General features: G+C 43.2%; 1 long non-coding RNA gene across 5 annotated transcripts; it reads right to left on the bottom strand.

Annotated features, from left to right (window-relative positions):
- Positions 1–20,545: 20,545 nt before the first annotated feature.
- LOC120401854 lies at positions 20,546–54,223 on the bottom strand. Of its 5 annotated transcripts, XR_005596787.1 has the most exons (7): positions 54,121–54,195; positions 50,454–50,615; positions 49,867–49,925; positions 38,957–39,044; positions 31,535–31,740; positions 23,403–23,519; positions 20,546–20,812 (listed from the first exon to the last, which is right to left on the bottom strand). It is a non-coding gene; the product is annotated as an uncharacterized LOC120401854 (long non-coding RNA). The 5 variants fall into 5 exon arrangements; XR_005596788.1 differs by lacking the exon at positions 50,454–50,615 and having other exon boundaries at positions 54,121–54,223; XR_005596789.1 differs by lacking the exon at positions 38,957–39,044.
- Between the last annotated feature and the right edge of the window lie 17,866 nt (positions 54,224–72,089).

The following is a 72,089-nucleotide window of genomic DNA, read 5'->3' as shown; positions in this document are numbered from 1 at the left end:
CAGCAGCCCAGAGCCCTTTAAATCCCAGCCCCTGGCCGCTGATTGCCCCCTCCCCAGACCCCTGCCCCAACTGCCCCCCAGGACCCCCACCCCCTATCGTCGCACCCCGGGTCCGTGTCCCCCAATTACCCCCTCCCGAGACCCCTGACCCTCACTGCCCCTTGGGACCCCTGCCCCTCTTTCAGGCTCCCTTCTCCTTGTCCCGACCTGCCCCCTCCTGAGACCCCACCCAACTTCCCCACAGAACCCCTCGACCTGTCCCCTGATAAACCTCCTGGACTCCCCTGCCTATCCAATTGCTGCCTGTCCCCTGACTGCCCCTCCAAACCTCTGCCCCATCCAAACCCCCCTGCTCCTTGTCCCTTGACTGCCCCCCGGAACTCCCTACCCCTTCTCCAACCCCCAAACTGCTTACTGTGCCACTCAGACCAGCGTATCTGGCTCCGTGCAGCTCCAGACAGTTGCTGCCATGCTCCCCCATGGAGCCCACAGCCCTCTCCCACCCCCAGCACCTGCCTTCCAGATTTGAACACCTCAAAATTCAGGTGTGCTCAAGCTCGGTTTGGGCAGCTTTTACTTCATTTCTCCCAAATCAGTTTCCCCTGGAAGGTGCCAACTGAAGGTATTGGAGAACAGAGAGATCGGGTGGCCTCCTAATGCCTGGAAAAGAGACAAAGGCCGGAGGAGGGAGTGTCAGTGCCTGTGCGGACTTCTGGGAAGTGCACGGTGTGGAAGGGGATGCTGTGATGCTTTGGAACAACTCCATACAAAGCCAGTCAGGACTCTGGGGGAGCTTCCTCTCTCGGAGCATACTGTCTCCAGGGCAAGAAGCTTACACCTTCCTGGGTCTGACCTCGGAGCATTCAGCTTGCCCTTCCACATCACACACTTTCCACAGCGAGTCTGCTCAGGCTGGTCCTGGGGCAACCAGAGGGCCCTGCACCCCAACTCCGCAGTCAGATGTGACTCTCAGCCAGACTGTAAAACAGAAGGTTTATTAGATGACGGGAACACAGTTTAAACAGAGCTTGTAGGTACAGAAAACAGAACCCCTCTGTCAGGTCCATCTTGGGGGGTGGGGAGCCCAGAACCAAGTTCTGGGTCTCTCCCCATTTCCCCAGCCAGCTCCAAACTGACACTCCCTCCTCTGGCCTCTGTGTCTCTTCCGGACAAGGAGGCCACCTGATCTTTGTCCCCAACACCTTCAGTTGGCATCTTGCAGGGGAAACTGAGTCACCCACACAGTATTCAGAGAAAATATTAAGGACATTCCCACTTCATCACAACAGGTGCAACAAAATATAATACTGTATATTGAAGTAGGCAAGTGCTGCTTTTGACTTTCCACTTTTAATTGACCCTTGTAATCTTGTGGCACTGATGCGTTGTAGCTTCATTTTATATCGGCTTACAGGGCGGGAGCGGGGGGGGGGGGCACCACCATTTTGGGCCCCACCAAAAATTATACAAACCTGCCGCCTATGGTTTTGTTTATTTGCTAGATAATTTGCTTTGATCTGTTTGCTATCCCTTATAATCACTTAAAATCTATCTTTTGTGGTTAATACATTTATTTTATATTTTAATCTAAACCAGTGAGTTTGGAGTGAAGTGCATGGGAATCTTGGCTCAGAGGGGCTGTTGCATTTCCTTTCTACATTGAGGGGGAGGAGAACTGGATAATAAATTCATACTGGTTGGGGTTTGGCCCAGGATAGGACTGTATAGCTCTGGGGTCCTAGGCTCGGAAGCTGCGGTTACCTTGGCTTTAGCCTTTCTACTGTTGGTTCACAGTGGCTGGTCAGAAAGCCTGCATGTAACTGCAGCGGGTGTGTCCCTACCTGTGTGTATGCTGGTGCAAGGGTAAGACTGGAAGCGGGTCTGCTGCTGCTCACAGCAGTATGAGAGGGAGCCCAGGCTGGTGAGTCAGAGGGCCCTGTTCTAGGTGGCACCCAGGGGAGAGGGGGACCCTTCACACCAGCCACTCAGCCGTTGATAAAGGCCCTGTCCTGCAGGGTCTAGCTGCAGCAAGTGTGGTGACTGGGGGAAATAGGAGGAAAAAAAACAAGCAGTTATTGTTCAGATTCCACAGGGGCTATGATAGTATTTTTGACAAGTATTTCTGTTTTCCCTTCCTAGAGATTCTTCCCAGTCTTGGGGCGGGTTGCGGGGTGGGGCGGAGAAGACTTCAGAAAGGGGAAATGGTGTGTGCAGAAGGAGGGCTAGACTGGGATTTTTGGATATGCAGAATATGCTCCTTGGGTTTGCAGTGTGCCTTGGAGATTGAGGGTAGTGGTGATTGGGAATTATGTTCCCAGTTTAGCTTTGCAGTTTTGCCGTGCCTTGGAGGTGCTTATCTGGGGTCAGAGGAGTTAGCGGGGGGCATCTCAGAGCAAGATGGATAATAATTTGCCCTACATCCCCTTTAGGCTGCCCTGACTCAATGACATTACACTGAGGCTGGTGACTAGGAGGAGGAGAATAAATTTATTCAAAAAAGGGAAAGGCAAGATATGCTGTGCAGTTATTCACCAAGACAATTTCCCCAGAAGTTCTGTAGGAATGGAAGGGAATTGTGAACAATACTTGAAGATCTGGACCAAAACTGAGCAATTTTTCAGTTTTAGTTGCAGGGAAGATAAAGCACAGACATATCGGAATTACAGAGAAAAATAGATCAGATTGAAGCCATAACTGTTCCCATTCTTTTTCTATGTAAGCCTGTCAAAAAAGCCATTATGAGCTGTATGTCTATGCTATTCCTATGAGCTGTATGTCTATGCTATTCCTAAGGCAACCTTCTTTTCTTGTATGAATGCCATTATAGTGCACTTACCTCAGCAAGGAGCTGTAGTCTTAGGATCTTTATGGGCATCCATTGCCCATGTCTACTTCCTGTAAACAGCGAATCCTCACCAAACTTCTTTTCCTATAACTACTATAAGCTGTTGAATTTCTTACAACTGAATGTTTTCGTTATTTGAATACAGTGCCAGGGGGAGGGGTTGAAGCTGTGCCATGCTGCCAGCCACCATTTTGAGCAGGCAAACTTTTTTCTTGTGGGGAGTGGGGTGGACATTCACTGTATAGGATAGATGCAGGGAAAGAAGATGATAATAGGTAGATTAGTAAGTGCCTTCCAGGGTGTGGACTTGTAAACAGTGGTCTGGGCTTTGGCATCAGACATAAACTGATTACCCAGTGGGACCTGCCTGTATGTGTGGGAGGGAGGAAATGAATGAAGGGGGCCAGAGTGGAGGGAGGGAGTCAGAGGTTTGAGGCGTGGCAAGGCTTCTAGTTCACATATGTGTCAGAATGGTTGCTGCCATGGGGCACCTGGGACAGAAGCTAGCACAGCAATACAGTATAATAATAAACTGTAAAGGTAGATACTTACATGCTGAAGTTCTCCCAATAGTATCTGCCACTTGAATCCCTGACTAACTTTCTGGCTGGGAATCGGGCTTGTTTTCTACATGGCCACCCTTAGGGTCCAGAGTCCCAGAGAGATCCTGGCTCTTCACTGATCTCCCCATGTTCATCCTCCAGTGACTCTTGCTACTTGTCCTTGGGGGAAGGCTGACGGGTGGCACACAGAGTCCACCCTTTCCTTGGGTTCAGTAGTGGTATAACAACATGGACAGGTTATATTTGCATGGCCAGACTGTTTCCTGGCATCCCTGGTTTTAATGTACAGTCTCCTGAACTGTTTGCTTTTTATCCAGCACTGGTTGGCACCCTGGTTATGATCCCTTATGGATATGTGATTAGCAATGTCCAAAACCACATCTTTATTGTGATGACTGGCCCCAAGAGCTTGCTGCACTGATGCTTGTCCCCAGCTGGTGATGAGATCTATGGTCTCAGCATGGCTCCAAGCAGCTGCTCAAGGCATGTTGTAATGGCAGCTGGAGCAATACGACTATAATGCTGATATCGTGGAATCCAGGAGCAAAAGGTCTGATTCTGGCACCATTCCAGCTTTTAAATGCAGGAGGGTCTATCCAGCCCACTTGACCCAAGGGCAGTGGAGGGCGCACAAGTAAACAGGCAGATCAGAAACAGATGCCCACAAAGCAATGGGGGATAAGTGTTAGAGACCTGCCAAAGCAGTGCATGGCAACACTGCGACGCACACAAACAACAGGCAGCACTAACTCAATTTGCATCGAACTTCGTACATTTGGAAAGAGAACCCCAGAGTTCATGATAAATGTGGAGTTAATGAGCTCTAAGGAACTGTGTTGTGTATACACAGGAATTTTAAGACTGGACTCACTTGTGTTAGTCTGGACTAAAAGGCCCTTATAAACAAGCCTTTAGACTGAAGATCTATAAGCTCCTGATCCAATCTCATATTTCAGCAAGTGTCTCCTCTTTGCATTAGTTCCTATTCAGTGACAGCAGAGTAGGACTTACCAGTGAGCTCCCTAGATAGCTGAATAATTGTATTTAGTGAGATTGAGAAGAGTAGTATAGATACTTTGTGAAGGCTCCCCACTTCCTGCACCTCTTGTACAGTAGAACCTCCCAAGTTCCTCTGTGTATTGGGTGGTACTCCCAGTCCATGACATGCCCAATGGACCACATTTCATCCTTACAGCATTCAGTCATTTGATGTTTTGTTTTGTTTTATCTTTCAGGCAAATTAATTATGTGGGTCTTGAAACAGAAAATAAGAGCTGTGAAATGAAGCATGTAATGTAGAGAACAGCTTTTCTGTTTTCCTGTTTAACAATAGCTCAGAAACTGGACAATCACAAATCTTTGAGAGGCTGCCAAGTGAAAATTACTTCATGTACTATTTAATCTGTAATGGAAATTAAGTGGTTTTAGCATACCATACTCACTCTGTACACATAATATCCAACATCTCTAAGTGCCGCCTACTAATAGCTCCTTTACTTACTGGCCTGAATGTATCCCTGGTGTAACTACATTGACTTCAATGAAGTTTCAGCACAGATGAATAGAGCCTCTTCTGTTTACAGATCATTCATCTCATTCACAAGGGACTGAAATATTACTGAGGTAATGACTTAGATCTCAGAACTGAAGGATGTTTGTATAACTGCTTTGCATTTTACAGGGATGTGCTGCAACAGGATCTCTTCTCTGTAATCAAATTATTTAACCAAAATACCATTTGGTTTACATTAGGAAACAAATATCTAAGCTATGGGCCTTTGATCATGGTGAATACTAGGGCTATGAATGGAAGATAAAACAGGGGTGGCAGAGTTGTTCCAATTTAGGATACAAGTATGAATATAGATCAGTATGTGTTGCCCATGACTCCTCCTTAGAGGCTGAAAAAATATGAACTACTGTGGGTCAGAAGATTTTTAAAAGGGGGGGGAGGGTTTGTGAAAGGGTTTGTACCTCATTCTGAGTATACTCAGCTGGAAGTTTCTAGGCCTCTCTTTTTCCATCACAGACCTCAAAGAAAAATGATCATGCTGATCCTGCAATATGACATTAAGTTGTAGGACATGTAGTACCATAAAGAAATCAACTAGTTAGAAGGAATTTATGGAAGAGTCACAAAAATTATTAAAGATCTGAGGGACTGATTTCTGAGGAAAGATTGAAAAGATCTAAACCCCACATCCTGCAATGAGATAAGTGTGGATCGACCATAGTGCCTGCACAGAGTCCTATTAAAGTCAAAGGGCCTCTGTATGGGCATAGGGATCCGCTTGTATAAATCTCACTTTGAGATCAGGGCCTGAATATCTGTAGACATGCTAAGTAATAGCCAAGTTTGGTGTGTGCGTGCATGTATTACAACCATCATATTTTCAAGGGTGTAAACCATGGAGGTAGAAGAATAATTTAAAGTGATAAAAGATACATAATGAGTAGGACCATGGAGTGAAACTAACAACAACAACAACCAGAATATACTAACGTAAAGAAAAATGTCCTAATGGTTAGCTCTATTAGGTTGTGAAGTAATCTCCCAGGGGAAACAGTGGAAGCCCCATTATTTGATTAATTTGAATAGAACTGAACAAAGCACTGGAAAATATACCTCAGAGAACAAATGTGCATTAAGAGAGATGGGAAAATAAGTTAGTATTAGGTCATTTAGGCCAGCCATGGCTTCTGTGATTCTGTGATACAATACAGCTGCTGTGAGAACAGAGAGAGAGAGAAAAAAATACTTTATGTCTAGTTCATTGCATAAAAGACACTCAATAACAAACATGCTTACAAATATTTCAGAACTTCATGAATCTTGTAGGAAAAAAATAACCTCCCTCTCACTGTAAGATACTGTACAGGTGCCTCACTCTGTGTCCCACAACTACAGTGGAGAGTTTTTTTTAAAAGGAAAGACAGGCACTGTAGAATTTTCCACAACATATAAGTAGGGTCCTACCAAATTCAGAGTCCATTTTGGTAAATTTCACAGTCATAGGATATTAAAAAATCTTAAATTTAACAGTTTCAGATATTTAAATTTGAAATTTCACAGTGTTGTAACTGTGGGGGTCCTGACCCAAAAGAGGGCTGGGCAGCGGTGGGGCGGGGGGAGGGAGGTGGCGTTCAAGGCTTTTGTAGAAGAGGGTCATGATATTGCCATCCTTACATCTGCGCTGATGCCGGCAGCAGGGCTGACTTCAGAGTTGGGTGGCTGGAGCATGGCAGCTGCTGGCTAGGAGCCCAGCTTTGAAGGCAGCGCCGCCATCAGTAGCAGCTAACTTAATCTTTCAGCTGATCCTATCAATGTTATTGAGTCTTAAGAGACTTAAGAAGCTCAATCTATTTTGTTTATCCAAGAGAAGATTAAGAGGTTACTTGATCACAGTCTATACCCAGAGATGAGATTTCTCACAGTAGAGGGCTCTTTAATCTAGTAGAAAAAGGCATAACAAGATCAAGGGGTTGAAAGCTGAAGCTAGATAAATTCAGACTAGAAATAAGTGTACATTTTAAACTATTGGAACAATTTAGGGGTGTGGTGGATTCTCCATCACTTTAAGCCTTTAAATCAAGACTGAGTGTCTTTCTAAAAAAATATGCTATAGCTCAAACAGAAGTTGTAAACTTGATGCAGAATTCAACAGGTGAAATTCTGTGGCCTATTTATGATAATAATGCTGCCAGAATACCTGTTCTATGGAAGAACAGGTCTTTAACATCTATAGTTATCAGTCAATCACATTTCATGAGCTATAAGTTAACACAAAATGAAAAGCTCAACTTCACTTACTGATTAGACTGCAAAATACCATTTGTGTTAATGGATATAGTTTTTCACTAAGGCTCCAATCCACAAATGTCAATTTTAGACTTCACTGCAATCCACAAAACTCCTGCGGAACAACAAAGGTGCCTAAACTCTCACAGTGCACAAATTTTCAGGGTAAAATGCTCAGATCCTCAAAGGTATTTCAGTAGTCCATTGAAATCAGTGGACTTTAGGAGCCTAAATACCCTTGTGGATCTGGGCCAAAGTTCCCTAAATGCCTGTTTCTAGAAGAGGGGGGAAATGATCCACGGTCTCCCACATCCCAAGCAGGTGCTCTAATCATTTAGCTAAAAGTTATGAGGTGAACATTTCCTCCTTACACCATTTTGTGTGGAGCAAGACAGGCACCTAACTCATTCTCACAAGAAACTATGTAGGTGCCTAAGCTACTCCAGGAGACAGGTTCCTGTTCATGGATCACAGAGCTTGGTGCCTCCCTGCAGTGAGGACACAGATGCCTATTTCCAAGTGAGGTGTGAGGCTGAGGACACACCACTCTCATCAGCATCTCCCATTGGCTTGCTTAGACAGCTTCCTACCTACCGGGCTGGCTTTTCTGAATCATATTATAAGATGCCTGTTCTCTCCCCATTCATTGTATATGGAGCCTAGGTGTCTAACTCAGACTCAGTGGATCACAGTAGCATTACTGTGACTTTCTAGGTGCCTGAAAATTAGGCACCATGATGCTGAGCATTGTTGCAATGCCCTTTGTGGATTCAGGCCTAAAGGCCTGGGATTTGATGGGAATGTTGCCATTGATTTCAATTAGAGTAGGCTCAAGTTCTGAACGAATAAGAAGTATATATTTTGTTCTTTGAAATCTTGCATCACATTCCCTGATAATTCACCTGTGAACTTACAGCACTTTTCACCCAAAGATCTCAAAGAACTTTGTGGCTGTTTAAATATTGTTATCAACATTTCACAGCTGGCAGTGGCAGGGCCAGGAATAAAATCCCATTTTTTTATTCTGAGTCTATGGTCCTGATGAGAAGACTAAATTACTCACATGGGCACTATTCTGCTAGTTCTCAGGAACCAAGACAAAGGTTACTGCAAAAGGAAAAATATTAGGTTCTAAAAAGTTCAGTAGCTGATTTACTATGGAAACTTCTATTCAATGGGTGGACTCAATTTTCACATTTGATAGGGTTTTACTAGACTACATGCAGTCTGCCTTAAAAAATGCAAATACATTTATTTTAATATTGAATTATTTTGTTTTTTTGGCTGAACTTTCCTGCCTGAGACTGTTGGATATATATGTAGATAAGCCAAAGTATTTACACTTTCTGCCATATAACTGCAGCCAGGAATTCTATTACATCTATGTATATTTATGAGATGTCTCACTTAGTCAGTGTTAATATTTACTATATGAAAATCAACAGGAAATGCATGCTAACCTCAGCAGTTGTCTCTACAAAGATGTCATTTAAATGACTTGTAAACAGCCTCCTTCCCTGGGACACCAAGAAACAACTCTCCTCACTGCTTGAAACTTTGAGGACACTACTGTCAGATTGTAGTAATAGAGGCTTTACAGTTTGAAAGGATTTGCCTTTTGCCAAATTCATATTAGGAGCATAATCTCCCCCTTTGACCCTATCCCACTGGAACCCTTAAACTTAAATTGCAGAATATTTGTAGATTTGTACTTAGTTCATTATCAAATAGAAAAGTCTAAGCTTTCCAGCAGTCTAAAGGCTTATCTATGTGGTGGGGTAGTATGCTATATAGGGGTGTGTGATGTTATCTGAATAAACTATGATCATGTAGATCATTGTTGCTACCACTGTTATATAATTGCAACAAATCTTGTACAAAATGTGACATGTAAGATGTCTATGGAAAGGCTATGCTTCGCTGAATATGATTATGCTATTTGCATGCATGTATCACCTTTGTATCTGAAGTTACGAGTATTGGCTCTATACCTGTATTTCTAATGTGTTTGCTTCTGGGAAATACCAACAAGATGTTTAGCCAGCACATTGTTAAAGAACTATTCAAGTTAAGTGGCTCATCAAAAGGACATTTAACTCACAATGGAAGACACCCATCTACACTGAATGGCATGAGGAGGAAATGCTCACCTCACCTTCTATGACTAAGTGGAATCATGCAGGGACATGTGACTTGCCCATGTGAATCCAAATTCCACCTTTTAACTGTAATTTCCACTAGCTGTGCTGAGGGCATTGTTTGAAACAATGGATGTCCCTCCACATGGCCGAAGCTATAAAAAGCCCAGGAAACATCTCCAATTTGCCTCTTTCCTGCTCAAACCTCTGGACTATGGATTTATACTAATGGGAGCATTCTACCCAAGGGATTGAGGACCTTCCAATGACTTGGAAGCAACCAGAGACTTGACTTAAGGCAGCAGTTTATTCCATCAGTGCTACAAGCCTGAACCAAGAACATTGCAATTATTGTATGTATTTGACTCCTTTACCCAATTTTAACTCTCACCTTTCTTTCTTTCTTTCTTTCTTTTATAAATAAACCTTTAGATTTTAGATACTAAAGGACTGGCAACAGTGTGATTATTGGGTAAGATCTGAGTTATATATTGACATAGGTATGTGGCCAGTCCTTTGGGATCAGAATAACCTTTTATTTGATGAAACTGGTTTTAAATAACCACTCATCTCTAAGCCTAGTGTTTTTGGTGGTGATACAAGGACTGGAATACCTAAGGCAACTGCTCTTCTGACTTCTTGTCAGCCAGTGTGGTGACACAGGTTTACTTTTGTTGCTGGTTTGGTATATCTTATGGGGGAATAACCACCAGTTTTGGGGCGTGTCTGCCCTATTTCTCAGTAGTTTGTCCTAAATTTGGTATTCTCAGTTGTGACCCACGGAGTCACGGTTACAGGGTGTGATTTCTAAAGTGTACTAAAGTGTTCTGCATTAATCAGTCTGTGTAGACCTTGCTGGTGTGCTTAATGTAGTGCTGTTTGAAACAGTCCTATGTTATAGTGCGCTAGGGGACCTTTAGTGAGCAGAGTCCATACAGACCAACCAACGTGCAATACATTAGTGCACTTTGGAAATCACACCACCATCCAGCGCAGTACCCCACCGTGTAGACAAAACCTAAATCTATATCTCAGCTGCTTCCTGTTAAAATTCCACACGTGACATATCTGGTGAGAAAAGGTAATGTGTGCCTAGAAAACCGACTCAGTTATTGCTCATCCCACATGTGGTACAACAATGTCACAGTCTCTAAAAGGTATTAGTTCAGAGGTGTATTGAAATAGACATTTTCTTTTGAATAAAACATCTTTTCTTTTGAAGAATCTCAGCCTACAAATTTACCGTTTCAAAATGCATTGATATGTGTTGATGAGACCACCTTTGAGAAAGCAACAGATGCATTTGGTGACGTAATATTGGCTCCCTGTATGAAGGTACCCATTCATCATTTGCTATTGAAATTCATAACGTAAGGAACTGGATAAACTTCTGACTGATTTTAGGTGATCAAGCAGCAGCAGTGACCATCTAAGCATTTGGGATTTCTCTCCATCTACATCTGGCCAGGACACTGTATCCTCGTGTTGTGGGGTATACACACCCTCTGCCCCTTTTAGGGTGTGGCAGGCTTGTGATACCACCGCTGTTCCAGTCTCCCCAATAAACTTTAGGCCAAAACCAGCCAGGGTCACTTCCAGCAGCCCTTATGTTCAGGGCAGCGTGGCCTAGTGACCAGAGTCAATTATGGTGGCCCTTACAGCATGGCCTAGTGGCCCGAGTTAATTCCGGCAACCCTTGCATACAGAGCAGCGCAGTCTAGCAGCTAGAGTCAATATAACCACCCTCAGGCACAGGGCAATATAGCTTAGCGGCCAGGGCCCATATAACAGCCCTCTGGTATGGATTAATGGAGCACAATGGCCGGAGTCAATGTCACAGCCTCTAGGTATGGGGCAATGAGGCCCAATGACCAATATCAGAGGAGGAGGAAGGGACCGCCACCAGGGGGGTGGTGGCCCAGGTACGGGGGCCTGGGCCCACCCGACTACATCAGGCCTTGACCCAGGGCCCTGATAGTAGCAGAGTGGTCCACCACTGGGTCTGCGTGGATTCCCACCAAAACAGGCTGACCTCACTCAGGTGGGAGGTCTCGTGCACCATCTCTGGGTCACTTCCTACCGTGTTTCCAGGCGTTGTAGTCCATTTAGCATTGGGGTTCCCAGGCTCCTCAGCGTGGGTGATTCCCTGTGGCTTCATTGGCCACAGCCCTCCGGACTGGCTCTCAGGGTCTCCAGTTCCCCCAGGCAAAGACTGTGATGGCTCTTCGGCAGGAGCATCTGCCCAAGGTCCTTTCCCTTCAGTGGTCAGCCTAGAATGAGCTGTGCTCCCTTTTATACTGAGGCAGTAGTTGGAGCATACCCAGCACAGTCTGAGGGGTGGGACTTCTGCTGCCTATAGTGTGGGGTTAACCCCCACTTGTCCAGTGCGGGGTATGCACAGCCCATCACACCTCCTCTCCCAGATGTGAAACTAATCTTTTCTCACCCCAAGGTTGGGCTGTTGTAATGTGCTCTACATGGTGCTTCACTTTAAAACATTCAGAAGCTGACGTTAGTAAAAAAATGTGGCACATATCACCCCCACTGGCTCCTCCCCAGAACTCAATAGAAGATTGGCAGGCATCACAAGACATTTAGACACTTTCACAGTTGGTAGGCAAGTCACCAAATGGTCTCATATTCAGTTACTGACATTTCTAATGATCTAATATCTTATCACCATAGCTTGTGTCTCACAGTGGCGTCTAAATCTTTTGAAGAGACTTCTGAGGCATGAATAGCAGTCAGCCTCTGTCACAGTTCTGGGCAACTGCACCTATGTTTTCCCCTCGTGGCTCAGCAAGGGCACCCACCCTCAGGATTCCAGCTCCCTAGTCACTGCCTTTCTTGGATAGAGACATGCATCTTTCTCCCTTCTGACTGGGATATCTCTAGGCTGGATGGTGCCCTGACTTTGCTGTGTTATTCCCAACAAAAGACAGACTGCCTAAGCAGATGTGCTTGCTTTCTCTTCAGGGACTAACTATAGTGTAGCTGCCCACAGTTAAGTTACCACACTGTTCTTCCAAACGAGTATATTTTTAGGCTTGGCCAGATTCAATTTAAGTTGATAGATGTCAGTGAACGTCACTTTCAGCTGACGCACTGAAATTGACAAAAAGAAATACCGGTCAGTAACAATCGGCAGGAGTGCAGACTCACACCTATGCTGTGCACCTGCAGGGATTGGATGTCACTCGTCCTGCAGCAGCTCAGAGAGTTCTCTGCAGCCCTCCTGTCATGGGAGTGAATGAGTAGAGCCGTGACAGTTGAGCTGCAGAGGGCTCCTTGCACAGCCAGGGAGACACTAGATCCCTGCAGGAGCAAGGTGCAGGGAAGGCTACAGTCCTGGCAGGGCTGAGACCACTGGCCAGAGCTGCACCAAGGAGGACGACGACAAGCTCTAGCCACAAGGGGAGGCCACTCCACTGCTGAGTGGCTCCATTCATGGGCAGGAGCCAATCAGCAGCAAGATAGCGTCGTCTGTGGCAGGGGGTTCCTCCTCCTCACAGTCCTGGCCCATGGTGTCTGGGAACCCACTCCAGCCCCACCCTAACCCTAACACCAATCCTACCCCCTTTAATTTCCTTAAACTATGAAAATAAAAATAGTTAAAATTTGTGGCGGAGGGGGAAGGAATAAAAATTTAAAAATGATATTTATCATCGAAGTTGTAAAAAGATAAAAATCAAATTCTGCTAAACCGTCACATTTTATTCTTAAGGTAAAAGCATTACAGAGAACCTACATGACACGTGAACAAGCTTACCAGACATTACCCACTCCAACATGGGCTCTGGCAGGAGTGGTCCTTCAAAATCCTACCTAAGGGTTTCCCCGTGGCTTCAAGTTCATCATGCTCTTTGCTCAGAACAAGAAAACCTCATGAAAAACTGAGTCCATCCTTTAACCAGTCTGGAGGTCTTTGAACTGGAGTGTTCAGGAGCAGGGAATCCATAGACAATTGATTTCTCTGCTCAAAGTGTGGCTTCAGAAAGATGGATTTGAAGAGGGTCATCCCCACACTCCCAATTATTTCCTAAAACATCCTCTTCACACAGGGCCGGCTCTAGACCCCAGCGCGCCAAGCGCACGCTTGGGGCGGCGTCCCACAGGAGGGCGGCAGGCGGCTCCGGTGGACCTCCCGCAAGCGTGCCTGAGGAGGGTCTGCTGGTCCCGCGGCTTCGGTGGAGCATCCGCAGGCATTAAACTTAATTCAGTAAGGTTTGTCCAGGATGTTACAGGACATTTCCATAATTGCTCAGCCTCCTTTACCTCTTTCAGAAGAGGAGTCCCAATATAAGACAGTGTGTTCCTCTGCTCCATGTTGGTTCCCTGCCATCATGAGACTGGCTATAACTGGAGAATCCGGGCTGCCAGTTCTGAGGTGCACCAGCTCCACAGTCTTACTATGTGGTGTCTTTATAGATAATTCTGCCTCTTTCTGTTTCTCCAACTGCTCAGATGACCTCAAAAGACTTAGGTCTGAGGGACATGAGCTGCTTGCATTGGGTTTTACACACACACACACACACACACACACACACACACACACACACACACACACACACACACACACACACACACACACACACACACACACACACGGCAAGTAGCCGTATATTCTACACTCTGTGAAGTATACTGGCTAGCCCCAAACCCTGAACAATGTGTTACTGGTCTCCTACATGCATTTGTTTTACTGGAGTTTTCACTCTGTGATGGACTATTACTTTAAACTAGGTTTTATCTTTGAGATGTAATCTAAGGTTGTTTACATTGAGTTCTGAACTTCCAGTATGGGTCCCAGCAGGTTCACAGCTGGACCTTGATGTCCCTTGTTGCAAATTTACCAGTACTCTGAGACTTCGATGGCGCTTGCAGCCCAAAATACATTGCTCCATGAACACTCAATGACTTCCTGTCAGAAGTTTGGCCTTAGCGCAGGGTTTCTCAAACAGGGGTCACCGCTTGTGTAGGGAAAGTCCCTGGTGGGCCGGGCTGGTGTGTTTATCTGCCCCATCCGCAGGTCCGGCCGATCACGGCTCCCACTGGCCACGGGTGGCTGCTCCAGGCCAATGGGAGCTGCTGGAATCGGTGGCCAGTAAGTCCCTCGGCCTGTGCCACTTCCAGCAGCTCCCATTGGCCCGGAGCAGCAATCTGCAGCCAGTGGGAGCCGTGATTGGCCGGACCTGTGGATGGGGCAGGTAAACACACCGGCCTGGCCAGCCAGGGGCTTTCCTTACACAAGCAGCGACCCCTGTTTGAGAAACCCTGTCTTAGTGGGAGAGAGAAAGGGGGACATTCAAAGGCAAGGTAGTCCAAGTTATTTTAGAAAGACTCTCGCAACTCCTCTGCTTCCACAATGATGGCTCCATTCAGGGATCAGGTCTGATCTTACTCCCATTCTTGTATGTGCAACAGTGCATAGAGAGGCACAGTGCAGGAGTTAAAGTACCAATGCAAGGCCAGATTTTCAGGCCTTAATTTTAAACGTCTGTAGCAGTTCACAATGGACTTTGACCATTACTTACAGTGAATATAATATTGCTTGTAGTTCAATATATGCAATGCTATGTGTCTTTTCAAGGTTCCTCTGATCTGCCTACACAGAGAACACCAGGCACTGCTATCTAGCTCGGAAGAATAAACAAACCATTCAAGTCTTTTGTTTGCATGTGAGTGATGAAGGGGCTGCTCACTGGAGTATTAAGAAAGATAAACATGGCAAAACTCTAAAGCCTCTTTCTGGAAACCTAATTGGAGGGAACAGCTAAGCTATTGTTCAAAGTCTGCAGAGTATTAGAAGACTGCAGTGGGAAATGGATATATGGAGAGAACCAAAAAAACAAAAATGCAATAGATCAAAAATTCAGAATGGCTGTAATTACCCACATAGGCATAGGAATTCCTGGTGGCTGATGGAGGCTGGGTGGTACAAGGAAGTTGTGTGAGGGGATGGAATAGTGAGAACTAGTTATATCACTGTCTCTTGAAAGAAAGCAAAGAACAACATACAATTATTTCCCCATTGGCCTGAAGGGCAGACGCATTGGTGAGAGATCATTACCAACATTTTGCTGATTTCAGTTATCAAAAAGCTAGCAGCTATGGTGTCACCAATAGATTTCAGCTTACAGGGCCAGGGGGAAAGTTACACATGGAAATCAAAGTTCTTAGATTTGGGCTTTTTGCCTGGCCTTGTGAAAAGGAAAGGGCATCCCTCTCTTCCATCCTTTGCATTTTTGCTGGTTCAGCAGTTCCATTAGTTTTACCTTTTACTCACAGCAAGTTTCACAGAAATAACTGCAATAGTCATGTCTGTGAAATTTAATTCAGCATTGTGCATCAGTGCCCTCCCGGCAGGGTAATACTGAGGCTGACTCAGCATTCCCTCCAAAAAAAGACATGATTTCTCTTCTGCTCTACTCAAGAGTCTTGAAGGCAGCCCAGTGACAATAAAATACATCATTTTACCTCTGCATAATGCCTCTGATAATCATATATATTGTGGGTGATAGCTGAGCTATATACATTTTTCTGTTGCATTTAAGTATAATTTGAGTTACAGAAATACGGGGAAAGGATATGCTAATAAAAGAATTCCCAACATTAATGGGAACAGCATGACTCCAAATCTTCCACTATTTTTCAATTGTATCACAAAGAGTTGGAGAATCTAGCTGCCAAACTCCAACAACCCTCTACTTGGCAAGTGTAGACTAAGTTTTTCAGAGGCTTGTGAACCTGGTCCCCAATCCAAACCCTAGCTTGGTGTCGCTGACTGGCCTCAAACCTAAACCCAGCCAACCAGCCCCATCCTAACCCTAGCCTGGAAGTCCCTGCTGGCCAAAACCCTAACCCAAGCTAAGGGCCCTATACTGGCTGCAGCCGGAACCTTAACCCTAGGAACACTGCCTGCTGAAACCCTAATCCCAGCCCCTGAACCTCTGCCACTAGAAATCTTAGCCCAAGCCCAGGGTCACCTGCTGACTCAGCCACAACCCTAAACCTAGACTGGGACCCCCTGCCAACTGCAACCCTAACCTTAGGGATCCTGCCTGCTGAAACCTTAACCCTAGCATGGGGGCCCTGGTGAGGGCCAATTCTTACTGTAGCCAGGGGCCCCTGCCAACCAGAACCCTAACCCAGGGGTCAATGTCAGCCATAACCTTAACCCTAGCCTGGAGCCCGCTGATGGAACCTACCCTAACCCTAGCCCCAAATCCTTGCCAGATGAAACCCTAATCATAGATCGTGACCCCTGCCAGGTGAAACACTAACACATCCCCAGGGCCCTCTTCCATCTGACACCCTAACCCTAGCCCAAAGCCCCCTGTTGGCTGCACTTTAAACCTAGCGTGGGGCATCCCACTGGCCCCCATTTTAAGCCTAGTCTGAGGGGCCCTGCCAAGAGCAACCCTAAGCCTGACCAGGAGCTGCAAACCTAACTCTAACCTGGGGCCCCATCCTGGCTGAAACCCTAACTCTAGTTGGTGCCCCCTTCTGACTGCAGCCACAACCCTAACCCTAGCCTGGGACACCCCCCGTCGGCCAAAACTCTAGCCCTAGATAAGCCCCACCTGCTGGTTGAAACCATAACTCTAGCCCTGGGCTCCTGTCTGCTGAAACCCTAAATCTAGACTTGAGGGCCTTCCCAACCGCAACCCTACTTCAAGTTCAGTACTTACTGGAGCATGGGGCCCCCTACTGGCCACAAACCTAATGTTACTGCAGCCTTCAGGCTGCAACCCTAACCAAGGGCTCCCTACTGGCCGCAATCCTAATCTGAGCCCTTGACTCCCTGCCAGCAGAAGCCATAACCCTAATGTGACACTCTGTACCTCGGGAGAACACCCTGCACCCCCTTGTTTATCCTTATAATATGTTTGTGTGGTATCCAATGCAAAGTTTGTCATGTCGGGTGTCTTCAGAAGGCTCATGATGCACTGAACATTGTTGTTATAGGTTGTAATTTCATGTATATAGTTATGAGGCTGAAAATGTGTCCTCATGGCTTAAAACAAGCCCAGGCAAAACTCTCCAGGAGCAGAGGGGCAGTTCAACCTCACCAGGGCACGTATGGGACAAACCCAGCCCAGCCTCACAGGAGCAAAGGACACTGGCCGAGGCAGCAACAAAGGATCTGTTGGACTCTCACGTAAGTCACCCCCCTTCCCTTGATCAGTTTGGGACAATGCTGAGGTAATGCTCACCTGACTCTGAGGGGGGTGAGGGAGGCAAAGTAAAGAGGGAAGAAAGAACATGATAAAAGGAGAGACATTTACCATGCTCTCTCTCTCTTCCACCTCCATCTAAAGATACCACCAAGTGATTGAATCACTGATCAAAGAGGAGAGCCTGGCTGAAGAGCAACCAGCCAGCCTGTGGTGAGAAGCATCTAAGTTTGTAAGGGCACTGAAAGTGTTAAGATCAGCTTAGAATGCATTTTGCTTTTATTTCATTTGATCAAATCTGACTTGTGCTTTGACTTATAATCACTTAAAATTTATCATTTGTAGTTAATACATTTGTTTATTCTACCTGAAGCAGTGTGTTTGATTTGAAGCATGTTAGAGACACTCCTTGGGATAACAAGCCTGGTACATATCCATTTCTTCGTTAAATTGATGAACTCATATAAGCTTGCAGCATCCAGTGGGCATAACTGGACACTGCAAGACGGAGGTTCCCAGGGTTGTGTCTGGGACTGGAGATATCGGCAAGTGTCATTTGGTTGCACAATCCAAGCAACGGGTGGCCAAAAGTTCTTACTTGCGTAGCTGGGAGCAGCTTACTTCTCACAGTATAAGGCTGGCTCCTGGAGTCGAGGATTGGAGTGACTTAGCAGATCACTGGTTCAGATAACACCAGGGGAATGTCACACCTAACCATAGCCTTGGACCCTCTGCCAGCTGCAACCCTAACTGTATCACAGGGGCCCCTGCAGGCCACAACACTAAACCTAGCCCCTGACCACCTGCTGGCCAAAAACCTAAGCCTAGCCTGGTGCCAGCCGCAACCTTAACCCTAACCTCGGACTCCCTGATGGCCACAACCCTAATTCCTGAACCCCTGCCACTAGAAACCCTAACCCTAGCCCCTGAACCCCTGCCACTAGAAACCCTAACCCTAGCCCCTGAATCCCTGCCACTAGAAACCCTAACCCTAGCCCCCAAATCCCTGCTGGCTACTGCTGCAACTATAACCCTAGACTGCGGCCCCCTTCTACAAGAAGTTATAACCCTAACCATGGCCTGGAACCCCTCTGCCAGCCGCAACCCTAACCCGAGCCTGGGGCCCCCTGCCGGCCACAACTGTCACCCTATCCCTAGCTTGGCATCCACTATGGGTTCCAGCCCTAACACTAATCCTAACCTGGGGACAGTGAAAGTCCACAACACTTACAGTAGCCCAGGGTTGCATACCAGCCGCAATCTTTACCCTAGCCTGGGGCTCCCTGCGGCCAAAACCCTAACCCTAGTCTGTGGCCTCATACCGACCTCAACTCTAACTCTAGCCCTAGGTCCTCTACTAATTCTAACCATAACCCTAAACAAGGTCGGCCTACCAATTCCAACCCCAACGCTAGAGTGAGGCTCCCTATCGCCACGATCTTAACTCTAACACGGTGTGTAGGGCTGTGGAACTGTGCCCCGGCTCCACTCCAGCTCCAGGCAAAATCCTGCAGCTCCACTGCTCCGGAGCTGCTCCGCGCTCCAGCTCTGGGCTCCGCTCCAAAGCCCTGACGGTGTGACCTACTGACCATAAGCACTGGGTTGCCTAATGATCTGAATTCTAACTGCAGCTGTGGGCCTCTTGCCCCAGTGCTATCCTTAGCTCAGGCAGTTCAGTATCCGCAACCATAACCATACCCCAGCCCACTACTGATCCTACCCTGATTGTTTTTCTTCCTTCTGTCACAAACACTAACCCTAGCTCAGCGTCACCTTCTTAGAGAAGACACCTTCTGTACCCCCACCGCTTCAGCGTACACAGACCATGCTGAGACTTTACTTGTAAACACCTGTGGGTACTTTATTTACAATGGCTCAGTCCCTCCACCAATACATACCCATAGATCCATGCCCTTGCACTTGTTTTCCTGCTTTCTATCCTTTTTTCCCAGGGGAGAAGGTGCTGAGGTGTCGCTACTCAGAGCTCCCATTGACACTCAATTTCTCTCATCGTCTCCTCCTCCTCCTGCACTTCCTTCCTGTGCTCCTTTTAAACCAGATCATTATTTTCCTAAACCCAGTCTGACCTGATAATCAGGTACACCCCTGACCAATTAGACATTCCCTAGGGGTTGTAATTAGTGCTAATAGTGATCAGAGTGCTGGCTTAAGCTCCATCTCCCAGCACTCTGTCACACACATACTATTTCCAACCCTAATTCTGTTCCACTAATTGACCTTTACTTTGACCATAGATTTGGGCTACTTATCAGCCATAACCTTGATCTAATTCTGATTCTGTTTATTTAATAAATACTATGCTTTCGTTCCTGAACTCAAGGCAATATGCACAACAGTAAAAAATGTGCTGGATTTTTCATTTAACGCCTTGTATATGGGGGAACACAGACAAAGCTGAGCAAATCAAATCCTACTACATTACACTATATACTCTTTGGTGCATTACCTTTGCTATGGTTATATATTAATGAATGAACCCTGTCCCTATATGGACATTCATTAAATTATCTCTGGACATGCAGGGATATGTCCATTATAACTCATTGAAGGACTGAGGTCCAGACTCTTAAATGGACAGATATAGAACTACAGTCTCAAAAGTATATATTTTGGAGGCCTTTTGAAATGTACTAGCATTAAAAGGTTTGGTAAATCCTTGGATTGCAGAGTTTTAGAAGATAATTTTTGTCTAATAGATTGGAGAAGTTATTTAGTTCTATTCTGCTTATTTGTGTCTAGGCGGCACGTGGCTAACTATCAGGTTAAGTCCTCAAGCAAGGCAAAACCCAGTCATCTTGCCTTTATATGGTGAGTTTTGTGATAATTGGTGCTTGTCTGAAAGGCCCAACTCCTAGAGTCCTGTTATTACATGAGATCAGCTTTTGTTTTTAAAGTAAATGTATAGCAGAGAAAACCTTGAAAACAAACCCTAAACCACAAACATCAGAAGGCAAATAAAAAGAACACAAAACGTATTATTTTTCATGATGGATGAAACTCATTTTGGATGTTTGGGATTGGCCATATTGCAGAAGTTTCACAAGTAACTGCACAGATCACTGAACATTAGAGAGGGATTAGGCAATGATTATTTTTTCCTCTCTCTTCAGTTTGTTTGCTTTTTGCACTGGACAGGGCTCTGTGGAGAGATGGTTTCATTTCCTGGTCTCATTCATAGGCATGATCACATGACTAGCTCCTGCTCTAGCAGCTGTTATGCACTCTCTCCTTCAAGTGCCTTCCTTATCCCTTAAAATCTCTTCAGGGACCTGGGGATAAAACAAATTTGATAAATCCACTAAGCAGGTGACTACAAATCCCATCAGGCCCCTCCCCACTGCACATCCCCTTCCTTATGTCTAAGTAAAGGTCCTGTTAGGTTCACTCCCTCAGGGGCACCTGGCATTGGCCACTGTCGGTAGACAGATACTGGGCTAGATGGACCTTTGGTCTGACCCGGTACGGCCTTTCTTATGTTCTTATGTTATGTTCTGAATCAGGAAATGGCTGGGCTTTGTTTGGAAGCCAACAGCTGCAGAGAAGCTGAAGCAGCAACCTCCTGGCAGCATGGAAAACTGAATGCAAAGAAGAATCCTCAGGAACTGTATGCAGAGCTGCATTTGGAACAGGCTTTGAACATCAGATGATACAGACTAGCCAGGTGCAGGTCTGGGTGGGACTTACAGGAGAGTGGCTTGGCAAGGAGCCAGTGCAGAGGGGCCCCAGTGAGAGACACTAACTCAGCCTTGCTTGGAACTCTGAAAGAACCTATTAGCTTGGAATAGACAGGACTGAAGAGGGCATCCCAGCCGTTAGGCCTGAAGAGATCTCACTCTTGATTGGGATGCTCCAAGGAGCATGTAACTGTTGAGCTGTAACTGTTGAAGCCTCTGTAGCTAGGATATCTGCAGACTTTCTCTTTCCTGCCAGCCCTAATACAATACCTTTTCAATTAGCCATGTTTCTGAGTAGTTATTGGGACCCACCAGGGCTAGTGCCTACGTGGCACCTACAATGCTTGCCTCCACACCACAATACACCTGGAATGCTACTGGCACCCTAGGAGTCTGAGGTACTGAGCACCCCCTATAACTACACAAAGAAGCAAAGGTGTCATAGAGCAAAATAGGGGATGATAGTAATATAAGGGGAGTCTCCTTTTCCTTGCATGGGTATAGAGAGAGGAGCAAAAGAACAGTTGGGAGAACATCTTCCTACATGCTTTTTTTACTTTCTGTAGAGCTAAGAGAGATGGAAGGTGAGCCAAGGGGGTACAGCAAAACTAATGGAAACTGCACAAGGGCCAGGAAAGCACTAACAGCCAGGTAGGTGAGTGAGAGCTATCCCATCCCCTCTCCATTGGTCCTGGATGTTCCTTATCTCCCCAGTGGGCCAGGCAAAACAGAGGGAGCCTTTAGCTCCCACTTCCCACATCTCCCCCCAAAGAGCCAGACACACTAGTGACAATGGGAAGCAGCAGGGAGAACTGACAAGCTGTTTATTCTCCAAATCCCTCGGTGAGGCAAAAGTAGCCCTGAGCTGCAGCAAAAGTGGGTGTAGGTCCCACCCCTACCCTCTCCTCTGACCTCTTATGAGCCTGGCAAAACATGGAGAAACACCAGGCAGTGGTGTGGTGCATGTGCTCACCTGCCAGGAATTCGCTGGGAGAGACGGTGAGCAGCAGGGACAGACACACACACTCTGGTTCTATTGATAGCTTGGGGAGTGGCAGGACCACAAGATTGCAAACCCCAAGCAGTAAAAAAAATCAGGACATCTGCTTAAAAATCCGACATTTTTTTAAAAAAAAATCCATTTTACATTCTTTTTATTTGCCTGCTGCAAGCACTCAGGTCACATTTTCAAGATTTGTTCCACCAACATAAGGACTAGAAACTTACTTCTTTTTTTGGCAACAAAAGCTGAGAGTCTCCAGTAGTCAGGTGACTCCAGGAGCTGAACTTTGAGAAAAACACCAAATATTGTGAGACATGATAAAATCTCAGGAATTGGCAACATATAACTGTAAGCTCTTTGGGATAGGGATTGTCATTCCGTTATATGTGCATACAGTGCCTAGAACAATGGGGCATCGATCTCTGCTTGGGGCCTCCATGGCTATGTCTACATTGAAATAAAACACCTGCAGCTTGCCAGTGTCAGCTGACTCTTGGGCTGCAGGGCTATGACATCTGCAGAGTAGATGTCTACAGTTTTATAGCCCTGTTGCAGTTTTATAGCCCTGCAATCCCGAAGTGCCTGAGCCCACTGCAGCTCAGGTGTTTTATTGCAGTGTAGGCATACCCCTCCTATGTGCTATCTTTCTGCAAAGAACAGGAACTCTTCCACCACTGTCTCCACATTCACTCCACCCAGCCCTGGGAAATGGCAGCAGCAGCAGGAGGAAGCAAGAGCAGACCATTTGCCTGCTCTTGCAACAAGGTAAAAAAGGAAAAAAGAAAAAAACGATTTATTTGCCGCCGAAGAGGAAGAGACGGAGTGAAGGACCCACTGCCAAATAGCCGCTGAAGACTTGCCCCAATAATGGACAGACCCAGGCACCTGCTTCCTTCACTGGTGCCTGGAGCCGGCCCTGCAAGGTCGGCATAGCATGGGTCTCAGTGATCCAGTTCAGGCAACTGATGCCCGCTGTCAAAACCAGACAGTTTGTTTGGGTGGCAAAGAGCAACAGGGGAGAGAAAAGGGGAAAAACATTATTAGAAAACGTAGAAATAAATGCGGCTGGTGATCATCAGGAGAAGGAACACTTTACAAAACTGCTTTGATGTCACTGTGGTAAAATTGACTAAAAGTTTCATGCTGACAGTGTCCCTGTAACTGACACACCCTGGTACCTACAGTGGCTTACTCTGTGAAAAGTACTCTTGACAAGCTTCTCCTCTCTGTATCAATGACGATGACTTCTGCAGTATTTTCATTGGTCTGTTTGTCATCAACAGTGTCTGCCTTCCTTTCCTGTGGAAATAAAAGATATGGGCAAGAGAAGAGACATATTTGGTAATATTTCTCTTCAGAACTTCCTCCTCATAAGGTTGCCTCAGCTGCAGAAAATTAAAGGGGGAAAAAAATCTTGGAAATAGTTCCAGACAGACCTTAATGCCTGCAAATTTGTCTAAGTAAGCCAAGTCCAGAAAAGCAGAACACGAAGAAGGTTCATTATTTGACTGCTAGGGACGCTCAAATAACCAGACACTCCAGCATTTATGATGTTCACATTTCAGACGGCTCGTCTTTCACATCACACCCCCCTGGTTCTCGCATTCCCCTTAGTCCCCAATGCCTCTGCCACTTTTAAAAAGAAGAAGAAAAATATTCTTTAAAGTACTTATAGGGAAACAGTCTGTTCACCCAGCACTTTGCTCAAATCAGGGACACTCATAGCTCCTTTGATTACTCCAATCAGGTAGTTTGTGTGATTGATATAGAGCTCTCCCTCAAACAGTGTAAAACACTTGAGTTAATCACAACACCATTGATTGGCTGGGATTTCATCAAATTCAGGATATTAGGCAAAGGTCTCTGATTCATGGGTCCATCTGAACTGCACTCATGGAAGGGCCTGGGGATAGTGTATCTCTGATTTGGGGGCTGCTGGTGGCTAGTTCAGCATATTTTAGAGTAACATAAGGGCTGCTCTATCCTACACACATCTACAGTGGCCACAAAAGGGCTGCTTTGCCCCTATTCTTGCCGGCAAGTTAAAGAAGTATGGGCTGGATTAATGGACTGTAAGGTGGATAGAAAGCTGGCAACATCGTTGGGCTCAATGGGTCCTGATCAATGGCTCCATGTCTAGTTGGCAGCCAGTTTCAAGCGGAGTGGCCCAAGGTCGGTTCTGGGGCCGGTTTTGTTCAATATCTTCATTAATGATCTGGAGGATGGCATGGACTGCACTCTCAGCAAGTTTGCAGATGACACTAAACTCGGAGGAGTGGTAGATACGCTGGAGGGTAGGGATAGGCTACAGAGGGACCTAGACAAATTAGAGGATTAGGCCAAAAGAAACCTTATGAGGTTCAACAAGGACAAGTGCAGAGTCCTGCACTTAGGACAGAAGAATCCCATTCACAGTTGCAGACTAGGGACTGAATGGCTAGGAAGCAGTTCTGCAGAAAAGGACCTAGGGGCAGTGGTGAGCTCCAGCCGGTTCGCGCCGGTTCACGCGAACCGGTTGTTAAATTTAGAAGCCTTTTTAGAACCGGTTGTTCCAAGACAACCAGTTCTAAAAAGCTTTTAAATTTAACAGGCTCCGGCAGCTGTCTGCCCCGCCCCAGCTCATCTCCCCTTAATGTTCCGCCCTCCTTCTCCTCCCATTCCCCGGCTTCCCGCGAATCAAATGTTCGCAGGAAGCCTGAAAATGCAAGCTGGGAGTAAGGAGCAGGGGTTGGATGTGGTGAGGGCAGCAGAGGACAGAGAGAGGGGGGGGGGGGGGGCAGGGGGGGCAGGGGGGGGCATCAAGAGGAGAGGAGAGGAGATGGGGGGGGGGGGGGCAGGGGGGGACAGGATGAGAAGCTGGATATGAGTCAACAGTGTGCCCTTATTGCCAAGAAGGCTAACAGCTAGAGAAGAATGAGGGGATTTGATAGCTGCTTTCCCAAAGAGGATGGATCTAGACTGTTCTCAGTGGTAGCAGATGACAGAACAAGGAGTAATGGTCTCAAGTTGCAGTTGGGGGGTTTAGGTTCTCCTTCCTTAGAGGTTTTTAAGGTCAGGCTTGACAAAGCCCTGGCTGGGATGATTTAGTTGGGAATTGGTCCTGCTTTGAGCAGGAGGTTGGACTAGATGACCTCCTGAGGTCCCTTCCAAACCTGATATTCTATGATTCTATGATTCACCATATCTCAAAAGAAACATTAGAATTGGAAAACATACAGAGCAGGGCAAAAAAAAAAGTATTAGGGGTATGAAACAGCTTCCATATGAGGAGAGATTAAAAAGACTAGGACTTTTCAGCTTGGAAAAGAGACGGCAAAGAGGGGATATGATAGAAGTCTATAAAACAGTGACTGATGTGGAGAAAGTGAATAAGGAAATGCTATTTACTTCTTCTCATAACACAAGAACCAGGGGTCACTCAATTAAATTAATAGGCAGCAGGTTTAAAACAAACTAAAGGAAGTATTTCTCCATATTACAGTCAATCTGTGGAACTCATTGCCAGGGGATGTTGTGAAGGCCAAAACTATTATGGGATTCAAAAAAGAATTAGATAAGTTCATGGAGGATAGCTCCATCAATGGCCATCAATTAAGATGTTCAGGGATGCATCCCCATGCTCTGGGTGTCCGTAGCCTCTGTTTGCAAGAAGCTGGGAGTGGACAACAGGGGATGGAGCACTTGATGATTACCTTTTCTGTTCATTCCCTCTGAAGTCCCTGGCATTGGCCACTGTCATAAGACAGGATCCTGGCTTAGATGGACCGTTGATCTGACCCACTGTGGCCATTCTTATGTTCAAAAAAAGCCTTTCAACACAAAAAGAGTTTAATTTGAAAAACTGTGACAAGGTCTAGCGGAAAATAGACTCGGTGAGGGCTGACATTCCTACAGGATCTGTTCCATTAAACTCTGTAATACACTGGATTGCCCATTGTTGCTTTCATTGACCTCAGATAACAAGGAGGAGAGGTCAGAATGTTAAAACAATTTGTCTTAACATTTTTATTTTTACAAGTTACTAGATTCTTGAAAACTTCCAGTGTGGTGCAGTTTGTCAAATCCCTGCTTTTTGTCATGATTTATATCAAACAAATTTTTTCCCCTCCAGAACCACTGCCATGTTCTGTACACATTTGAAAAAAATTCCAAAGTTAGAAAAACTTAATTAGACAGTCATGCACCCATTGGGGTTATTTTCTTCCCCATCATTTCTGATTACCATTATCTTCTTATCCACCTACCACAATTAGAGCACATTCTCTTTTGATTTCTGACTGGATGACTTATGGAACTAATCAGCATGAAATTCATATTCTAAAAGAGAACATGCAAGTTGAAATTTGCTTTCAGTGACTATTTTAGTGTTCAATTATAACATTCACTTCCCTTGAATCTCAGTGTAGCAAAGCTTGATTGACTGAATGTTCATCAAAAGCAAACAAAGCCGTGAATATAGTCAAACTGAAATGCGTTTTTGAAAGTGAATAAATAATTGCAATATTTTTTCTAGTTTGCTCAAATCTTCTTTTGAAGTTCACCTATACCGAGTAGATACCTGATAATTAAGTCTACAATTTGGTCACAGAGGTCCCGGAAGTCACGGAATCTGTGATTTCCACAGACCTCCATGACTTCAGCCTGCAGCAGAGTACCCCTGCTTCTCAGATTGGTGGGGGTCCCCAACAGCTCCCCAGCCCCAGCCCCCATGGGTTTGGGGGTCCCCCAAAGCTCCCCTGCCACCAGCATCAATGGGGGAATCCTCCTGCAGTTTCCCAGTCCCTGTGGCTGGGGGGGGGGGCTCCCCTGCAGCTCCCCAGCCTATGCGGGTGGGTGGGAGAGTGGAATCCCCCGACAGTTCGGATCCCCAGCAGCTTCCCAGCCTCCACCGGGAGTGGGGGAATCTCTGGGGATCTCCGGAGCTCCCCAGTTGCCATGGGGGGATCTCCCGCAGCTCTCCAGTCCCCACAGATGTGGGGGACACCCACAGCTCCCTAGCCACTTCAAGTGACAGGGGAACCCCTGAAGCTTCCCTGCCTGTGGGAGAGGGGAAATCCCGCAAAGAACCCCAGTCCTGGGGCAGCAGGGGATTCCCCACAGCTCCCCGGCCACCACAGGGAGGGGGGTCCCTCCCAGCTCTCAGCCACGGGGGCAGGGTGCTTGACCCTCCTCCCTCCCTGTTTTGTCATGGACATTTTTAGTAAAAAAAGTCAAGGACAGGTCACGGCTTCTGTGAATTTTTGTTAATTGCCCATGACCTGTCCGTGACTTTTACTAAAAATGTCCATGACAAAATCGTAGCCTTACCAATAATCATCCAAAGGGGAGGTTATAACAAGATTAGAAAAATAAACAGCCTCCTTTGTATTTTACTACATTACATATGTCCAAATGTACAGCAGTAAATAATCGTAGATGTCTGTATATTAATGGAAGAAGTATGGGGAATAAACAGGAAGAACTAGAAATACTAGTGGATATAACTTTTATAACAATTGGCATCACAGAGACTTGGTGGGATAATTCAAATTACTGGAATATTGGAATAGAAAGGTACAGCTTGTTCAGGATGGACAGGTGGGGAAAAAAGAGATGAGTTATTACCCAATATACCAAAGATGTATATACTTGCATACTAAGGTTGAGAAAGAAGTGGGAGGCAGACCCATTGAAAATCTTAGAGTGAGGATAAGAGGGGTGATGTCATGGTAGGGGTCTTCTATAGACTACTTAACCAAGAAGATGACATGGATGAGACTTTAAAAACAAACAAACAAACAAACAAAATTATTCAAAGTATAGGACTTGGTTGTGAAAGAGGACTTCAACTACCCAGACATCTGTGAGGAAAATAATGCAGCAGGGCACAGATTACCAACATGTTCTTGGAAAGCATTGGAGACAACTGTTTATTACAGAAGATGGGGAAAGCTGCGAGGGGAGAGGCTGTTCTAGATTTGATCTGACAAGTAGGGAGGAACAGTTTGAGAATTTGAAGGTGGAAGGCAGCTTGGGTGAAAGTGATCATGAAATGACAGAGTGATCTAAGAAATGCTAGAAGGGAAAACAACAGAATAAAAACAATGGACTTCCAGAATGCAGACTTTAGCAAACTCAAAGAATTGGTAGGTAAGATTCTGTGGGAAGCAAGTCTAAGGAAAAGAAGAGTTCAGGAGAGTTGGCAGTAGTTTTTAAAAGAGACATTATTAAGAGCACAAGAGTGAACTATCCCAGTGCGCAAGAGAGATAGGAAGTCTAGTAAGAGTCCACCCTGACTTAACCAGGAGATCTTCACCAACCAGAAACTCACAAAAAAGTGGGAACTAGGTCAAATTACAAAGGATGAATATATACTTTTAAAAAAAGCACCGCAAGCATGTAAAGACTATATTGGAAAGGCCAAAGCACTAAACGAGATTAAACTAAGTGAGCACATAGAAGATATCAAGAAAACATGTTACAAATAAATTAGAACAAAGGATAGAGTAGACCTATTACTCAATGAGGAGGTAAAGAAAATAACAGAATATGTGGCAATGGCTGATGTGTTAAATGACTTTTTTTATTCAGTTTTCACCAAAACGAAATGTGTAAATGAGCTAGGATCTGAGGCGTAAATAGGGAAAGAACAAGCTATGAATTACTTAGACAAGTTAGAAGTCTTCAAGTTGGCAGGGCCTGATGAAATAAATCCTAGAAATACTTAAGGAACTGGCTAAAGAGAGCTTTGAGCGATTAGCGATTATCTTTTAGAACTCATGGAAGATAGGAGAGATCCAAGAGGACTGGAAAAGGGCAAATATAGTGTCTAACTATGAAAAGGGGAATAAGAAAAACACAGAGAATTATAGACCAGTCAACTTAAATTCAATACCCAGAAAGATAATGGCACAAATAATCAATTTGTAAGCACCTAAAAATAAGGTGATAAGTAACAGTCAACATGGATTTGTCAAGGACAAATCATGTCAAACCAAGCAATATCCTTCTTTGACAAGGTAATAAGCCTTGTGGATGGGGGGAACAGCAGATGTGATATATCTTGACTTTAGTACATCTTTTGATACTATATCGCATGACCTTCTCATAAGCAAATTAGGGAAATATAGCCTAGATGAACCTACTTAAAGGTCAGTGCAAAACCATACTCCCATTAGTTATCAATGGTTCACATTCAAGCTGGAAGGGCATATCAAGCGGGGTTCCACAGAGATTTGTCCTGCATCTAGTTCTCTTCAATATCTTCATCAATGATTTGGATAATGGCATAGAGAGTACACTTATAAAGTTTGTGGACAATACCAAACCGGTAAGGGTTGCAAGCACTTTGGAGGACAAGATTAGAATTCAACATGATCTTGACAAACTGGAGAAATGATCTGAAATAAATAGAATGAAATTCAATAAGGACAAATGCAAAGTACTAGTCTTAGGAAGGAACACTCAGTTGCACAAATACAAAATGGGAAATGTCTGCCTAAGAAGGAGTACTGCAGAAAAGGATTTGGGGATTATAATACATCACAAACTAAATATGAGTCAACAATTTAATATTGTTCCAAAAAAGCACATCCCAGAATATTGTTTATTAGCAGGAGTGCTATAAGCAAAAAATGAGAAGTTAATTCTTCCACTCTATTTAGCATTGAGAAGGCTTCAACTGAAGTACTGTGTCCAGTTCTGGGCAACATATTTTGTGAAAGATGTGGACAAACTGGAGAAAGTCCAGAAGAGAGCAGCAAAAATTATTATAGGTCTAGAAAACATGACCTTTGAGAAAAGACTGAAAAAACTGGGTTTGTTTAGTCTGGAGAAGAGAAGACTGAGGGGGAACATGATAACAATCTTCAAGTACATAAAATCTTGTTATAAAGAGGAGGGTGATAATTGTTTTTTAATCCACTGAGGACAGGATAAGAAGTAATGGGCTTAAATTTCAGCAAGGCATATTTAGGTTAGACTTTGGAACGATTTCCTAACTGTAAAGGTAATTAAGCAATGGACCAGATTACCTAGGGAGGCTGTGGAATCTCCGTCATCAGAGGTTTTAAAGAACAGGTTAGACACCTGTCAGGAATGGTATAGGTAGTACTTGAGTCCTGCTTCAGTTCAGGGGACTTGACTAGATGACTTATTGAGGTTCCTTTCAGTCCTGCATTTCTATGATTCTGTGATTCTAACCAGCAAACTGTTTGGCTTTCTATCTGATGACTCTGTTTATACTGCTTAAATAAGAGTTGTTTTTAACAGATTCATATATTTTAAGGTCAGAAGTGACCAATAGATCATCTATTCTGAACTTCAGCATAACACAGGTCATAGACTTGGATTCTTTTGCAAAGCTTTACATAATGACAGATTACCTCTGTCTGTAAATGTGAAGTTAAACAAAACTCAGCTCTTCTCCCTCCTCTTCCAGTAGGCTGATGAAGAAACTGCAGTCTAGAAATTGTTTTGTAAGGATACTGTTTATAGTATGAACAGAACAGACAGAAATATGAGAAGACCTCTGAAGCTGCCAAAAATCTCATTTTTTGCAAAAATAGCCCTTGGGTTTTGAGAAAGTACTGTAGGAAAAAATGTTGTTTAAATGAGAAGTTCTATCCCACCAAAAATAATTATTCCCTGACATCAAAAATATTTAGTGGAACTCCCTGCAGTCCTTATTGCTAGGGATAGTCCATGTGGCACCCCCTCTTCTGTCTGGTTGTGCAAATTCTTTTCTTTGACCCAAGTTCAAGAGCTTGCAAGGCAGATGTAACTCCTAGGTTACTCTAGAATATTTACTGCTTTGTGATTAGGCCTAAATCCAGCCCTGTTACCCTTCCTAATTCACCCCTTCCATAAACATAAAATCCCTGGGCATACTGAGTCCTTTCTTAAGTGACTTGACCATGCAAGGTGCTGAGCACCTCTTGCAAGGCCCAGGTATCTTCAGTCTCATTTATTTCATCTTACCAGAGGTTGCTAGTACCTCACAGAGCGGAGTCTTATGTGGTAACTACAAAAAGAGCATTTTGTTTTCAATAGCGAGCATCGATTGATGAGCATAAGGCTAAAAAATCCTTTACTTTAACGCTATCCTCAGAGATCCTGGGCCATATCTTCATCTGGTATAAATCAGCATAGCTACACTGACTTCAATAGATCTAGGACAGTTTACACTAGCTGAAGGTCTCTCTCAGTGAAAGAAAATAATAGCTACAATCCTCGGAAGCAGCTTTTCATTTCAGATCCCTCTGCAATCAGAACCTCCTCGTCCTTAATTCTTTTGGGAAATGGACTCTGCTTATTTCCCCCTTTATGATACTTACTGCTATTGTTTTGTTCTCATCTTTACGCCCATCTATTATGTGAGACAGAAGCTTTGGTGGCTGAAGAGAATATATTTTTCCCCTCGAGCAGTAGTTTCTTGATGTACCATGGGATCTGTCTCCCGTTTATTATGTATGTTACTTTCCATTAGTGTAACAGAAAGCAACTGGTGTTGGTTGTTCCCAGAACCAGGGCTGCTCCCTTCCTTGATGAAGAGATAAAAAGAGGGGGAACAAATTAATACAATCATACACATATGTTTATGTAATTAAACATTATTTTATTTCCAGAATATTATTTACTTGAAATTGGAAGACAGTGTAATGATGTCCTGTATTTCCTTTCTGTTTTGTTACCTCACTTATCCTCATTTTATACTGATGTTCTCTGTCTGTTTGTGGGCCAAATTCTTGCACATTTTGCACATTGAGTATTACCTTACTTGGTGATTAGCTCCTCTGAAATCAGTGGGTCTGCTCAACATGAGTTGAGCAGAATCTGGCTATGTATAATAGACTGTAAGCTTCATGGGACAGAGGCCTTATATAATTTTATACGGGTACTCTAGCTATTAAGTATTGTACACATCTATGTAGGTATTTAATAATTAATAAAGAGTCATTTGTGACCTGGGTGATGTGTGACTGTGATCCTAGTGCATAGCTAAAGTGGTGTTTGTGTGCATGTGCAGGGTGGTAGCTAGAAGCTAAAATTTGTGAGATCTTCAGGTGTGTTGCAAGAGGTAGGGGTGTTCATAGGATAGTAAAAAGCTATTGGAAGAGAAGGTCCCTCCAGTGACTGAACAGAGCCAATTATCTGGATATTTTGGGGGGGGGTGAGGCTACTTAAGTTTGGAAATCAAGGTAACTGAAGGAATTTCATGGATGAACATTATCTGATTAGGATAGTAGCAAGTTTCCAAAAACTAAGGTATGAATAATCAAAACTCTACTATATAAGGGATGTTGCTGTATGGGAATCTTAGACAAAAGCTGAAGTGCAATACATTAAAAAACAAACAAAAACAACATCAACAACAACAACAACACACTCATATCTTGCAAAGGAAGTTTTCCTTAGCAGCTTGACTGCTTCCTAGTGTTCAAGAGACATTCAAGTACACAGGACCTGTTGTGTTGTTGAATATACTGTACCATCTTCATCCTAACTAGTGATTAGGATGATGAGAAAGTAAAAAAGTCTAGCTGTTTGGATGATCATATAAAGAGTGTGGTTGCTTAGTGAACTTATCCAAGACTGTTTGGTCTAGAACTTAGGCTTGCCAGTGCCCATCAATGGGCATAAAAATTTAAAGAATTGCTCATAACTCTTCATTGTATCAAAGCCACAAATACCCCAAAAAACAACTACTTGTATTTTGCGACTAAGGGTTTGGGGCTAAGCTAAAAAGTAAGAATATGAGAGGCACACAAAAATGGAAAAGTTAGGTGACCTCTGTTTAACCTGAAAAATAAGTTGAGGTTTAGTTCTGGGTGAAGGGTCATGTCAGTTTTTCTTGTAATTGAACCAAACAGGTTTGCTCATCTGTTGCCCTAACATTTTGTCGAGTACACTATCATGTCAGCAGAGCAGCAGGTGCTGTGGAGGACTGGCAGTGCAAGCAATAGAAAAATCTAGGTCCCTAATCATCAAGTATTTGAAAACAAAAAATACTGCATATGACTGGGATACTGTTTCTTTTTAGAAGCATTTAGGCTATGACTTCACAGGGTACATTTATAGAGGGGTATGGGTCAAATTAAAGCACACAATCTCTAATAATGCAGTGTACACAGTATTCATCCAAATGGTCATCAATTTGAGAGCAGTGTGAGAGACGAGATTCAAAGGAATCATTGAGAAGGAAAGGTTATATTCCAAAAGGTAAGCATGGTGGAATTTACCTGTAGTACATTTGTACCTATTGGAGCTAAGGTTTCCCAAGAGCTCATGTATACCAAATAGCCTGATCTTTCCAAGTCATTGTGCAATAGGTTAAACTGCTGAATGAATGATGGCTGCGCTATGCCCAAAGAATGCTTTGAAGGTGACAAATGTTCTTGTCCTTAACCCACTCAGGTCAATGCAATGGCAGCCAAGACTGTATGACACTGTTACTAACACTATTATTAAATTTATATGAGATATCTGTTTGAAAAGAATCAAGATAATCTCAAATTATGAGACCCCTGATAAAACAGCAAACAGCTTCAAAGCAAAACAAATACAAGAGATTTTCTAGTCTGGTATTTGTTTACCTGCATGAGGAAGGTCTGAAAGCCGTATGTATTTATTACACAATTTGGCAGCATTTTTGGACAAAACTTGGAATGCACTGAACTTTCTAACTTTTATCAGACAAAGACAACCTTTGTCCCTTCCCCACTTGCTCCCTCCTCTGACTCCTCACTCTCTAGAGAAGTACAGAGCTGTTCCAATTCTTTTTTCATTCAATTTTCTTCCTTCAGTTTCCTTTACCACTTTGCACCTGTTTTCAAAATGCTAAGTGAAGTTATTCCTCACCCCTGGGAGAGACAGATGGACTCAGAGAGCCCTATTAATGGAATCTTCCTTAGTGTACTGGACTAGAAATAGCTTCCTCCAAACAAACTGTGTAGTTAAACACAGATGGCTTCTTCACAAGGGAACATGATGACTTCAGAAGATGGGCAGTACCGCACACACATTGGAAGAGTAAATCTCAGACTGTGAATCCTCCTGCAGGGTGACTGTAATTACATTGAAGACAGCCCTTCTGTGAAAGCAAACTTTGTTCAGCCATCAGCCTGGGGGATATGCTGTAACTCTCTGAATCATCTCAATTACAAAAGCTTCCATTAGGTGCGCCCAATAAAAGCCACATAGCTTGCTAACAGTGACTGGAAATTCCCTGCTAATTGTCAATTTGGCCACTCTCTAATGTGAAGGTCAACAATTTTTTGCCCCTGGATGTACTCATTTTAAGAGAAATCATTCAGGTCTTAATTCTCCACCTATAAAATATATAGAACAAAATGTTCTGGTTCATACAGTATATTTATATTCTATTTCCCAATGTGAAATAACTCTCCTGTCACAAAATCTTTATTTCTTTTGTGTTTAACTGGAGAAAACAAATGGACCTAAATGCCCCTCTGGTGGAGGGGTAGCACATACATCTGTAATTCCTGACTTCCTCATGTTCAGAACTGAGAGCTGACATTCATGGCTTGCAAAATTTAAAAAAAACAAGAAATCTAGCTGTGTTGTGAAAATTTGGAAAATTTCTGATTTTTCAGTTAAAAATGAAAATTGAAAAAAACCTTTTATTTCCTCCCCTTTCCCTCTCCCTCCCCTCCTTTTTAAAAAGGGGCAAAGTGGAAAAAAGAATGAAGGGGAGGAAGTGGGGAAATAAATTAAAACCCAAAAAGATTTTTCCACAACAAAAATTAATTTCCAAGACTAGACCTTTTTGCTGAAAAAAAGGTTTGAATGAACAATGTGAATCGGCTGGGCTCAGCTCAGTCATTCCACACCTACTCAATATAAATAGGTTGCTGGACTGAGTGAGTGGATTGGGTTTGTGCAAGGGGGAGAAGAACAAGTTAATTTGAAATCAACTAAATCCCACAGGTTCTGGAGCACAAATAGTCTGAGGACTGAACAAAGATCAAGCAGTCTTTTCATTGATATCTGCTAGTAAAAGGAAGGAATTGGCTCTTTATTTCATTGCTGATATGATTTAAGAAATGGCAATTGACTGATCAGGAGTACCAGGAATATATGGTACTTTCAAGTACCATAGCTATGTAGCCTAAATGACCACACTGTACTATGTAGTGCAGCTGTGTAACCCACTGACCCTATCTTTTTGTCCATTGACTGCAGAGGCATTGATGGACCACTCTACCTTGAATGGTCCTTATGTACTAACTGCTTATGCTAAACAACCTGTTCCACCTTCCATTTAGCTGTGATGCTCTGAATACCTTTCTCATACCTGAAGAAGAGCTTTATGTGGCTCAAAAGCTTGTTCCTCTCACCAACAGAAGTTGGTCCAATAAAAGATAACCTATGTTACCTAGACACTCTGTTAATAGAGCTGTAACCCTTCCGCCAGGTGGAGTCACCAGCACCAAGGGACGGGTTCAATATCAGAACAATACAAAACAGAATCCACTTGAGTCCCCACACAGTAACCTGGGAATTTACCCCACCCCAGGTGACTCTAAGAGACAATGTTTCCCTCTTACACACACTGTGTATAGTAAAGAAAACTTTTAATAAGAAGAGGGAAAAGAATCTGGCATTAATTTGGGAAAACACCATAAGTATGATTTGAAAGCATAGGACCATGAGCAAAGCATACCCCTGAATACATTGGGCAGTTTCCTTTACCTCAGGTTCTTACCTTGCAGTGTGAAAGTCCAACAAACAAACCACTCCCCTCTTCCTTCCCTGCGCCTCACTCACAGTTATTGTCCTTGGTCAGCAGAGATCCAGGGTTCAGAGGTGTGTTCAAATAAGTTCACCTCTCACCCCAAGGGTGGGGAAAGGCATCAAGCAATGCCTCACCTGTCGCCACCTCTGCAACTGACTCACCATTACCACTGTTCACTTTGCCACCAGTGCTGTTCACTCTGCTAATATCACAGTCTGATGCCACTGGCTGCTGTCACTGCCACGTTCTGAGGTTCTATTACTTAACCCAATTCTCAAATGAATTGTGTAGCTGCAAGCCCCATTCCAGAACCTGGCAGCTGCCACACAACATCATCCAAGATTGCCTAGTCAGAGCCATCCTGCCACCTGTAGGGAAGGTTGCCATGAACTCAATCATCCCCGGAACTGACAGCTAACTGCAACCAGACATCATCATCACCAATGAGGACCGGAAGCAGATCATCATGGTGGATGTCACAGTGCCCTTCGCGAACAGGACCCCCGCCTTCCACGATGCTTAAGCTCGAAAGGTGGGAAAATATGCCCCTCTGGCCGACACTTTGAGAGCTAGGGTTACCAGGTTCAGACACTCGTGCTGATCGTAGAACCTTGAGTGCCTGCGACCCCAGTAATGAGCGAGTGTTGAGAGAATGCAGAATTGGTCAACACTACGCTCGGCTGATGAGGCAACTCATGGTGTCGGACGTCATCAGGTAGTTGAGGGATATCTACATAGAACACATCACTGGACATCGGCAATATCAGGAGGGATAAGCTGGAGTGCCGATGAGAAGTGCAGTAAGGAAAGTAACTGAAATACTTCCCTGATAGATTGTATTTTCCAAATGGATACCTACCCTAATTTTCAATTACTGAGGGACAATCTCCACTCATTGATATATTTTTCTTTCTACAACCAACTCTCTGTACAACTTTTCATGAGAGATGTACCTGAGTATTCGGATTCTAATATCTAAACTGAATTGTTAAATTTATTCACCTAAATTTGGGTTATTGCTGATTATGTACTCTATGTATCATATGACTTTTAAAAACAAACTCTGTATTTGTTGATAACCTAATCACTATACCCAGAAGTACAGACAGTCTTTTCTCAACCTATGTATTACATAATTTTTTTTAACATTAGCTTTAATTAAAATTTTAAATCTGTTGCCCTCTACTGGTCAGATTGTCACACCTTCTCAAGTTGGATATGAAGCTCTAATACTCCTAGCAGTTAGAGGACATGCTCTTTTAACTCAAGTAGTGGAATGAAAATATTAAGATGGACGCTTGGAGTTATGAGGATAGACCGTGTTCATAACGAACAAATCAGGAAAAGTGTGAAGGTGATACCAATTATAGAAATGCCGAGGAAATTCAGGCTTAGATAGTTTGTCCATCTTAAAAGAAGATCAGAAGAATATATAGGAAACACGGTGTTAAGCTTGGAAGTGGAGGGTAAGAGAAGGGTTGTAAGACCCAGAGGTAGGTGAACTCTTGCATACTGACCCCAACTCTTGCAATTCTTCTGACTTCTATTGAGCAACTACTGTCCTTGATATGCAGACCCCAGCTCAGTTGTGCCTGCTAGGCCAGCCCACCTACACGCTGGTCCTTTACATTGAGGAATTGCTTTAAGACAGACTAGAATGGAGAAGAACTCAAAGAGCCACCCCATATAGATGAGACTGAGGCTAGGAGAAGAAGTAGAAGACTGATGTGAGAGCAGAAGAACTTCAATTTTATTCCCATTTACCTCAATGGTGTACAGAATTCTATAGTGACAATCATGAAGTCCCAAGTGGTCACAAATCCATTGCATATTCTAGCAAAATATTATGCTGATCATTTTCAGGCTCCATTTAATCAGACACCCCCGCCATGACTGATCCTGCCTTCAGCTCCCGTTGTGTATGTAATTGTAGCTTTATCCTGTCACCAAGTTTTTTCTCTTGCTTTGTGTCTAGCTAAGGTTAGCAAGGTGAGCTCCCCAGCTCTTAGGAAGCTATTACAAACTTGTCATCAGCTTTTGAGCCAGCAGAAGTAATCCTGTGTTTCACACACTGCCTTTCTAACTACCCCTTTGCCGTGCAACTTTAGACCTAGTGACAGGAAACTTATCACCAAGGGGTGGTGCAATTATTTAATTTCAATATTTTTAAAGTCAGTGCCATAGCATGTCTAACATTCAGCCACGGCATATGCGAGCAGCACCCCAGTTCTGTGTTTAGCACCTCACAAAGAAGACAAGGAGCAACAAAGAGCAACCCTGAGATTATGTCCTCAGTGTCTGATTTCTATTTGAAATGCAAACATAGACACAATAATGAACCCAGTTCAATGTTTGTTTCATGGTTTGCAAGTAGTCTAAAACCAAATGGTTTATTTTCCAGTAACTGTTGTTGTCACATTCTGGGTTGCAGTCCAGACTAGTGAGGGGTTGTATTACCACCTGCCTGGTAACCCTGGGTGCCTTAAATGCTCTGCTGCTGTGGCTCACAGGTTGGACACCAACAGACAAATATGTGTGTCTCTGTGTTAAGCCACTCTGATTCATTAACTCTGATTCCAGCAGCCTGCTTGTTACCCCTCAGTCACACACTGATATACACCAGCTTTGGTTACCATCAGCCAAGTGACACCAATACATACATTCTCAGTCCATAATTTCCCCAAAACTGTGTGCTCTGTAATATCCAACCCTTACCTGGACCACTCAGGGGAATAAGAAGATTGATTTGCTCCTTTAAAGAGTCAGTACCCAGCAGCTTGCCACATTAACTGGAGTTAACAGTTGTTTCAATTCAAATGAACCACTGGGTTGGTTTAGATGAAATGTAAAACAAGTTTATTAATAAAAGGAGACAGGGTTTAAGTCAGTTCTAGTAAAAAGGATAGAGTTAGAAATGGTTACAAGGAAATAAAAGTGAAAACACTTTCTAGTCATTAAGACTTAACAAAACTACAGTCTTCATTCAAGGTCAGATTCTTACCACACTTCCTTCTACCAAGATGGCTCACTACCCCCTTGGTTAGGATCTCCCACAAAGTCCATAATGCCCACTTCCTTTGTCTTCATAGCTGAAAGATAGAGAGGCAAAGAACCTCAAGTTCTTTTAAATCCAGCAAACCTTTAAAATTGATTCCTCAGAAAAGTGCCTCCAAAGGAAAGTTCATTCAAGCTGTGAGGGAGGAGATATGGAGACTGGTGGCAAAGAAAATTTAAAAAACTCTTAAATGTAAAAGTCTTAAATGTTGGTTTCTTCCACCCCTGGTGACTGCTATAATGCAAATTAATCTGTTTCTGCCCTTTCCACTGCAAGTGAATGGCCACTTGACATGTGATTGCCAATTGACTCTGATGACACCTGATTGGAGGTATTGGCTTGTCCTTTCTCTGGGAAAACCCTGTTTACCCACACTAAATACATTTTAGTTCCACATTTCCTCCATATTAGAATGGTACTGTATATATCCCAAGCAAGAATATTAAAGACCAGTGGGTTATGAGTTTTCCGATGATACTTGCATGACACATACCAAATACAGATTATGACATTAATGAATTGGAATACACTGACCTGGTCAGGCCAGCTGAAACTCACTACCAGATACCAGTGAATCCTTTGCCCTCTGGCGTTGGGATTCTGTTAGGGTCACAGTTGTAAATTATTCAATACGAAAAATGAGCTGATTGATTACTTATCATTAAGGGTAGCATTTAGAGTAGGTGAATGGGAGTCAAACCTTTTGGGATCTATTCTCAGCTCTGCCAATAACTTGCTGCCATGGTTGTATCGAAATCACCTAATCTGGCTGTGCTTCAGTTTTAATAATCAAATGGGCTTAAAACATCTACCTTGCAGGTGTACTGAGAGAAGTAACTGAAGTTTGCAAAGTCTGTTGAGATCCTCAGATAAAAGGCATTATAAAAGCACTAAGTATCATTATATAGTGGGATTTATTTGTGTAGTTTCTTTTCCATGTTTAATAAAACAAGCTGCAGACTCTACAGATGGATGCAGAGAATGAGAGGGTCATAGAAACTGTCTTCAGTTAAGCCCATAAATGCAAACTTCCTATAAATATTTAATACCTTATTCATTTTTCATCTTTGAGGGTGGGAGGGGAACATTCCAAATCACACTACAAGTGGCTTGTTTCTTGGAAGTGAAAAATGCACTTGAAAGCTCACCAATTTTAAGACCCCACATGCCTGCCCACTAACACAAACTTGCCAGATTCAAATATGTTCAAATAATTTAAATTGCGGGGGAGGATAAACTTTCTTTTCGTATATTTTATTACCGTTAAAAAAAAATTACAACACATGGGTAACTTAACATGCACACTTAGCTAAGAGAGGGTCGCTTGAAGTCCCAAAAAGAGACAGGTTTTGGATGTGGATTCAAATGTAGTGATATGTCTTTTCAAGTGTTGATTTTATCCCGCAACACATCCAACAGAAGATATACACATACTGGTTAGAGGTCAGTCTGAGGAACAGTATGTGATTCTTTAATAAACCTCTTGAACTGGTGAATAAATATTTTTTTCACAATGAGATAATCCATTTAAGCCATCACTAGCTGGGAAAGAGAGTCTGACTATCATAATGAAACATGAGCAAAAGAATTCAACAACCTAATATTGCTTGTTTAGTTTAATATTACAGATGGTTCTCAGATTCAAAACCACACAATTAATTTAGTGAGGGGGCTTTAAGTAATGATAAGAGTATTAATAAACTTGGCTGCATTTATTATACATGGAAATAAGCTGGGCTTTAAGGAGCCAAGACGGTTGCTTATACTCCCATTACGTATTGCCTTTCTGAAGCACATTGTAATTTGTCGGTGTTTGAACTTCTGACCCTCACCCACCAGAGAAAAGAGAGCAGCAGGCCATGAAAAAAGCAAAGGTAAAGAGGAGTGGAGGGCAGCCATAGAGGGACAATCCAAAGGCAGCCTGCTCCAGAGCTGCAATATAATTCTAGTCAAGAGGGAGAATTTAGGATTTAACAAAGGGAAACAGAGAAGATTTTAAAAAATTATAGCTGCTCACTTCTCACATATCCTGTGAACTTCTGTGAGAAAAGAGCTAAGGAAGCTAAAGGATAAAGCTCTCTGGGGGAAAAAAATCCATTTACTAGCAGACAACCTGCATGATGCTTTTGTTTTACACTTAATGAATAGCATGGAAGTTGTTCGGCTACTTTAAGATTGCTCCTTTTCAGAAGTTTCTTCTGCCTCACAGAACCAACAGGCCAAAAGACCAACAGGTTGGTAAGGGATGGATTGAGACTGTCTGGGCCAATGACTGACATTTGAAAGCTGGAAGGAAGTGGCACTAAAAGCTGAAATGATTTTAGATGCTTGTCTCTCTATTATTTTAGGGTCACCCTCTGTTAGACATACAACTGAGTCAAACACATGTCCAAGGCTTTAGCTCAGTGACAGAACAGTTAAAACTCAGCCAGATTCCACCCACACTGCAAGTACTAACTATGTTGTAACCAGCTCAGAATACAACACTGTTGTAAGTAGTTCCCCACTCAGTTGCATTTGTACTTTAGTATGAGGTTAGCAAAAATGACTATCCTGCAACACATTCTATTCTTCCTGAGAGGCATCTAAACATAGCATGTGTATTCCAGAATTCATATTCATCTGGTTATCAGACCAGCATTATACTCAACACATTTCGTCATTATTCACAGAGGCTATCCTCAGGAAAGAGAGCATGTATATATTTAAAATATATATATGAGTGGTTGTTTTGCTTGGGGAATGTGCCGAATTTACAGCCCTAAGGAAGAAGAGGGCATCAGCAGTGTATGCTTCCCACCAGTGCCTTCTAACATATCTGAGTCCTGACCTGAGGGGATTCTCTCTTGCTCAGATTCAGGAAAGAATTTAACTGGGTGCTTAAGTCCCAAACTATTCAGGAAAGTACTGGAAAGTTAAGCATGTGCTGAAGTGTTTTACTAAATAGGGATACTTTCTTGAACTGACGACTCTAGGAGTCAGAGGTTCATATATCCATGTTTGTCCCATTCTTGATCTCTTTGCTGAACCTGCCAACCAGCTGAGGTAGTTTATGTGATGTGGACACCACTTGGAACCCATCTGAGACTAACAACTCATTTCATACAAGCCACCAAACAACTGACAGATAGTAACAGATGCTGGGATGTTGGAATTATGCTGTCACATTTACCTTTCTAACTGAAATTTTGCATTTGGACAAGGTCATCCACCCCTCACCCCCGGCACACACACACATATCCTCTTACAATATGGCCATCAAAGGCTTTGCTGCAGTGAGAGTGTCTGTATAAGGAAATAGAAGCTCCAGGGGAAGTGGGTTTTTTAAAATGTTTTCCTAAATATTTTTCAGACTGAGGAAAATGAACCTCAGTCCTTTAATGAGTACAGGCTTCCTGAGGTTTTCCCCTTCCCTTGCCTCTAAAATGCCTTTACCTGCCTGTAATCAAAAGGGAACTGTTTCTGAGGTGTAACCATCATTTTAGAATTTTATTCATTGACTGATGTTTACAGTCTTCACAAGGTCAAAGGAACTTTTTTTTGAAACAGAAGTTAAGAAATCATCATACCAGGAAAATTACTTTTTACAATTAATCAAATTATTATGATTGACTATAATTGTTTGTTCATTAAAAAAGGAAGCAGATGATCAATTTCTGCCAAGTAAAACACGTTCAGCTATTTCAATTACTGTTTTAATTGGCCTGACCTGCCTGCCAGATTATCCTCTAATCTGTACAAGAATGTTGTTTGGAAAAGATGAAGTATGCCCAACTTTGAGGCTACATTCACCACTTGTGCACATTCTGGGCCGAATAACTTTCCCTCAGCATGCTGGAATCACACTGAACTGAAACTGGCAGTTCCTGGATCGGTTTAGTCCACAGATCATCTAAAAAAACCTAATTGGCCACCATTATACTAAAATGTCTGAAAATAAAGATGGTGTCTTGATCCAAGGTAAAGAAGAGTGACAGCACTATACCCTCCCTAAAAAGCCTTGTTTGAATTTGTTTATATATTATCACAAAGCTGTCACATTTGAGTTTAATTAACATTACATTAAGAACTAGAGCCAAGTGGTCTCCCCATCCCACAGCCTGGAAAGCTGTGCTTCAGCTCTCTTACTGGCTACCTGGGCCATGTAGGTGGGTCACCAATGAGCTCTGAGCTCAAAAAGATGGGGAGATAGGAAGGGGCTTGCCACAACCAAAGTGGGGAAAGCAGGCAGGAGATTGCATAGGTATGCAAAAGTGGTTCAGAAGTGCCTGACCTAGGTGCTCAGATCATAATGACAGAGAGAGAGCTACAAAAAAGCTAGCCTAGTTTGAATTAATCATTCCTGACTCCATCATTTCTGACACATCTCGCTCTTTCATTTTAAATATGTGCACACACACACACAAATATTTGGAAATGTGCAAACATAAAATCAAATGCTGGGTTGACAATATTGATCCATACATGCCATCATAGAAACAATGTAACTTTACCTTTCCATTAGAAGTATTTAGTGGAGGGGAAAAGTACGCCAGGAAAAATTACAATGAGAGATAAATCTGATCTACACACCTAAATATCAATCATATTTTATCTGCTGTCGATACCAGTACCAAGAGGGTGGCAATATCTAATCCCCCATCCTGTAACTCACTGCACATGTGCACAGTAAACTGAAGTCAAACATTGCAGTAAAAGACCTGTGGCACCGCTGCAGCTGGCCCAGGTCAGCTGACTCGGGCTCCTGGGGCTCAGGCTGTGGGGCTCTAAAATTTCAGTGTAGACCTTTGGGCGTGGGCTGGAGCCCGGGCTTTTATGAGCCTCCCACCTCACAGAGTCACAGAGCCAAGGCTCCAGCCGAAGCCCGAATGTCTACACTGCAATTTTAGAGCCCTGCAGCCGGAGCCTTATGAGCCCAAGCCAGCTGACCCGGGCCAGCTGCAGATCTGTTATTACAGTGTAGACAAACCAACTAGGGCTATAGTCCCAGAGGTGTGCCTGGTCACTATCAGTTGCAAGATCAGGGTCTTATGGTATGCCTCATTGCTTAAGAATGATTAGATCCAATTATAATCCATACATAGGATTCCATAGACAGGAATATTAAGCAAAGATTCTGCATGATATGTCCTATAGATAGGGCCCTACCACATTCATGGCCATGAAAGATGCATCACGGACTGTGAAATCTGGTCTCCCCCTGTGAAATTTGGTCTTTTGCGTACTTCTACCCTATACTATACAGATTTCACAGGGGAGACCGGCATTTGTCAAACTGGGGTCCCGACCCAAAAGAGCACGGTGGCGGGGCGGGGGCGGGAGGAGACACACACACCGTTATGGGAGGGTGGTTGCAGTATTGCCACCCTTACTCCTGCACTGCCCTCAGAGCTGGGTGGCTGGAGAGCAGTGGCTACTGGCCAAGCACCCAGCTCTGAAGGCAGTGCCCCGCCAGCAGCAGCGCAGAAGTTAAGGGTAGCAATACCATACCATACCATACTTACTTCCACATTGCTGCCTTCAGAGTTGGGTCAGGACCCCTACAGTTACAACACCATGAAATTTCAAATTTAACTATCTGAAACCCTGAAATTTAAGATTTTTTTAAATCCTATGACTGTGAAATTGACCAAGATGGATCAGGAATTTGGTAGGGCCCTACCTATAGAATACTAAGTGAAATGACCTCAAAGTTTAGCATTTTGTTTTTCTCTGTCTTTCGAAACATACTTAAATTCCAGACTGAGCAACCCCACAATGAACAATCTTTGAGCACCTAATACAATGAATACACAAAGCAGATTACTGTGCAGCGTGCAATGCAGTTCATGTCAACCATAGGTAATGGAACAACCAGTGTATGGTGATAGTACAAAAGCAGCAACAACGAAAGCATTGCCAATAAACTGAATAGGTAAAAGGCCAGACAGATACATGCTCATCTTCTACCTTAATGATATTTATATTTATTTGCAAACATAAAGCATGAAAGGATTTTTTTGCTAATCCAGTAATAAACAATGGAAAGGGATCCTTAATTTTCATAATTTACTTAATTTGATCAGGCCTCTTAAAATTAATCTGAAATCCCTCTAAGGAAGGCTACACTTAGAACTGTTTTCCAAATGACAATTTAAACTTTAAGCCAGAGTCAACGTTTCATTTAATTCTTTCATCTTTTCTCTGATATTAATGTGCTGAAAACAAATCAGTAGGATTTTTTAAGAGAAAAAAAATCATGCCATACAGACTTATTTTTTCAGGCATTTCCCAGTAAACTTTCATACCATTTTTTCCCTACTTCTTCTGCCCACTAGGCACATATCAGATGATAAAGATGGCTGCCGATGTGGAGATCAGGAGCAGCAGAAAAATAAATGTAAGTTTTATCTTCTAACCATATTTTACATTTAAGTATTGCTGGAGCTGTAATGCTGGCTAGACATTTTCAGTCTGTCAGCTCAATGTTCTTTCTTGTTGACTGGCCATAGGTTTGAAGATTCCTGTTTCTGATGGTTCCAGGAAGACCCCATGAATTGATTTATGCTATACTTTACTCCTGGAATTCAAGAGCTTGCAGCAGAACCAAATGTATATGTAAAATAATTAAATTTTAACACATGATTATTTCATTTATTTGGTACTTGTTTTCAGCCATTGTGCTGAGATTGTTTTATCTGCCTTTCCATATTAAGGGTTCTACAGTGACACCCATCACTGCAGTATCTGAATGCCTTTCATGAAAAATCAATTGCAACAGCACCTCTCTCTTTTCAGGGTACAACTGCCTGGGGAAGAGTTTTTAATTTTTGATTTTTTAAAATTGTATTAATTTATTTTTATTTTATTTTTCAGGTTGATTGGTTTCAGGATTTTTTGTTTTCTTTTGATTGGTCAGTTGTGTATTTTTGGGTGGAAGGGAGTGTCAGCGTTGTGAGTACCATTCCTATGGTAGAAAGGTCTTTTTGTAAAGGAAGGATTTGCAGTATTTCTTAAAGATGGTCAGACTCTGGAGTCACCTAATGTCCTCTGAAAGTCTGATCCATAGCCAGATCCCCTCAACACATAACGTTTTCTAGAGACATAATAACAGCCTCACCTATCCAGTGGTTGGGGATGCATTAATTAGAGCAGGAGATCGGGATTATTTTTATTATTTCTATTGTGGTAGCACCTGGAAGCCCCAGTCAGGAAATTAGGGCCACACAATGCCAAGCAATGCATAAATGAGTACAATAATGACAGTTCCTGCTTTAAAGAGTTCATAGTCAGGAGATCTGGATTTTATTCCCGACTCAACCAGTGACTTGCTGTTTTAGTATAGGAAAGTTATCTAGTCATTCTGGACCCACTTCCTCTTTACTGATGTAAAGTGCTTTGAGATCTTTGGAAAGGAGGTGTTGTACAAGTAAACAGTATTGATAGCAGCGGTAGCAATTTGTGAAACTAAGCTTGGAGACACATTGTTTCGGGAGGGTAATCACCCCAGCTACAAAAACTGAGCTGTATATTTATTATCAGAAAATTGGAATGGAAAATATATTACTGGGAATAAAAATGCAGTCAGCTCCCTTACTCCATCCCCCTTTATTGTCATTCCTGCCACTAAAAGCATTTTTGATCACACAACACTTTCTCAGTTGGACATCCCTGGGGATCATGTGGGCAGACATTCTACAATCAGAGTCTATCAATCAGAGACTCAAATTGTTGCAATTTCACCTTTTGACCTGTTCACGTCAACAATAAAAAAAAAACAACCAACACAATTTCTTTCATGATCTATTGCAGAACTTTTTTTTCTAAGTCAGTTCAAAGGTTTTTTCTTCCCCCAACAAAGAAGCATTATGAAGTCAACAGAACTGTTTCCACATCACGGACAGACTTCCTTGGCACAAGATCTAGTCAAAAATAGGGCACTGGCCTTTAATCCTAACTTTTGCAGGTTTTTTATATACATTGTATAATGTCTAAAATATACTATAATACAAGCCTCAAAGTGTGCTGAGACTTTTTCAGACAACAAAAAACCAAGATCTTACAATCTTAATTTACATATATGTAACACGTGAGAGTTGCAAACAATTGAAGGGAATGGGGTGAGGAAGAACGGGAATTACAAGACCCTGTGGTTACCCAATTTAGATACACGCATATCTTGATGATTCCATTATTATTATTGTTATTGTAAACCTACTTGCAGGTGAAGTGTGATTTTAGGAGGCATTTTATTTTACAGAGTTTGATGGTTTAGACGCTGATTAAGCAAAGCATTAAAATTAAGCACATGCATAAAAGAGACAGGACTCAAGATATAGGCAGGGACAGAACTGTGCAGTGCCTTGAATGCCAGAACAAAAATGTTTAAAAATGTGCATGGATAAGGCTGGATAATTTATATGTTGTGGAAGAAGAAGTGGCAACATTTGGTTAAAGCCGTGAAATAAATGGAAAAAGGAAAGAGGAGGAATAAAAGACAATGATAAAGTTGTGAATCTGGATGAAAAGGAGAATGGTGTTGTTGTTGGCAGTAGTGGAATATGGAAGTGAAAAAGATTTAAGAGGTAAGATAAGGAGCTTGGTTTCATGATGTTTTGGCTGATACTTTGAGAGCTAGGGCTTACGAGGTTCTAACACATTTTCTGATTGTTGGAGCCCTGGGCACATGGGACCCCCACTAATGAGGTAGTGTTGCAAGAATGCAAACTGGTCAGTGCTACGCTTGGCTTATGTGACAACTCATGGTATCGAACCCCATCATGGTATCGGACACCATGGTTGAGGGACATCTATTTAGAACGCATCACTGGACATCGGCAATACCAGGAGAGATGTGCTGGAGTCCCCTTGAGAAGTGAGGTCTTGAAAGTAACTGGAATACTTCTCTGATGGATTGTATCTATTGAGGGACAACCTATCCTAAATGCACAATTATTGAGGGACAATCTACAGTCATTGCTATATTTGCTTTCTACAACAAACTGTATAACTTTTCATGAGTGATGTACCTGAATATTTGGATGCTAATATCTAAAATTGTATTATTAAATGTATTAATCTAAATTTGGGTTATTGCTGATTATGTACTATATGTATTGTCTGACTTTTAAACCAAACTTTGTAATTTTGGATAATTTAAGCACTATTCCCAGATGTACAGACACTCTTTCCTTAACCTGTGTATTATATAATTTTAACATTAGCTTTAATAAAATGTTTAAATCTTTATGATGAGCAGACCAGTGTCAAGAAAACCTTTTATCAGGAAATAGATACAGAAATGAGATAAACTTTCTACTATTTGGTGTAGCTGCAACCTGCAGTTGCCCCATCCTTAACTTTTTTGTTTATACCCCAGCAAGAAGCGTGTCATGGATGGGAAACCAAAGACTGCGCCTAGAGTGTATGGGAAGTATGGCATCTCTGCCCTTCTAGGAGGACTCTTACTCTATAGCACAAAGTTGAGCTTGAGCTGACCTTGAGCCATTCAGAATGAAGTGTCAGAGAGAGTGAAATGTGAGACTGAACATAGAGAGATAAGTCTAGAGTGGAGAAATAAAACTGAGATACAATTGTCAGCATAGAGATGATAGCTGAGTCCATGCAAATGAGTCCCCTAAGGATAAGTTGCAGAGGAAGAAGAGGAGGGTAGCAAAACTCTTTGGGGACTCTGCATGAGGATTCAGTCTGAGACCTGATTATGAGTTACACTCATTCATTCGTGGTACAGAAATTCCAACTGATTTAAGCAAACAATCATAACTAAGCAAAGAACTTGAATTTTGAATATTCAGAATCAAATAGCAGGAAAAAGTGTAAACAACATTCACAACAAAGATAGAACAATTTCAAATAATGAATTCAAGAACATTCAGATCCCTCTGTTGACATTCCTCAAACAGAAAAAGAGGAGAATTTCATCTAGTTCATTATTTGTTATGAATTATTCACTCAGTTCTAATAAATATTCACTTCAAAGAAGCTGAGAAGCTTAATTTAACATGATGAAAGGCGCTAGAGAAAGGAAAAACGTAATTATATTAATTGTGAATATAGAGTTTTAAGGCAACAACCATTGTATCCACCTTATGAAATTAATGCCCTTATTCAGGAAATTATTTCTATTCAGGACAGCATTTAAGCATGTGCTTAAGTTCCATTGACTTAATTCAGTCCCATGTGCCTTAAGCACTTGCTTAAAGTTAAGCATATACTTAAGTGCTGTCCTGAATAGGGACCAACTTAAGTGTATGCTTAAGTACTTTCCTTCAATCGGTGCCTACACCCCTATCGTAGAAGCAAAATTGATTATAAACAAACATCAGATTATGTCACCCATACTCACAGTGTGTAGTACCTTACTCAGCAAGTAGTCCAAATGGGCCTCATTGGGATTACTTGTGTGAGTAACCCATCATTAATGTTATTAGAAGGCTGGGAAGTCACAGACTAGGCCAAAATGCTAGGAGATCAATATCTCTTGAAGAAAAATGCTATCAGACAGTTACATTTTTAAAGTGGCATCTGGGAAAGGCATGTATGGATTGGCTGGTTTATTAACACTATTTTTGTGCATATGACACGTGTTGTTTGGGAAAATGAACCCATTATTTTTTTTATGCCAGATCTTAACACTATTTATAAAGCTGTACATTTTAGCATGCAAAGCAGTCAGGAACATTCCATAGTCTTCTGCTGGGATATGGATTACTGGACTGCCAGCTTTCTGTGGGTAATATATTTTTTTTACTGCAATGAAGAGAATTCCTTTGAAAAGAACAGGCAAATATGTGTGTGTAGTTTACATACTTCTGTGGTTCACATATTTTGTGGCTAAAAAAAAGCCTGTATCCCACCTTCAGATTCAGACTTGGAAGCAGACTGAGTCATGTGTGGGGCTCATCTTTTCTTGTGTCTGAAAATAATATACAAAAAAAGAAATCTTAGACCTTAGAATCTGACTTGACATTAACATTCTTTTCTCTATTTCATTTAAAAAGATGATTGGCCCATCTGTCTATATATAGGAAATACATAAAAGCTTGGATAGTGCAAGAAAAATCTGAAGACTTCCTAAAATCTGATATTTGGACTGACCAGACCAAACTGAAAAAATATACATTAGCTGACACTGAAGACTGCAACATCACAGGAGCAAACTTTCCTGGATTATTGCCTTGATTGTTCGTACTTTGCCACTGTGACTTTCCCAACAAAAAGCAATCAAAATATTTTAATTGTGGAGCTTAACTAGAGTTAAATTCCTGCAGTACTTGAACTGGGAGGAGGGATGGATTAAGTGGCTAGTCGGGACCCTAATTCTCTTTGTTGCCAGTTGGAAAAAGTAGGTAGGGATGGGAAGTGTAAAAAAAGTTAGTATCATTTTCTGGGAGTTTACCTTTCAAAGTAAAAAACTGCTGTCCACTGGATATATCTTACTCACCATTCTCTTCCCATCTTCTGGCTGGGGAATAGAGAATAGAGGATATTCTCCCCTAAGGATGACCTTGAAAGGTTGATCCACAGGATTAGGATTAGTAAAGGAGAACTAAATAGTAAACATGTGTCCCATCCGTGAAGCTCCCAGGAGATCCCAAATTCACTCCTGAAATTCAATTAAATTAATTATGTGACGGATACATGTGTTAAGAGTACAGGTGTGCCCTTATTGAATGTCACCTCTGCTCTTTGAGGAGGGGGAGTTGAGTTAGCAAAGAGTGGCAGCACTGGGAGGTTATGGTTATTGGATGGTTTTACTATTGCCTCTGTCCAGTATTTTATGTTTATGTATGAAAACCTCAAAAAAGCCCAAACAGTATTATATGAAGGTGGGCCAGCTGGTGTGAGCTATAGAATATTCATACCCTCTTGTTCCAATACGGGTGAGGTATATTTGTCTGTTCCTGTTCCACACAGAGGGGTGGGGGTGGAATCTGGTGTCTGTGGAATCTGGAATCAGTAGGGAGTGACTAATGCAAAATTCCAGGACTGGCTATACAGAGAGGCTTCAAAGACTGGGTAACCACCTGGGGAACAGGGGAGGGATGGGCTTTACCTATTTTCAAGGGGATAGGAGGAAAAGGATTTGGGGATATCAAGGCTGAGTTTACACAGACACGGGGGGGCTTCTTTCTGATCCAGCAAATGGACACAACCTTTTGTCCAAGGAAGGACTTTAGGTTCATGGAGGATTGCAAAAGCAGGAACCTACAAGAGTCTCCCTAGGATTGATGGGAATTTACTGGTAAAGTGGTTACATCCATTTATTGTTTTTTATATGTTTTCTCTCTGTGCTTTTTAAACTTCTTCCCTACCGAGAAAGAGCTATGTGGTAACTGCTGGTGTACGCGGTTCAGAGCCCTTGCAGAGAAAGCAGAGTGCAGGTTCTGGCCTTTCTGCAGACTGGCTTGCTGGGGATATCACAGAGAACTACAAGGCATTACAGACTGAAATGTCACTCTGAAGAGAGAAGAAATGTGGATCCCTGCCTAGACAGGGGGGAAGGCTAGAGTCCTGGACAGCCATTCCTAGAGCAGACCATGGAGGGGATTAAAGATGCAGTTACCCTAACAGTATCTAGCCTAGTTCCTGTCTCTGCCAGTAGTCACTCTGATGCTTCAGAGAAAGGCTATAAGTAAATATTTCAAAAGCCCCCATATACAATGTTCCTAGCCAGTTGTGCAATGCTGTACATGGGGAAAATAAAACAAAACAAATTCCTTCCCAACCCCAGCAGGTGATCAACTTATGCCATCAAGCATGAGATTTGATTATCCTTATCATAGTTTTAGCTTGCAGAACTATAAATGTTATGAACAGTCATTACATTATCTAATCCTTTTTTCAAATCCAGCCAAAATATTTGTCTCAATGACCTCATATGGTGGTAAATGCCACAGGCTGCCTCACTCTATACTGCCCAAGGAAATACTTCCTTTACTTATTCTAATTTTACTACCGTTTGATTTAACTGAATGTCACTTTGTTCTGACAAATTGAGGAAAGGCTTTTTCATAATGCCTCATGTTCTGATAGTGAAATGTGACTCCAGTTTCTTCGTCACATGCATCCGACGAAGTGGGTATTCACCCACGAAAGCTCATGCTCCAATATGTCTGTTAGTCTATAAGGTGCCACAGGACTCTTTGCTGCTTCATTAGGTTGCTAACTTTCTACTTGCACAAAAATGAACACCTTTGCCCCGCCCTCTTCCCTGCCCCTTCTCTTAGGCCCAGCCCCCAAACTCCATCCCCTCTCCCTCTATCGCTTGCTCTCCCCACCCTCACTCACTCACTTATTTTCACCAGGCTGGCTCAGAGGGTTCAGGTGCAGAAGGGGGTGAGGACTCCAGCTGGGGGTGGACTCCAGGGTGGGGCCAGAAATGAGGAGTTCAGGGTGCGGGAGGGGGCTCTGGGCTAAGGCAGGGGGTTGGAGTGCGGGCTCTGGCTGGGCATGTGGGCTTTGGTGTGGAGCCAGGGATGGGGGATTTGGGGTGCAGGATGGGGCTGGGCCTGAGAGGTTCGGCATGTGGGAGGAGGCTCCAGGCTGGGGCAGGGGTTTGGATGTAGGAGGGTGCTCTGGGCTGGGACCAAGGGGTTTGGAGGGTAGGAGGGGGATCAGGGCGAGGACAAGGGGTTGGGGTTGCAAGCTCCGGGCTGCACTTACCTCAAGCAGATCCCAGAAGCAGTGCATGTCCCCCCTCCAGCTGCTACACAGAGGTGCAGCCAGGTGGCTCTGCGTGCTGCCCCATCCATAGGAGCCACCCCCACAGCTCCCATTGGCTGCAGTTCCCAGGCAATGGGAGCTGCAGAGCTGGTTCTTGGGGTCAGAGCAACATGCAGAGCCCCCTAGCTGCCCCCACGCATAAGAGCAAGATGGGGGAACATGCTGCTGCTTCTGGGAGCCGTGTGGAGCCATGGAAGGCAGTGACCCTGCGTTAGACCCGCTGCACTGCCGACCGGACTTTTAACGACCCAGTCAGCAGTGCTGACTGGAGCCACCAGCGTCCCTTTTCCACTGGGCATTCCGCTTGAGAACCGGACACCTAGCAACCCTATTCTTCATCAGGCTTTAAGGAGTGTCAGGCCCATGACCTAGTCTCACCTCAGTTGCTTGTGAGAAGTCTCCCTGAATAGAGAAGGCAAAGGGATATTGGATTTTGGCATGGCTTTGTACTGGAGGGAGAACCCCAGTTGATCTTAGTACCTAATAATCTAAAGAAACGAGTTGTCATTTCTGAAAAAAAACCTAAGATAAAGTGGACAGTAGAAGAGGGAGAAAGGCAAAGATTTACTTGTGGCCTAAATGCAGCACCACCTGTTGCTGAGGCGGACGAGGAAAATCTTTGTCTTTTCTGAAGGGGTTTGAAAGGCTTCCCTGCTGGTAGGCAGATCCAGAGGTGGACTGCTGAAACCACTCCCTGTAGAACCTCAGATGACTTTCTGTGAAGAGCAGATTGATTGAACCAACTCCCTGAAATCTGGCCAGTTGATTCCATAAAATGTCATCTGCCTCAGAACAAGAGAAATCAGTTCTTTCAAATGGCAAATCAATCATGTTGGCTTCAACTTCTTGGAAAAGATAGAAACTCCAGAACCAAGAATGTCTCTTGAGAAACACAGTTGTGGCCAAAGACATCTTAACTATAATAGATATATAACAAGAGGCCCCAAGCAAATGTTTAGAGATCTCTTGGTAGAGATCTGGAAGACTCTGACTATCTTGCGTACTTATATGGCCCCCATCAATGTAATATTTGAATGCATCACAATCTTTAATGTACATATCCTGATAACACCCCTGTGAGCGAGGGAAGGGCTATTATCCTCACCTTCACAGATGGGGAACTGAGGCACAGGGAGACTAAACAAGTTTCCCAAAGGTCACACAGGAAATCTGTGATAGACCAGCTATTTGAACTTGGGCCTCCTACCTCTGAAGCTACTCCCCTAACCACAGCCTTCCTTTTAAGGAACTGCTGCTTTTTGTCTTCTGGGATGAGCTGGGCCAAATGACAAGCTTAGACCATAAGGAAGACTTTTATGGTGCCATGATAGCCTGGCAAAGAGAGTCAGTCAGAAAGGGCACTGCAGAGGAATGAGCTTTCTTACCGAATGTTTCCATCTTTTTAGATTCCAGATCCACAGGGGTAGAGTTATCACTCAGACATGTAAGCATGTGATAGGACGTTCAATGAATAACACAAACCCTGTCCCTTGGGACTTCGTAGAAAGAATACAGTTACCTAGCAACCACCCCAACAGTTAGGCAGCATGGTCTGGAGGAGCAAGCACCCTGTGGGGAGTTAGGGGCTCCTGAGTTCTACTCCCTACTTTGTAAAGCGCTTTGAGATCTACTAATGAAAAGTGCTGTAGAAGAGCTATGTATTATTATCCACCTACCTCATGGGGATTAGCTAGTTAATGTCTGTATCATGCTAATATTATTATATTATCAGTGGAAAGGCATTACCAGACCTCTTTGACTGGTTTTAATAGACCCCCCTACATTCATAAGGAGGACTTTTCTTTCTCTTGGAAATCGAAAATATCAAATAATGTATTTGATTTCTTGGTTAAAAAAATCTAAAAGAATCCCTAGAACTACAGTCATCTCTTAAACCCTGCTTTCCCAGCCAGGTCTGCCATCTTGGGCAATGCACGAGGCCACCCCAAAACAGCAGAATTTGACAATCAAAAAACTACAAAAATCAAACAGACTCATGAGTCTGCTCTAACTAGTGTTCAAATCTAAATGTAAACTATCCACAATGATTTGCCTAAAAGTAACATGATGGAGATAGGCAAAGATTCCTTTCATAATACCCTAGCAGGTGGACAGTGAGAAGCTGAAGGACCACTAGGAGTATTTATAACCCCACCTATGGAATGTAGAGTTCAAGGGAATTGAAACACGGCCCCTACTGGCAGCTGCTATTTCTGAAAGCTTTATGGCTATACGGCCACAGCTAGAATGAGGTTCTGTGGAGGCAATGTCACTGTTTTCAGTGTTATTTTATGACGTCCCTTTTGTTCCATTTTCAACTCTCCTTTTCTTCTCCAAGATCTGTTTCCCAAGTAATTTCTTTTTGTATCATAAAACAAAGACCAATCACTAATGGCAGCAGTGTAAAACTAAAGAACTTCAAGCAACATTTTTCATAAACATGACTAAAGAAGTTTTATTTTCTATGTAAATTCAGCATGCTAGAGGCCATGCACACTCCTCTTCAAAAACAGCTCAGACTGTACTAAGGTTATGTGAACAGTGTCTGTGTTTAAATGATCAGATGTCATGCAGTGAAGGATCACCATCTGGTCTACCCAGCAGATCTCAGGCTGTGCCATTTATATACACCTGTGGAATTCACTGCCAGAGGAGGTCATTGGTTCAAATATAGTGTGGTTGCATTTATAAAAGAGTTGTGTCACTTTATGATCAATAACATCTGTGGGATACAAGCTATGACAAAGAGGGGAAAAGCTGATTTTTTCAGAGCCAAAAGTGCTTGTTGCAGGGTTGAGAAGCTCCCATTTCAGATAGTCAAAACCCTTACTTTATCAGCGTAAAAACATGCAAGCAAAAAATAAAGCTTCCTAAAGGATTAGCAGCCCCTCCAAAATGCTGCTTCCATATTTCATAGCTTGAAACATCATCAGATTGACTGATATGCACTATGTAAATCAATTTGGTGACAGACACAGAACAATAGACAAAGAGAAATTAGCTAATAAAAGATTGGCACAGTTTATAGCCTGCAATGCTGGAAAATTATGGCAGTAAAGCCTCTTGTTTTCTTTCAGTTAGTCTCCCAAATAATTGCCCAATGAAAACTGTGCTCCATTCAGGAATGCTTGCCTGGCAAGCCCAGACAATAAAATGCCATGTTTCTAGCACAAGCAGTAGCAGAATTTAGCATATCAGCAGCAGGTCAAGGGGATGACATGCCATTGCTGAAAAAATTCTCTCCTATGGCTACTCTTCACTGTCCCAGTGGGATCCTTCCAAGGGCTGAAAGCAGTTTGCATATTAACTGCTTCCCTTTTAGTTCAAGCAGGTTGACAGGAATCATTCCTACCCTAAAGACCAGAAAGTCAAATGAGCTGATCTCTCTTGGAGTGTGATTCATGGCTTTGCTATAGAGAAATTACTCTCTAAAGAGTGGGAGAGGAGAACTTGCAAAGGTGCACCTTAAATACAGTAACATTGAGCCTACATACAATGCAGACATGGGAGCAAAAATGCAATGTACCATTTTTATTTGGTAGTGAGTGCAGAGCTTAATCATGCTGGCACAAAACTGGGCAGAGAATGGGAGCACATGGTACACCCAACTACATTATGTGCACTATTTCCAATGTGCGGTGTGGGTACAGTTTACCAACAGGTGTACACATTACACATAATGTTCAGAATGTAACAAGACTTGCTCAAATACATTTGAAAATGTAGGCTTGAAAAAACACCATTTGTTTCACTGCTCTCTGGAAAACTGATGCTGAGCCAAATATTGGCTTATCTTGGGGGAAAGTGCTGAAGAGAGGAGAAGAGGCATTGTGGCAACTCAGAATTTTTTCCAAGCCCTTCTACCTGTCCACAGCAGGTACAGGCAGAATGGCTCAGGAATCCCAGAGCAGCACAGTAAACGTTGGTATTTTCTTTTGCTTCAGAAATTAGCAGCAAGGGCTCCAAACCCTTGCTGCTGGATACCAATAGGTGAGCGGGGAAAGGAGGAAAGAGTCCCAGTGCACTGATCAGGTGGCTCCCAGTACCCAGAGAGTGCCAACAGCAATATTGTGCTTGTGTCCAGTGAGGGTGATGGAAAGGAGACAGTAGGTTCTACCTCCTCAGTGGAGGTGGACAGGACTAGCCGGTTTAGTGGACAGGCTCCTGCACCAAGATGCAGAAATGCAGCATTCTAATTGAGGCTCTTCCACTAACTTGCTGTATGACCTTGGGCAAGTCACTTTCCGCCTCTTCATGCACAGTGATCGGCATGATGGGACCTTTAAGTGCGACTGTAGTATAAAAACTCACTGCTTAAGATTCTCAACAAAACACACCTAATCCTGAGTATTATTATCAGTTTGAAACTCAAACCATGCTCTTCATAAAGTTTGCTGTTGGTTTTTTGTTTTTTTCATAAACCTGAGCCCAGTTCCCCGGAAATCTGGCTCATTTCACACATTTTTTTAAAAAATCATGTAACTATGTGAATTTTGCATGGTTCTGAGATGAAATCAGGTGACACTTGGCAATATCATTTGAGCTTTGCTTTGAGATTTCAAATCAATTCAAATGTGAAGCTTGAAGTGCGAATTATGGGTTGGCTCAAAAATGAAAAAAAAAAAGAGTTTCCACAAATCTCCGTGTAAAAGGCTTATTTTATTCAGTTCTAGTTGTGCCTGAAACATCTAGCAATGCTGTCTGCCTGAAAAAGAAACATGGCAAAGATACATATAAATCCCATTGTTTAAAATAGTTTCATAATGGACTGATACAGCGTGCCAAGAAATGCAGGGCATTGGGGTTTAATCCATGCGAAATAGGCTCTGAAAAAGGCTATATCAAGACCATGGTGAGTAAACAAGATGGTTTTGAAAATTCAAATCGGCAGCACAGACTTCACTGAGTTGCGTTGTTCTAATGGGGAAAATTTTACACAATGGTCAATTGTATTTCAGGTGTATTCATTTGTTTTCACGGAACAAAATTCCCCAGAAGAACAAAAGGTTTCGGTATACAGTGCACCAAGCATAAAAAAGACATACCAGGCTTTTCGATGATTGTAAGAGATCGCTGTTCTATAGTTATTGATTTTGCTTTCTTTGTCTAATTCCTTTAAAATGCACTTAGCATGTTGTAACACTTCAAGTTCTGGTGTGTGATTTGTGCTAGGTTAGGAAAACGGAGACAGCAGAGAGACCATGAAACAATCTCTTTGGTGACACTTTCTAAAATGCCTGTCTGTTTGTCTATTCTCCGACTGCTGGTTTTGTTGCCTTCTCTCTGTTTTCAAGGGAAGGGGTTTTACAAAGTGAAGTATCTTCGTGCAGCTCCAAATAACCACTTATTTTGGTAAAATTTATAACACCAGATTCTACTTTTAGCCAGGAAATGCAAACAAAGCTTGGAGACAGCTTGTTCCCTGACCCCAAATTCATTCCATGTTGCTATAGCATCACGCCTGAGAAAATGGGACTGGCTCTTTCCCTTTCCTTAGACCTGCTCAATGGGCTTTTGTCAGCTGTTGAATTATAGCATTAAAATTTAAATACTAGGGATTTAATGGAGGATTATTATGATACCCCAGCGCATTCTTTGGGTTGCTGTTGGCAACAAAACTAAGGAATGAGTGAAAGAAATAAAAACGAGGCGCTGTCCTTTTAAAATCATGCTGGTGTTACCAGATATTTCAGGAGGAGGAGAATGGTTTCCCACCTTTGACTACTAAGGAGAACATACAGCAAACTCTTTTCAGTCAGTAAGCATCAATAACAGCTGACCTCTCCTCCAAAGCTATCATCATTTCCTTGAAGACTGGTTTCCTTCTACCTTGTGCACAAAATAAATTCATCACCAGCTGGGAGATGTACAAGCACTAAGCAGCAATGCATCACCTACCTTCTACTTGCTGCCTGAATAACAAAACTGCTTTAGAAATATTGGGTTGCCAAAATAAAAGAAAAAAAGGCAAAGCAATTTTTTAAGCAGCATCTGTTTTGACCATGTATTCCTCATGTCTGCATGTAAAGTCTTCAAAAAAGTAACCTCTGTTGAAACTCAGTGCATAAACTGCTGAGCAGAAGTGAGAATTATTGTCTTGCTTATGACTATGTACCAAGGTACATGGATTTCATTAATATATGTAAAAAGTAGTTTTTAAAATGTATTTGTTGGGATAAAACACACATTTTCCTTCTTTCTTAAATGACTATGATGTTGCTAATCAATGTGTTATTTTAGGTTACTATTTTGTTACTGATTAGCTTTGGATTTGGTGATTAAATGGGAAGTACTGGAGTATATAAACAGGTCTGCTTGGAGATACATCAAAGAACTCCCACATGGAGTTCACCCTTTGTCTCTTTTGATCTTCACTTCTCCCCAAAACCATTAGGGCCAAATTCATTACTGGTGTAACTATAATAACTTCCATGGAGTCACACCACCTGTAATTTTGACTCCGTTTCTAATTATATTAATTATGTAAAAGTGTGAGTAACATATAGAAGATTATAAACTTTATATAATTTAGAACATTCTGTGACAATACTACTTTGACTGAAAGTTTTAGCTAGCAGCTCAGCATATTCTTCCTATACTTTCAAACAATATACTTAAACTGATATTCAAGTGACCTGGAAAAAGCACATATCTGAGAAATTCCCACACAATATTTTAGAATGTATTAGTGGCTGGGAAGTAATCATATTTAACTCATTTTCACAGGACAATGGAAATAGGACCAGGGCAAAAATATTAAACATGACCCTGCACTAGTCCACTTGTGTTGGCTAGGAAGACACTACTAACAACACGTCACCAGTTGGTGAACACAGCTAGAACCAAGGGGGAGTAGAAGAGGGTAATAGACAATAAGAAGAGATAGTCCATAAATGTCATCAACAGCAACAAAACATATGAGCAGACACACTTTTTATTTTATTACGGTTATAATTATGACATGGCTACACAATGAGTCTGATCTTGCTCACGGCTCAATCACAGGAAGCAAGAGATGTCCAATAAAGAGAATTTAAAGAATAAAAACAGCATACCCATCTATATCTGAACTTTCATGCTCCCTGTAGAGATATTCTCCAACTTGTTGGTCACTAGACTTGCAGGGGAAGATTCATTCAATACACTTTGTGAATTTGGGATCACAGTAATTTTTAACGCACTACCATTAAAATAATTAGGGTGAGATTGTGTCCTTGTCTTACTAGGCAGTTTCACATGTGGGTCAAGGACACAGTATGGTCCACAGGCTCTGAAAAAGTATCAGTTTCACACATTAAACAGCTGTTTATTAAATCCTATTAAACCTCAGACTGCTACTATGATTTTGCCCCTTTGTATCCAGAATGAATATGGTTAAATGTCTATAGGTATTCATATGTCAGGATCTGTTGTCATAATTGGGCTTTTACTCTTGTTTTTCTCCCGTCTTCTCGGACTGTGAGGCGTTGACTCTGACAGGTGCCACCTGTGAAAGAAACAGACCAAATCAGTTTTTAAATACAAATTTTTCTGAGGAATAGAAATACTTTCAATCAGAACACGGGCTCTCCTTTGCCCTTCCTTCATGGACAGGAACAGCCAAAGAAGGACAACACGGACAGGAGCACTTTCCTGTCTTGTGAGGAAGTTTCCCCCTGAACCAGTGAAGACCACACATTGCAGAATTAATGGGGTTATTGTGCAAATGAATGGCAGCCTACGAAACACTTCTTAAACTCTATGGGGTATTAGTGTATTCATTGTAACTTGCATTGGGCTAAATTCTATTCTCATATATGCCCATTAAAGTCATTGAGGTTGCACAGGTGTCAATGATGAGTGGAGAAATCAACTCATTGTCTCTTGTCATCCCCAGCCCTGCCCCATTTTATTTATTTTTTTATTTACAGATATGCCCTGCACCAGGGAGGCCGCTTGGGGGGGGCAAGTGGGGCAATTTGCCCCAGGCCCCACAGGGTCCCCCACGAAAATATAGTATTCTATAGCATTGCAACTTTTTTTTTATGGAAGAGGCCCCCGAAATTGCTTTGCCCCAGGCCCCCTGAATCCTCTGGGTGGCCCTGCCCTGCACCATGTAAATGCTCTGTCTAGTGATCTCATCCTTGTGCCTACTCTCTGCCTCCGTTTCCTGGTAGCCACTCCCTTCCTGTTGTTTTGCAATCAATCAATCAATCTGAGAAGACTTCAGTTCTAAGGTAAGTATCTCTCCCTGTTCTCCTCCTCCTCTGTCCTCTCCAAACTAGAGCATATCTCCCTTTCACAAATAACTACATTTTAATGGAACTATTATTACACCCTGGCCATTTTCTCTATGTGGCTCTGTAATTCAGCCCTATGTTTTTTTCAGTAATCTGTCATTTGGACAAATGACCTGCATTGTTAGTAACGGAAGAATTTTTTTTCCCTGTGGATTAAACCTTTATAGCTTTTACATCATAATGAAGTTTATATTAGGTACTTCGATTTGTTGTTTTGTATCACAATATTGCCCTGTGATCCCAACTGATTGGGGCCCCACTGTCATATAAGAAATAATCTCTACCCCAAAGAACTTAAAATGTACACAGAAACAGAGGCACAGAGAGGTGAAATGACCAAGGTCACAGAGCAGATCAGTGGCAAGCTGGGAATAGAATCCAGATCTCATATGTCAGTCAGAGCTGGTTGGAAAACAAGGAAACAATTTTAAAGTTTCCATTTCACAGGGTTTGAAATGGACCCATTTTGTGCTTTTTTGCCCAGCTTTCTGCTAATTTTTTTATTTATATTTTTGTCAAAATTGTTTTTTTTTAATTTTCAGTTTGGCTAACCAAAATGTTACTTTTCAGTCAGACCAAAAAAAAAAAAATAATAACCCTCCAATGATTCTGAAAATGTTTTAGATAAAAATCTAATTTAAAAAATTGGTTAAAATATCACAAAAATATTTGTGACAAATGGAAATAATTGATAATGTCAAAAATATACATAAAGTATCAATGTTGAAAAGGGGCCATTTTTTTCAAATGGTTAGTGCAAAAAACTTATATTGGCTCTAGTCTCAGACCGGTACCCTATCCACTGAACCATGCTGCATATATTTCTACAATATAGCTCACAGAATAGTGGTGTGTTTTGGACTTTCCTGCAGATAATATCTAGCACAGTCCATTTCAACTTTTTAATGTATTGTGCTTTTTGCTAAGAAATATCCTAGACTGAATTTGTGCTAAATAGCATTCCGAGAACTCTGTCTTTATTAGACGTCAAATGTCATGTGATCTGCTATCTTTGTCTAATCTGACATGCCTATAAAATAACTCTATCTAAAATACTGAACACAGTGAGTCAAATTCTGTCCTCAGAATGATAATCACAAGGGTGGATTTAGCTCGTGGACACTTCAGAAATTCTATAGCAATTTATAATGTTCTTGCTCTGGCTTTATTATGGTCACTTGGGTCTTAACAGTGTTCCTGAGATCTTTTTAACAACTGTATCTACTACTGTTCTTTCCTACCTTGGTGATAACTTGCAGTTGTTCAATATCCATCTCAAATTTTGGTAGAAGTGTCAATGGAATGTTTCTAGGCAAATGCATTGCTAAATGCTTGCTCTTTTGAAATTGCATTTGGTAAGCCCCTGCTAATAATCTAATGCTTGGGTTGGGGCGGGGGAATAAAAGCCTGTTTCCTGCTACAATCATGTTTTTGTGTAAACCATTTCCTTCAGCTGAATTAAGAATGACTTTATCTGTGACCCATTCGTTGCTTGGTTTATAACTTAGGTCTGGTAGCATCTACAATATAAAGGCTTTAGGGCACTGGTTTTCCTTTCCATGAGCAAATTGTCTAGTTTACCAAGTATAAGTATTAGTGATTTGTCAAAACTGCTTCATTTTCATAGTCTTTGTGGTATAGTGGGGCATTCCTTTAGTTTGGGCCAAATACTGAATTCTTTACTCAGTTCATAGTCTGACGAAACTCCTGTTAATTGTATTTTAGAGAATCTCACCATGAGTTGGTGCCTGCCACAACAATTATATATTTCACAGTCATTTTCTTCTGCACAGTTTTCTTCCAGTCTAGTGTGGCTAATTTATTCAACCCATTTTGTTCTAACTAATCTGACTTTACATGCCCTGACAAATTTCCTCTCTTGCCACAGACTAGGCATATCTTGTCTACTAAGGGACGTTGCCTGCCACATCTTTGTCATTAAGCCCACCGCATCTTGTATAATCTCCCACCCTGAAATTTCACTGACCATTACTGCTGTAATCTTTAGGGCATCACTGATTGGATTTGAGATCATAACTTATTAGAGAAGACTGTCTTCTTTGTTTCTCATCTTTCTTTTGTCTAACAACATGTTCATCTCTATCTGCTAATATTTACACAATGTATTGGAACATTTAATGTCATCTTGTTATCTTTAAAGTGAAGTTCCAGTTTGTGATGTTCCTAATTCAGGACTGGGAGTTGTTGGGGTCACTCTGCAAGTAATAACCAAGGCTGGTGGAAGCCAGAGTGTGTGGCTGGTGTCAGGGCCGGATCTAGGCACCAACAAACCAAGCACATTGTTGGGGCGGCACATTTTCAGGAGTGGCATTCCTGCCATCTTTTTTTTTTGCTTCGGGCAGCAAAAGCCTAGAGCCAGCCCTGGCAACAGCAGTGCGCTGTGCGCGGGGATGCCCTGGGGCCGCTCAAGTTCACGCCGTGGGGGAGCAGTGCCGCACCTTGTGGCTGGGACAGGCAGGCTCCGAGTGGGGGACACTTGGGCTGGGGGCCGCCCCACAGGCACACGGAGCCGCCTGCAGGTGTGAGCCAGGGACTGTGGCAGGGCGGCTAGAAGCAGCAGCAGCAGCAGGGCCATAGAGGGCGGGGCGCTGCCTTGGGGGGCCCGCGTCCTGCTCTCCGGGGCTCCGCTCCCCCTGGGGCTACCCTGCCCTGGCTCCTCAGCCCCCTGCCGGGGCCATCCTCTGGCTCTGCCTTCCTGGGTCCCAGCCGGTCCTGCAGGTGGGAGCCCTGGCTGGAGGGACCCTGGGCTGAGGCGCAGCCCGGGAGCCCTGCTGCTTACCCCAATCCTGCTAGTGCCAGACTGGCTGGAGACAAGGGGGGGGGGGTGGAGTCAGCACTGGTGGGGGGATTCCAGGGCTGGGGTGGCAGGGAGTGTGTGGGGGGAGGGCACTGGTGTGGGGGGGTTAGAGCCCAGGGCTGGGGTGAGAGGCAGCCAGAAATTTTTTTGCTTGGAGCAGCAGAAAACCTAGAGCCAGCCCTGGCTGGTGTGTTGCTGACAGGCTGCTGGGGTCAGAGCTGCTGAATCAGGACTGTAGCTACACACAGACATTCAGGGGGTGACTTGCATGCCGTTTGGCTCTTTGTGAGTGGTCCAGATTGACATCTACTACAGCAAAACATGGTGAGGCACTCATGGTTGCAGGGCAAGTGGTGACACAACTTCTCACTGGTCTGGACTGCACCCTTGAATGTGACAATACCCCCTTCTATTTCTGATTTATCTTTTTTCAAATAGAGTGACAAGAACTGAATGCAGTATTCCGTATGTGGGGGTATCTCCTTCTTTATGCATTCTAGCATTATTTGCCTTACTTGACCAGCAGAATGAAAATTTCATTTATCTGTTTGACCTTGTAGAAATTCTTATGGTGGGTGGAAAGACTGGATTGTTCTTCTGATGACACTCTTCTACTGCCCTCTTCTTCTGCTTTTGTCTCATATTCTTTAAAGGCATCAGGTGGTATCTATTTTTAAAAAGCAGAAAACAATATTTTTAAAAACCTCTTTTTTGCAGAAAGGGTGCCAATAATATTCCTGTCTCTCTTCCTGGCCATCTCACAACAATGAAAACAGCTGCTTCTGGTCAACAAACTTTCTACCTGGCTTTTCCCTCCCAGCCATTCTGCACTGTTCTTTTCCTTTTTCATTAAAAAGCCATTGCTCCTCTGCACAAAGGAACTCAGTTCACCACTAGCAGGTGCTCTCAGTGTGGCACAAGATGAGCCTTCCCTTTTAAGACTAAGGCCAAACTTTTCAAAAAAATTGGTGCCCAAAGCTAGGCCCCTATGTCCATATTTAGTCACCTTGTATAGGTGGCATATAGTGGGAGGGATAGCTCAGTGTTTTGAGCATTGGCCTGCTAAACCCAGGCTTGTTAGTTCAATCCTTGAGGGGCCACTTAGGGATCTGGGGAAAAATCAGTACTTGGTTCTGCTAGTGAAGGCAGGGGGCAGGACTCCATGACCTTTCAAGGTCCCTTCCAGTTTTAGGAGATAGGTATATCTCCTATTATTATTATTATTTAATTTTCAAAAGTGCTGAGCAGCCAATGTGCATCTTAGTCAGGATTTCATTTACAGGAGCTCCACCACCAGAAGTTATTAAGTCTGGGAATGATAGTGGAAAAAGGAGCTTTGGCCATGGTTAGATAGTAGCAAAAGAACTAAAATCTTCATACCAGTCTACCACACTTGTAATTTCTACAGTGAAAGAAAGTTCTATTTGCATGTAGTGGACCGAAGTCTCCCCTGCTGGAATAGGTAAGTGCAAACTGCACCTTCGGAGTAACTAAGGTCTACTGTGCCAGAGGAAGTGGGGGCAGGGGAGAGGAGGAGCAGATGGAATGAGCCCCTCCTGGTGGGAACAGGTAATGTTTTCACCCCTCCTTCAGGGATTCTACTTGTGGAGGACATCTTTAAATTGCAGTCGGGATGTCATAGGAGGTCACTGGAAGAGGATATGCTGAATTAGCACATTCCCCTGGCCACCACCATCTACTTTTGGCCAAGAGTTCCCAGGTAGATTCGGGAGTTGGGGCATCTTTCTGCTGAAATGCTCCTGTAGGCAGATTTTCCACCATCAGGGGCCATGGGAGCCAACATAACCTGGGGCTGAGTTGAGTCCAAAATCTTATGTTCAATCCCTGATTTCACAACCTCTTAGCATCATGATATCAGTCAAAGACATTATACACGTCTGTTTCAAAAGAGAAAATAACTGAAAAACCTATTAATTTTTTAGGTGTTAACATCAGACTCTGAAAAATCCTATGAGCAGTAGCAAATGAAGAAAAATGGAAACTGATACTACTGTAAACATAGCCCATTCAAGCTACAATGTAAGCTTTTGAACTGTAATCAGGTAGTTAATGAATGATTGAAGTGTGATTCCTTTTAACTCCCTGACTGGTAAATAGTACTGGGCAAACCTCAAAAGAGCTGAACTGAACTTCATTTTGATTTGGATAAGCACCTCCAAGGTCCAGTGAACTCACTTGTGTCTGCAAAATTTGTCTGCATTTCTCTCCAGCACACAAATTTTGGTGAGATTTATGGTATGTCCTCCTCCTGGCAACAACGAAAATACAGCAAGAACATGCTGCCTTGCTGTAGTCTGTCATTTCCAAATATAGTTAAAACCAGGAAGTACAGAGACAAATAAAAATCAAGAGGAGGGCAAATTACAACTTTACTGAAGGTAAGTTCTTATTTTATCTAAATTGATTTTGCCTCCCTCTACCAGTACGTGATTTCAAAACTACTGTAGCTTTCAAAGAAGGTATTCTTGCTATTTCTAGCACTAAACAATGCAGTTAAAGTCATCTGATTAAAGTAGTGTAACTTGGATGCTACCTGCACATGTTCATTTCTTAATGACACACATTGCATAAAATGCATAAATGCTTCACTTCCCAGACTTAAAATCCCAAAATAGGACAAAAAACACCACTGAAACCTGAATTTGGCACTAACCATCCATGTCAAAACCACATGGACTTAATAATAAGTTTAACAAGCTTCTTTAGCCCTGCCTTGCTCTTAGCAACAAGTACTTAGAACCAGTACACACTGTTACGGATGCAGGCAAGGTAACTGAACCACTGACTAAGCTGTCGACTTTAGGGTGAGGAGTATGCTAGGAAAAAAAATAAAAATATTAAATGAAGTGTCCCTGATAAATATTGACTCTCTGGCAGGTTGAAACCTTTAACGCTAAATAAAAATATGTGGTTTCTTAGTGACACTTGACCTATGAAGTCATCTCCAGTAATGTTATAATACATTGGAACAGGAACAAAAAACAAATGAACCACTTACACTGGGCCAAATGATTACAACAGCCTTTGACTAATTCTCTCCACATTACCTTTCTCCCTTGCTATTTACCGCACAGTGTCTGAACCATGTCTTCCTTGTAATAAGTGTTTCTTTATTTCCATGTTGTAAGACCACAGAATAATAAGTGCAATCAGACATAATGCCTAAACAACAACAAGAAAAAGCCAAGTAATAAAACAATGTGGAAAACAGAGAGGGGGGAACTGTAGTAATGCAGTATATCACTGAAACACTCTCCAAAAAGCAAACTATACCTTTTTCATATATCTTTTTAAAAAAATCCTTTGTGTATATTTTGCCAAGACAATTACTAGAATTGTGTGTACCTTGTGAAAGCAAGCAAACTCAGTCTTATTTTTTATAAAACTGCCTCCTTCACCCATCCAGTTACTGATGTAATCTCTCCCTGTGTCCTGTCATGTTATACAGTGGTCACACTTACAAAGTTTACTTTGTCTAAAAATGATTCTACAGGTCTGAGAGATACTCCAGCTGTTTAAAATGGGGAATGCGGGTAGAACAAGTAAACTGCCTCAAACCAGCTGAAACTTTGTAAATGCTCTCACTGCATCTGGCCCTGAGCCCAATTCTGCAAACACTACCAATGTGCAACATTTACAATCGGCCCATTTCTGCTATCCTTATTTTAATAGCACTTTATTCTGTGAATAGTAACATTGAAACTAATGGGACTAGTTGTGGAGGAAGATATTATTTGATATGAGCAAGGTAAAATCAAAGCTCCAAGAGGAAGGGATTGAGGGACCTATTAACCACTATGTTACTGCAGTATTAAGCCAGTGTAACTCCACTGATTTCTGTGGCATTTCACCAGCATAAAATGGAAATAATGCAGTGATGAATCAGGCCCCTTGTCTTTATTTTCTGTGGGTAAGATTGTGACTTAGGGTATGAGCCCATGCCGGAGTTTAAGAACTGCCCCCATCAGAGGCACCGACTTTGAGAGTTTCCAGGGGCTGCTCAACCCCGCCCCTTCTCTTCCCATCCCCGCTCCACCCCCACCCTGCCTCTTCCTACCCCGGCTCCTTCCCCCCAGCGCCTCCTGCATGCCCCTGAACAGCTGATCACCGGCAGGAGGGGGAATGAGTGGGTGCTCCATGTCCCACTGGCCAACACAGCTGAACTGGTTGGGTGATGTCATAACTTATGTCATGTCCGCTGCAAATTACAGCCCTCCACCCTCTTGAAGCAAAAGGGAAGCAGGGCAGACATTCTGCTCAGATGGGTGTCTGACGCACAATGCTCACCAAGACTACCCTATGCTCAGGACTGTGGCTCAAGGCACAATCTATCCCTAAGTAAATAACAATGATCCAAATTCTATTAGCAGCTTGGGAGATTTGCACCATAAAAAACCTGCCAAATTTGGCCTGATGCTATGGTATATATTCTAGATCAGTTCCGTATATACTACTGACTATAAGTCATACATATAATACCTAAGGGTACATCTATGTATGAAATTAATTCAAAGTTATTTTATTCGAATTTCCTGAATCGAGTTCATACATTTGATGTTATGTTCCCCACTAAAGTGTATGAATTCGGCAGAATGCATCCACAGTACTGAGGCTAGCATCGAATGGCGGAGTGTTGCACTGGTAACTATCCCACAGTTCCCCCAGTCTCTGCCGCCCATTGAAATTGTGGGTTAAGCTCCCAGTCCATGATGGGGCAAAAACATTCTCGCGGGTTTTTCTGGGTGTGTGCCGTCACTCGCTCCTCTCTCCGTGAAAGCTACAGCAGACGCCATGCTGCCAGCAGATGGTGCAGCACGGTGCACCGCCTGTCTCCTGGTATGTTGAATCCACTTCAAATGTCCTCTCCTCTTTCTATCTACTCTTTCATCTAACCATTTCCGCCACTTTTTCCATGTTGTTTGTCCTGGGCTCCCATGGAAGCTACAGAAGGCAACAATTCCCCGTCATTTCTCGCCCATCATAAACAGAGCCGCACAGCTTCTGCTGCAAACTCTGCTCATGTTTCTGCCGCAAACTCTGCTCTCACCACTTTTTCCATGTTGTCGGTCCTGGGCTCCCGTGGAAGCTACAGAAGGCAACAATTCCGTGCTGTTTCTCGGCCATCGTGAACAGAGCCACACAGAAAATCTGGAGAAAGCAGCAGAAGCTGTCGTGGGCTCCCATGGAAGCTACAGAAGACAACCATTTACAGCCTTTTATCGGCCATCTTGAACCAAACAGCTCATTTTGCGCCCTTTTTCAAGGATTACCCATGCAGGCACCATTGCGGGGCAAACATGGAGCTCGCTCAGATCTCTGCTGCAGTTTTGACCATTGTAAATACCTCGCGCATTATCCAGCAGTATGTTCAGTACCTGCAAAACCGGGCGAGGAAGCAACAACAGTGTGATTACTATACTGATGAGGACATCATAGAATCATAGAACTTGAGATCAGAAGGGACCATTATGATCATCTAGTCTGACCTCCCGCAAGATGGAGGCCACAAAAGCTGACCCACCCACTCCTGAAATAATTCGCTCCCTTGACTCAGATGTTGAAGTCCCAAATCCTGATTTAAAGACTTCAAGTAGCAGATAATCCTCCAGCAAGCGACCCCTGCCCCATGCTGCGGAGGAAGGTGAAAAACTTCCAGGGCCACTGCCAATCTACCCTGGAGGAAAATTCCTTCCCGACCCCAAATATGGCGATCAGCTGAACCCCGAGCATGTGGGCAAGACTCTCGACATGGACACAGATGTTCCTAGATGCACGGCATGTGGCGATTGGGAGATCATGGTGGCATTGGGCCAGGTTCATGCTGTGGAACGCCAATTCTGGGCCTGGGAAACAAGCACAGACTGGTGGTATCGCAGGTCTGGGATGATTCCCAGTGGCTGTGAAACTTTCGTATGTGTAGGTCCACTTTCATGGAACTTTGTGACTTGCTGTCCCCTGCCCTGAAGTGCAAAGACACCAAAGTGAGAGCAGCCATCACCATTGAGAAGCGAGTGGCCATAGCACTGTGGAAGTTTGCAACACCCGACAGCTACCGGTCAGTTGGGAATCAGTTTGGAGTGGGCAAATCTACTGTAGGGGTTGCTGTGCTGCAAGTAGCCAATGCAATCATTGAGCAGCTGCTATCAAGGGTAGTGACTTTGGAAAATGTGCAGACCACTGTGGATGGCTTTAATGAACTGGGGTTCTCTACCTGTGGCGGGGCGCTAAATGGCACGCATATCCCCATCTTGGCTCCAGCACACCGTGGAGGCCAGTACATAAACCGCAAGGGGTACTTTTCTATGGTGCTGCAAGCACTGGTGGATCACAAGGGAGGTTTCACCGACATCAATGTGGGATGGAAAGGAAAGGTGCATGACGCTCGCATCTTCAGGAACTCTGGTCTATTTGAACAGCTGCAGGAAGGGACTTACTTCCCAGACCAGAAAATTACTGTTGGGGATGTTGAAATGCCTATAGTTATCCTCGGGGACCCAGCCTACCCCTTAATGCCATGGCTCTTGAAGCCGTACACAGGCACTCTGGACAGTAGTAAGGAGCAGTTCAACTATAGGCTGAGCAAGTACAGAATGGTAGTGAAGTGTGCTTTTGGACGTTTGAAAGGGCGCTGGCGCAGTTTACTGACTCAGTTAGATCTCAGCACAACCAGGATTCCAATTGTAATTGCCACTTGTAGTGTGCTCCACAATATCTATGAGAGTAAGGGGGGAGACTTTTATGGCGGGGTGGGAGGTTGAGGCAACTCGCTTGGCTGCCAGTTTCGCACAGCCAGACAATAGAGCGATTAGAAGAGCGCAGCACAGCGCGCTGCGCATCAGAGAAGCTTTGAAAGCCAGTTTCATGACTGGCCAGGGTATAGTGTGACAGTTGTGTTTGTTTCTCTTGAAGTTACCCAGAAATAAAGTCAAAATTGTTTAAAAACTGTTCTTTATTATTTGATGCACAACACATTGAGAGAAATTAGAAGGTAGACTGGGGGAGGCGGGAGGGATTGGGTTAGGGGGGTGGAGGAGGAGGGAAGGACAAGTCCAGAAACCAAATCAAAAGTTCGCATATGCCAGGTTTCTGGTGCTTGGGCAATCCTCTGGGGTTGAGTGTGTGGGTCCCCGTAGCCTCCCCCATCGTGTTATTGGGCATCTGGGTGAGGAAGGCTATGGACCTTGGGGAGGAGGAAGTTTCATTATACAGGGGCTGCAGCAGAAGTCTGGGTCTTGCTGCCTTTCCCGCATTAGATCCACCATACAACAGAGCATGTCAGTTTGCTCCCCCATGAGCTTGATCGTAGCGTCCTGCCTGCTGTCATCGCGCGCCTCCCTCCTCTCTTTGTTTTCCTGTAATGCTTTACAGGACTCTGCAATTGTTTGACTCCATGCATTCAGCTGGGCCCTATCAGTGCGGGAGGACTGCATGAGCTCGGCAAACATGTCCTCCCGAGTTCATTTTTTCCACCTTCTAATCTGGACCAGCCTCTGGGTTGGAGTAAATAGGGGCCACATTGAAACATTTGCACTTGCGGGAGGAGAAAAAGGGAGAGTAGTATTTTAAAAAATACATTGCAGAGAACAAAGGGGGCACTTTAGTATGAGTTAGCCATCACACACGGCTGGGCAACAGAATTCAGCTTGCAGGCAGCCCCTAGGGGCACGCGGGGTTCTGCTTCTTCTACACTCATTTCAATGCTTTCAAACTGCTGGGCCCCCTTTCCCATAACAAGCAATGCCTGGTGGGTTTACCATATAAAATGAGGGCCTGCGGGCTCTCTGGGATGATCACTGGACACAACAACCACCACGCTCTCCCACCCCCCACCGCGTGGCTCCGATCAGGCTTTCAGTCACCAGAAGTACCTTCTCCAGGGTCATGGAACAGGAGCCCGCCTTGGGAGTGAGGGGAGGCTATTGGATCCAACATTAAGATTAGTTCCTGCCTAGGAAGGGAAATGGATTCCCCACTTGCCGCCTGTGCATTGTCCTCCTCCTCCTCTTCTTCGTCCTCCAATGTCTCTTCCTCCTCACTCCATGCAACTCCCCCCTCGCAGGTGTCCATGGACAGTGGTGGGGTAGTGGTGGTGTCACCTCCCATAATTGTATGGAGCTTATGGTAGAAGCAGAATGTATGGGGCTGTGACCCAGAGCGCCTGTTTGCCTCCCTGGCTTTTTGGTACGCTTGTCTGAGCTCCTTGATTTTTGTACCACACTGCTCTGTGTCCCTGGAG

This window comes from Mauremys reevesii, linkage group 3 (genome assembly GCF_016161935.1).
Source record: "Mauremys reevesii isolate NIE-2019 linkage group 3, ASM1616193v1, whole genome shotgun sequence".
NCBI classification, from domain to species: Eukaryota; Metazoa; Chordata; order Testudines; family Geoemydidae; genus Mauremys; species Mauremys reevesii.
This window is presented reverse-complemented; position numbering and strand designations above follow the sequence as displayed.